At 39.9% G+C, this 60,948-nt stretch overlaps 3 protein-coding genes across 4 annotated transcripts; all 3 read left to right on the top strand.

Moving 5' to 3' along the window:
• Positions 1–1,283: 1,283 nt before the first annotated feature.
• SNX6 (sorting nexin 6) lies at positions 1,284–30,908 on the top strand. 2 transcript variants are annotated; one of them, XM_054634554.2, is made up of 14 exons: positions 1,284–1,389; positions 1,550–1,597; positions 7,096–7,200; positions 8,905–9,015; positions 10,448–10,569; positions 12,535–12,658; positions 13,883–13,978; positions 15,251–15,356; positions 17,788–17,863; positions 19,120–19,159; positions 20,294–20,380; positions 21,283–21,442; positions 22,467–22,552; positions 29,088–30,908. In XM_054634554.2, exons 1-14 carry the CDS (start codon positions 1,384–1,386, stop codon positions 29,139–29,141), a joined length of 1,221 nt encoding a protein of 406 aa, XP_054490529.1. In that variant the 5' UTR covers positions 1,284–1,383; the 3' UTR covers positions 29,142–30,908. The 2 variants fall into 2 exon arrangements, with proteins under 2 accessions (XP_054490529.1, XP_077036556.1); XM_077180441.1 differs by having other exon boundaries at positions 1,313–1,389; positions 1,547–1,597.
• A 200-nt stretch (positions 30,909–31,108) lies between these two features.
• Positions 31,109–36,231, top strand: EAPP (E2F associated phosphoprotein). Its single transcript, XM_054634760.2, has 6 exons — positions 31,109–31,269; positions 31,746–31,927; positions 32,556–32,645; positions 32,992–33,115; positions 34,003–34,122; positions 35,615–36,231. The coding sequence occupies exons 1-6, from the start codon at positions 31,196–31,198 to the stop codon at positions 35,874–35,876; spliced, it is 852 nt and encodes a 283-aa protein (XP_054490735.1). The 5' UTR covers positions 31,109–31,195; the 3' UTR covers positions 35,877–36,231.
• A 4,343-nt stretch (positions 36,232–40,574) lies between these two features.
• SPTSSA (serine palmitoyltransferase small subunit A) lies at positions 40,575–46,390 on the top strand. Its single transcript, XM_077180442.1, has 2 exons — positions 40,575–41,268; positions 44,550–46,390. The coding sequence occupies exons 1-2, from the start codon at positions 40,941–40,943 to the stop codon at positions 44,651–44,653; spliced, it is 432 nt and encodes a 143-aa protein (XP_077036557.1). The 5' UTR covers positions 40,575–40,940; the 3' UTR covers positions 44,654–46,390.
• The last annotated feature ends 14,558 nt before the right edge of the window (positions 46,391–60,948 follow it).

Here is a 60,948-nt window from a genome sequence, read left to right as displayed (position 1 = left end):
TTTTGTCTTTAACCCTTCAGAATGACAAAGTTGATGTTTAACCAGGGGTCTTTCATACTTTCTCCATACTTCATAAAATATTTTTATTTCTCTCAACCTCAGAAGTAAGGCAGTATTTTGGATGATGTTGCACCTCTGTATCAAGAAACAGGCTGCATACTTGAAAATTGTTTAAAGAACAGCTTTTAAAATTACTTACAAAATGCATACTCAAGTACATTTCTCCATACTAAGAACAATTTTCAGGAGACAATTTCTTTTTCTGCGTCCTAAAGCAGCCTTCTAAGCAGTGTGCAGTTCAGAAAGCATTATCTTCACTTATCTTGAGGCTATACAAGCATGGTTTCTCAAGGTGCAGTTTCCTGATGGGCTTAATTTCACCTAAATACATGGTGCTGCTGTGGCAAGCAGTGCTCCTGTCCCACTCGTGCTTGTAACTAACGATGGACTTGGCTAGGGAGCCAGCTAGGATGGAAACCACGAAATTGTTGCAGTCTTAATTTGCAGGTGGGCTGGTGCCCTCCTCTGTGTGAGTGCAGGCCCACGGGAGCGCTGATGTCCACACCGGCCCGCATCCCTCGGCAACACCGAGATGGAGCGTGCTGATTACAAAACCTCACCCTGGGGCCGCTTCTTGGCCGTTCTAGCTCTGATTCACACAAAAACGCAGCCTCAGGCATAGAGTCCCTCCACGCTTACATCCGCTTTACTGTGTGGATGCTGACCTTTTCCACTGTCATTAGACAAAGCAGGATTTAAAGGCTCCACTCCATGGTGTGAAACAGGCAGCTATCAATCTTAAATCACGTAACTGCCCAAAGATCAAAGCCATATTATAAGCCTCTTAATTTCTCGCGCAGTCATCGCACAGATTCACACCCAGGCTTGCACAAACGTGCGCAGCCCGTGTCACGTACGAATGCCGGGGAGCGGCGCAGGGCAGCGCGGAGGCCCCGGCCTGCGGCCGGAGCTGCGGGTTCGGCGCTGCGGGTTCGGCGCTGCCCGCACCTCCGGGGGCCGGCGCGCCTCTGCCGCCGCGCTCCAGCGGACAGAGCCGCTCCCCGCGCGGGGCAAGCCCAGTGCCCTCAGCAGCCGCGTCCCGGCACCCGCCAGCCCCAGCAGCGCACGGTAACACCGCGCGGCCGCCACACAAGCAACCACCGCCCTGGGTGCGGCTGGCCCCGCTCCCCTCCCTCGCCCGCAGCCGCCACCGAAGCGCCGCCCGGCGCCCTCCCTTCCCTTCTCTTCTCTTCCCTCCCTCCCCTCACGGCCGCTCCCTCGCGAGAGGCGCCGCTCGCCGCCGCTGTCCCGCCCCGCCACGCCCCGCACGCCGCAGCCCCGCCCGGCCGCGGCTCCGGCGGGCGCAGAGCGCCGCGAGCAGCCATGATGGTGGGTCCGGGGCGGCCGCGGAGCCGGGCCGGGGCGGGGCAGGGCGGGCGGCGCGGCCGGGCACTCGCTAACCTGTGCGCTTTGTCTCCCCTCACCCTCCCCGCCGCCGGCCGTGCCCCTCCGTGCCCCCTGCCTGCGCCGCCGCCTCGCCCCCAAGCAGGAAGGCTCGGACGACGGCCCAGATTTCCTCTCGGAGGAGGACCGAGGTGTAAGTGCCGCGGGGAGGCGTCGGGACCCGGCGCCTGGGGCTGGGCGTGGGGGAAACGGGGTCGGCCCCTCTTCGGGGGCCTCTGGGCGCTGCTGGCCTGAGCCCGCCGCGTGGGTGTCGGACGGAGGCGGGATGCTGGGCTGCGAGCGTCCGGGCTGTCTGTCTGTCCGTCCGTCCGCCCGCCCGCCGGGATCTGCTCCTGGCACAACCTCCCAGTGATACTGGCGTCTGTGTGCGTGTGCCCTTCATTGTTGTGTCACCCAAGTTTTGGAAGGACAGTTCTTTGATGCTGTCGTTGGAATGGCTGGGAGGGGGTTGTGGCCGGGGATGGATGCTCGCTCTCCGCTGCGGCCCCCGCTCTCCCGCTGCACACGCCCGGCGGGGCCGGTCCTGCCCAGGCTGAGCAGCCCTGGGGAGCGCCAGCTTCCATCGCCAGCCGCGATCCGGGGCCTGGGTGATGCAGTCCTGCCCTCCCTTCTCCCTTCAGGCCCAGGGGGCTCTCCCGTAAGATAACAATGGGACATTTACATTGCAGGCTCATGCTGCATAATAAACTCTTTATTGAAGAGAAGTTCTGTTGGTGGGACAGGATGCCACAATTGTGTTTCTTACTGAGAAAACCTTTTTCTCTGCCCTTCTGTTTCTGGCCTTCGTTTCTGTTCTGACTGCTGTGTCCATCTTTATTTAACTTGCCTGCCTCACTTAAGCAACAAATCAGCTAACCTAGTACAATATAGTCAGACTGATTATCCCTGTCACTTAGTATCTTGAGAAGGACCAACTGTGAGCAAGGTAGGAGAGCAGCTTCAGGGTCTCTTCGGTTCCCTTGGCTGTTGGTGATTATTGAAGTGACTGCATACAATATATTACTAAAAATACAAAAATCTGAGACACACTGTGTTGGTGTGATGTTTTATCATGCACACCATAGTCAGATGTTAAATTCAGTGCATTTTATGTTCCAGTTTATGGCCAGAAATTTAAAAAGGCATTCTAATATTGTATCAGGCCAATTCTGGCCACTGTAAAGCTGTTGCCTTTATGGGTACAGCTACTTTACTAAGAATATGAGATAAAAGAGAGAGGAGGTTGTCGTTGTTGTCCTTTGAATGTCTTCAGAGCAAGGATCGAAGAGCTTAATAACTGTGGAATTTTATTTATGTAGGTATTTTACATAGGTTCTCCCTGGTACTTAGGAACAGCCTTTGATGTGCACAGTTAAGTTGCCTTTATCTGAAGGTGCAGGTAGAACATAACAATGTGGATCTGACCTCCTGTGAAACTTGTTTGTTTGGCTGGTTATTAGTTTTCCCTCTAAAGCTACAGGTCATAAAGAGTTCACAAGGTAATTGAAAACCTTAAGAAATCTCTTAGCAGTCTTGTTTGTACTGTTTAAGACTTACCATCTCAATTGGCCAAATACAGTAATTTTTTTTTTTCTCTCCTGCATCTTCATCCAGTACTGAGGAATTAAACTAGAACAGTGGCCTTCTCATTTCCCTAGTTTTTTAAGGGTTTCTTATTTTCAGTCCCCAATCACTGTGAGGGTTTAATTTTTTCTCGTCTAAATGCCTGGAGTTAAAACACAGGTTGTTATCTGCATGATTTTGTTTGTGATACAGGAAGTTAATCAAAAGCAATATGGCAGTCTGTTCATGAATGGATTTGCTGTGCTTTAATCTTCAAAACTGTAATACTTTTTTCTAAGTAGAAGTAGTAAAAATAAGCATCTTTTCATATGAAAAGTCATTCCCTAGTTCTGATTTGTTGCCTTTCTCTGCAATTAAATAATGAGTAGGTCAAGTCTTTACTTGTAAGCATGGATGGTAACTTCTAGTCGGAGTAATTGAGCTTTTAGTTTTGAAAATCAATACTCTTGCCTCTGTTGAATTCAGATATTGCTGTGACAACTGTACTTCTACTGCTGCAGGAACGTTTGTTGGCTACAGTTGTGTTAAATTTAATCTTGGGGTGGTGGGATGAAAGAGGGCTGGAATTTATGCTGATGCCACACAGAAGAGTAATTCTCAGACAATGGTGTTACACCATATGGAGCCTTTTCTGGAGAACTGTAAAACAGAGCACTGAGAATCTTCTTTGAGGAAGTAGCAGTGGGTGGTCTGTAGAAGGAACTTATTATAAATGGTCTGCATAAAATGAACTTGTGGGAATTGCTTTTCTGAATTTCACTTAGGAAATAGGATAGGATTGAGTTTCCTTGGTGTAACTTGGGTCCTGTTGGGATTTTTGTGCTCTCTCTAACATAAACAATACATCTTTGTAAAGTGGTGTAGTATTGCTCCATTAGTACTGCCTAGTGTGTATTTTATATCTGTATAATCTTTAGGTAACACTCATTCAGTGGAAATGAGCTATCCTTTAGAACAGGTCTGCTGGAAGCTTAATGCTGTGAAAACACTTCAAAAGCTTTTATTGTAAAGGTATTCTTTGTCCCCTTGTTTTGTGTATTTGCCTGTAAAGAACCAGCTGAAGATAGGGTCCTTTTTACTCTTTAACATTTTTGAAAGAGCTTAGAGCAGGAAAGTTACTGTTAATGGATGACATTACCTAGGAATGTAACACTTGGTTGTTTCCCTTGTCTGTACCAGATTCCTTCCATTATCATTTGAAGTATAATTGATCCTTAAGCAAGAGCTTAGATGTAAATGCTCTGCTTGCATTGTGTTCTCAGTTAGCACTGTAACATCCCTTGGCCTGGGTTTTGGCTTCTGCTGTTTTCTAGACCCTTTGAACAGAACAGGGACTTTCTTGGTATAGCTTTGGTATAGCGTAGGAAACTGTAAAGTAATTAAATCAGGTTTTGTTTTGCAAGTTGTTCAGCATGGATGTAGATAACATATGTAAGCATAAAATTATTTTGCATTGTTGTATGTATTAGACTTGAAGGGGGCCAAGATTACCCTATCTCTATTTTTTCCTTACTCTAAGGTACTTTCATTTCAGTTTTCATCTGTATCAGACCTCTTTTATTTTTTCATTTTCTACTTCCTTTGTCACTAGAAAACCATCCATTGGTGGCAGTTTTATTTTGGAAGTAGTGCTGCAGAGTTTGTTTAAGTTTGTGGTGTGATGATGTTGTTTGTGAATTCAATTTCTAGTAATGCAATGTGATTCATTGTGTCACATGAATATATTTAAAGTCCTTCAACTTACTGATTGTCTTTGACACCTTTCATAAATGCTTCATTACCATTGCAGATGAAAACATTCCCTGTTGGCAGTCAGGCTACATGGCATAACTTAACATGTGATTAAACTCTTCAAAACTGTTACAAACTTAACTCAGTATAAAGCAAACAAATAGTCCTTTACAGCTGTATGTCATGGGTGAAGTTGTCATATTTAGTTCTTAATTTTCTCAGCACAGATAGGACTTTTGTATATGAAGTTGGGAATAGTGCATATGATCAGGCTGCACTGCACTGGATATGCTCTAATGGCAAACTTGATCAGCTGTTACACTGAATTCTAGAATTTTGTATTGTACCACTTTGAAAAAAAAAGGAGGTGCAAAAGTATTTTGGTAGAAATATTTGTGACCTGTGAAAGATTACAGAAATACCATTTAGATAATCCAGATTATTTGCTGAGAGTACTCAGTCTGTTAATGTATTCTGGGGGGACCAGAGAAAAACAAACAGTACCCCAGACAATGTAACCACAAAAACCTTTTTACATGCTGAAAAATGTGGTGTCATGACATAAGGGAGACATTGGTATGTCATTATATTTTTCTTTCCTAAATTAGATGGTAAGCACTGTGGAAGCTCAGTAGGAGCTAGGAGATTGTGCCTCTGAGAAGTGATCTGCAAGAAACCATTGCATGATAATATGCCTTTGTGTGAGGCAGTGACCCTCTAAACCTTGGGAAAACAAAACAAAAGGCAGTGCCTGAATCACGTGTGTGAATATGTTACTGTGCAGTCATTTTAATGATTTCCAACTTCACTGTAAGGAAAAGCTATGTGTCAGAGCTTTTGAACAGTTACATTTTGCTAGCCTTAGCAGAATATGGTGGACTGCACGATTCTGGTTTGCTTTAACACACTAATTCTGAGATCCATGTGTCTGGTTGCTGCTACATAGGCAAGAGTTGTCCTTGCATCGAGGTTAACAGCAACACTAGCCTGGGATCTGACCACTGTGATTTAATGTAAAGGTAACTTATGGAAAACAAGGTGTGGCAGTTGATGCTTCTGTCCTAGAGCTTTTCCAGTGCCTCACAGTGTTACCTTCAAAATCTGCTCATGTGTAACTTCCCTCCTGTGTGTTGAGAATGCTTAAAGCATTTTTGTACTTAAGTATTGACTTAAAAATGCAATCTTGAAAAAATTTATGGAGAAAAGTCCAAATCTGTATGGTAAAGCATTTTTATACCGTAGAGTGGGATATTTGTAGAAAAAATGCAGCAGAGAAAACACCATGTCTCAGTAAAAAAAGTATGCCTTGTGAGCATGATGTTGAAATATTTTTTGACAATGTGATTGGAAAAGATTTCAGGGTTAGTATTAGTGCTTGTAAAAACATTCCAAATGTATGTTGGCCATGATGATGAAATTGTCATGGGACAAATTCCTCTAGAGCAACAAGGGTGCAAGGGTGAGGGGACTTGAATTTCCAGTTGGGCTCTAGATGAGGTTACGCTAAGTACCGAAGCCTTTGGTCTGGTTTCTGCCAAATATTGTGGTGCTCAGATAACATTTCAGTTTTGCTATATTTTATCATTGTCTCTCTTTTTTTTTTCTCCAGTGTGACTGGAATTATTTTGTGAAAGAGTTCAGGTTTCATGTCTTGTAGAAAAAAACACATGTATTCCTTGCACTTTTGCCATTTCTCATGCTCATTTTGAAGACATCAAAGTCTTGGGTTTGAGTGTTTTGCTTTGGGGTTTTTCAGAAAAAACAATAGTTCCAAGAAGACTTATCTCTGTGAAGTTCAGGATATTCTTTTAAGCTTTTTCATTACATGATGAAATATGTTGAACAGAATAGTGTAATAAGACAGTGTGAGTAAATCAAGTCTGTAACTGCTCTTGCTTCTTTGAAATATAGAGCCACTTTTCTCCTTAAAAGTACCTTTCCAATTGTTAATATCTTTATAATTACCTTTACAAGTATATTTAGAGCAGCTTGTCAGTTCAGAGGAATGGGGACAATAAAGAGAAAAACCTACCAAACTTGTTGCTATCTGTAAATGTACTTTGTCTTGAGCATTTCAATTACTAGCAAGTTAACAATCTACAGAAATGAAAATAGTGCACTAACAAGGCATACTGTAAAGGTGATTATTATTTGTATGGTTGTTCATAACGAGTACTGCTGGAATTTCTTTTTCTGCTGGAAATAACCTTTTAATGTTGGGGGTTTTGTGATCTGTCTTCAGCATTACAGGATCAGGGTTCATTTCAAAGAAAGAATAATGGAAATATAGTTTACCTTTTTTTAAAAAAATTTTAAGCTAAATATATTTTCCTTCAGCTTAGAGCAATAAATGTAGATCTCCAGACTGATGCTGCTCTGCAAGTGGATATCTCAGATGCACTGAGTGAGAGGGATAAAGTGAAATTCACAGTCCATACAAAGGTAAAACTTGGGTTTGTACATGCAGCAATTCTTAATTATATACAAAAGAGAGTGTGCTTAAACTGTTTGTTGAAACAAAGTGTAACACAATCCAGAGGAAATGAGAAAGTAGAATTATCTCCTGTTTACAAGGCTATGTAGCTGCGGTGCATAAGAAAAAGATGACTAAGAGTTAAGAAACTGTTTAGAAGAAAGTTGTGTTCACTTTTTTTTGCATTGATGTGTTGTTATGCCATTCCCATGCCTATTAATTAGCCTGTTTGCAGGTAGAATCTTTAATATACATGAATATACTTCAGTATAGTTTTTTAATTTGATTAGATCTTACTATACTTTCAGATTCTAAAAGCATATTTTGTAATTGTATTACATTCAGGGATCATTTTTAATTACTGTTGTTTATGGCTTTTTTTAGATTTGAATGTTTATTGATTGCAGAGTGACAGAATAACTGAAGTTGAATAGAATATCTGGACATCATTAATCCTATCTCCTCCTTCACTCTCACCATTAATTTAGAGTGTGCAAGAGCACATTGCTCAGCATTTGTCCATTTGGGTTTCAATTACAGAATCATAGAATCACTTAGGTTGGAAAAGACCTCTAAGATTGACTCCAGCCGTTAATCCAGCACTGCTGAGTCCATCATTAAACCATGTAGGGACAAGTGCCACACCTACATGTTTTTTAAATACCTCCAGGGATGGTTGCTCCACCATTTCCCTGGGCAGCCCTTTCTAAAACTTGACGGCCCTTTTGGTGATGAAATTTTTTTAATATCCAATCTAAACCTCCCTTGGTGCAACTTGAGGCTGTTTCCTCTTGTCATCTCACCTATTACTTGAGAGACCAACCCCCACCTGGCTACGGCCTCATATCCCTGTTTTTCTTCAGCCAGAACACCTCCAGCTCCCTCAGCCACTCCTCATTAGGTTTGTGCCCCAGAGCTGCCACCAGCTCTGTTGCCCTTCTCTGGACACACTCCAGCCCCTCAGTGTCTGTCCTGTCAGGAGGGGCCCAGAACTGACCACAGCACTCGAGGTGTGGCCTCACCAGTGCCCAGTACAGAGGAATAGTCACTTTCTTGGTCCTGCTGGCCATGTTATTCCTGATACAAGTCAGGATGCCATTGGCCTTCTTGGCCACCTGGGCACACACTGGATCATGTCCAGCCACTGCTGACCAAGCTCTTTTCCACTGGGCAGCTTTCCAGCTGCTCTGTCCCCAGCCTGTAGCACTGTCTGGGGTTGTGACCCAAGTGCAGACCTGGCTCCTTACCTTGTTGAAGGCTCCTACAGTTGGCCTCAGCCCATAGATCCAGCTGGGCCAGATCCCTCTGCAGATCCTTCTTGCCGTCCGGCAGGTCAACACCTCCACCCAACTTGGTGTCATCTACAAACTGGCTAAGGGGCACTTGGTCCCCTCATCCAGATCATCAGTAAAGATACTAAATGGAGCTCCAGGATTAAGTTGATAAAGATACTAGATGTGTTGATGAGAGCAGGCACTCCACAACCTCTTATGGCAACCCATGCCAGTTGATTGCTGCATAATTAAGATGAGGGTAATTACTGTGGTATGAACTTTTGTTGTTCCCTCAAGGTTTTTTTCTCATGTAGTAATGAAAAACCTTGTTTTTTGTTGCGCATTTCTTCCTCCATATCTCCTTCCCCCCCATAATTCTACCTCCTTTTACCCTTCTAGAGTTCCTTACCAAATTTCAAACAAAACGAATTTTCTGTTGTCCGGCAACACGAAGAGTTTATTTGGCTTCATGACTCTTTTGTTGAGAATGAGGACTATGCTGGCTATATTGTAAGTACTGGTATTCTTTTGGTTTATGTGTGCCATTTTCTGTGGGCTGGATCAAAACTACTTGAGACTGCTTTTAAATGCAGTGGAAACAGCAGGTGTTCATTCCTTATAAAATCAGATAAGCTTCTTTAATACGTCATTTTATGCAATTACACAAAATTAATGGTTGAAGCGAGCTTGGAAGAAAGCTACAGTAGCTGTCATACTTTCTTGCCCTTTACTCCTAAGAAGTGAGTAGTTTAATTTGTCTCCAAGTATATTTTTATGCCACTGTGTTAAAAGTGTGGGAGAGGGTTGAACTGTGTAACTTGGTGGTATTGTTTCTGCAAGCTAATGTTTAACCGAGTTACACAGGGAACCTCAATATATAATAACTTACAGTTTGAAGTTAATTTCAGGCATTCCAGGAACAGAGGTCTCAAAACAGGCACCATATGATACGGCATATTAAAAATGGTGCTGCTTTTCATATGTTAATTGCAAATAGGAATATTTGTCTTCTTGGTATGAAGTTTGGTATTTGTTTTGTGTTTGGGGGGGTGTTTGCTGATTCAGAGGGTTACAGATATTTCTAATTGATTACTGGGTAAATTATAATGAGTATAATCTGTGATGGTCATACCATTCTTGAGCTAGTCTTTTCTTAGTCAGAAGAGCTATTTGAAATGATTAGACCTTCAGTGTGGTAATAACTAGTTTCAGGCAGTTGACTGTCTAGATGCTGGATTTTTCTTTTTTTTTTTTTTTTTGTAATATGGTAATGTAATGGGCCCATATCAGTAAATTAAAATTTAAACATATTTGGTTCTGTGTTCCTTTCCTGGCACCAATTCAGGTTTAGTTTGACTCTGATGTTTTCTCTTTCAGTGTTAATATACTGTATTACAAAAGTAACCTAGAGCCTTGTTGACTGGAGGCTTTGTTACTTCAACACATATGTCTTTCTTTAATGTCAGCAGTGCTGCAAGAAAGAGCTAGTGCCTGCAAACAATAGGGAATGGTTTTCCTGGTTTAAAGTTTTGGGAGTTAGAAATGGATGGTCTGAAAACAATTCTGGAATCCTTTCTTCTTCTTTCTTTAAATGAGAAATAATCCTTACCAAATAAGTTAAACCAAAACCAATTAAAAATATTTTTTTCAAGTTTTAAGTCATTGTCATGGGAAATGAAGTATTATTTGGCTTCTGTTGTAATTAAACTGAAGCCATTAGTTAATCCTTTAGTAATCTTCAAGGACACTTGACCGAAGTTGGTGTAGTAATGCAGCATGAATAACTCATGAATAAGAGACTTTATCCAGAAATGCTGTAATGAATGATGAAAGAGAGAAACATGTATTAAAAAGCTGCAGGCAGTCTACAGTTCCTGTACTGTGAATGGGTGTTGTTTCACTGAGAAAATGAGAACTTAAAAAAAATTGGATTAAATTCCAGATTCCACCAGCACCACCCAGGCCTGACTTCGATGCCTCTAGGGAGAAACTGCAGAAACTTGGAGAAGGGGAAGGATCAATGACTAAAGAAGAATTCACCAAGATGAAACAAGAACTGGAAGCGTATGTAGACTTGATTACTACTTTATTAATTTATTTATTTTCCAAAACTTTTAATGCTGTTTGCTGTCCCATGTTTCCAATCTCACTGTAAAGGTTCTCTGTGAAACACAGACTTGAGAATCCAGTTGTTATATAACCAAGGTTAATCTTAGTGATCATGATCAGTGCCATTAGGAAAATTGTAGAAATAATTTCATGGAAGATCTTCTGAAACAGGAAATAAATTAGCTTGTTCTTGAACATTCTTTCATAAGAAGGAAAGTACTTAGATCCTGTTCTTCACAGAACATCTGCAAAGGGAGGAAATAACCTCTATCTTTTTTAGTTCTGGTATTCCACATTTGATAAGTATAATTAGTCTTTAGGGTAATACACGCAGTGATTGGGAGTAGGGAGTTGTGCATGTGGTTGGTACTGTAAACATAGATGCCAACCTTCTGTTCCCCAAGAAATACAAAGATTACTAGAAAATTCCTTTTTGGACACTTTTTTTTTTAATTTTTGCACAAGGAGAATATACTTCCTGAAAAAACTATTTTCCCTTACTATGAATTTAATTTATATTGAAATAACTGCTCTGAAGCTTCTTGTTCCATATTGAGTTACACAGTGAAGTTTCTCCTTGCTTCGTCCATTTTCTTTATCATGCATTCACTTCTTTGATCTTTTTCCTGTCATTGGTTTCAGTTTTCAAGTGTATATTTACGCTGCTTCTAGACTGCTTCTATCAAGAGCTGTGAATTGGCAAGAAAAGTACATAGAACTCTTACAACTGCTGCTTTCTCTCCGAACTTCAGCTGCTGTGAGCAAATGTCTTAAAAGCTCTGTATTAGTGATATGTACAGCATAATTTATAGCAGAGTAGATATACACTTCATATGCAGAAAACTGGAAATTAGCAGAACACTCTAGATTTTAAAGAATCTGGTTTTCCAGCGGCCCTGATCATGATTCTCTTGTGGTCTGGTTAGGGGTTGGATAACACAGAAAACTTTGGGTTTCTTCTACTGCCACCTCCATCCTCTGCATCCTCCTTTTTTGTCTTCACTGAATGACTACTACTCTCACTGAGATCAAACATCTCCCAACACTGGCCCTGCTGGTTTGCTGGTATGTAAATCTTAACCTCCTTGCACATAGTGGAAGGAAAAGCACTGATTATAATTTCACTGTTTGACCTCAGAATGGGAAAAAGAACCCTTTCCTCATTTTTAGATGAGTTGCATCTTGCTCATTGAATTTGCAAAGCGCAATGAATTCTAGCAAACTTGTATTGGTAAGAGTGCCTTCCTCTTAATTAAATTGCAAGTGAGTGATTGCTTTGAAGTTGAGTTGGCTGAGCTGGGCAACTATGTGATTGTTATGGTTAAATGTGTTTTTTTGTTGTACCTACCAAATGCAGCTCTTAATTTCACTTTTAGAACCACTATGAAGTGAGACATCAATGTAAGCTTTGGCTCAAAAAGGCTAGGTGCTTTAACATGAAATAAAAGATTGTCTAAACAGCTAACAAAACTACATAAACATATAAATAAGTAAGGAGGGTGCAAATGGGCAAGGGGATGGAGATGGGGAGGAAGGAATTTGCACATCAGTACACAGTGCTGAGGGACTGTAGTCTGTACCTTAGTTTCTTGAATTTTGGGGTGCTGGGGAAAGGACAATGAAATGAGGTTACACTTTCAGCAAACCAGTATCTGTTAGCTAACCATAAAAATTAGAGTGTATTTGTTGACTCTTCATTAAAAGTCTCTCTGTAATGTGTTTGGGCTTCAAATTTCTCCCTAGTATTAACATTGCAGTATTTATTTATGTCTATATCAAACATTGGAGTGATAAGCTCCAATATATCGGCTTGTAATTTTGTACCCTTACTGAGGATCTCTTAAAGCTGCTCACTAGGTTTATTTCAAACTTAATTGCTTCATATGAAATTCTTATGTCTGTCTTGTTTCTTGTTTTTAGTGAATATTTGGCAATATTCAAGAAGACAGTTGCAATGCATGAAGTGTTTTTGTGTCGCGTGGCAGCACATCCTATTTTGAGAAAGGACTTAAATTTCCATGTATTCTTGGAATATAATCAGGATGTGAGTATTGAAAACTGAATCGCTGGCAAGAGAAATCAAGATGTGCTTTTATGGTGGGATGGAAAACTGATTAAGAGGGAATTACCTCCTGGAGCAAATTACATCAATTCCTTCATGCCAGACATACTTGTATCGTAAAAGTTAGAAATTCGTTTAGTCTGTAGGAGTTCATTTTCTGCCACCTGGGGAACCAAATGTACTCTATGCTTTAACCTCAGCATCAAAAAGATTACTGGAAATCCACTATATTTTGGATTAAAAAGGTGAGCTTTTGGTGGTGATTTTACTTGACAGTATACTTTTCCACTTTTTGAATTATTTTTATTTGCTGCGAGGAAGAATGATGGAACAAAATGGAACACTAATTTTTTAGGATTTGGAACTTTGGTGTAAATTCTGTTGCTAACAAAACTAGAGAGAATTTCTGATGAAATATTCTGATAATGTTAATGATGTGAGTGAAAACGTGGTTAATTTTTTTCTGAATATTGGACTAGTGTGGTTATCCACATGTAACATACTGAATTGAGATAATGGAGAGTATTTTTGGATTCATAACTCTTTGGTGTTGGAGACAGTGTTTGCTCCTATTCTGCAAAGAGTTTCAGTTACTTTTTAGAATTGCAGGAATAAACATTAAGTGGAAGAAATTATTACACAGACTGGCTCAACTGTGTACATACTTAATTGAAAATGTGTTACAGAGGTTCCTCTGTAAAAATGATGTAAAAATGCTTACAGGTTCAGGCACTCAGTTTACTTAAACTGGGAGTAGTTAGATGGACAAGGAGGAGTGTGAGGAGGCTTAAACTAGCATGATCCTCTGGAAGTCAAAGATCTGCCATTCACCAGAGAGTGAAACATGGTTGTATTAACTCAACTATTGTTACATCAACTCAGCTATACTGTGCATGATAAATACTGTGTTATTGGTAACTGAAATGTACACTCTGTACAACAGGTGCTAGAATGGTGCTGATCTCTTTTTTTTATCCTTTTTTTTCCCCTAGAATGGTATTTTAGGTGATAAACAATCTAGTAAATGAAGTTTTCTTCATTCTGTATGCAAGGTGCCCTGTCCCCATTAGTGCAGAGTATAAGAATAAACAGAGAACAGTAGAACTGTTTTAAGTATAGCTAGTAGGGGTATGTAGTTCTATTTAATTTTTTAAAGCTTGTATTGCCTCCAGAAAATGAATTAACATAAATTAATTTGTTTTTCAGTTGAGTGTTCGTGGGAAAAATAAGAAAGAGAAACTTGAAGACTTCTTCAAAAATATGGTTAAATCAGCAGATGGTGTCATTGTTTCAGGAGTAAAGGTGATTACTGCTTCACATAGCAAGATTTAAAATGCATTAACATTTGTCACCTTTTTTAATGAAGCAGAATTTACATAGGTACAAAAATAGATTTTTGTAGTGATATCTAACTTAAAAATTAGTGGCAGACCTTGGGTGAGAACTTGTGGCCTGGGTACAAATTAACTGAGAGTTTTCTTGACCTTTCAGTACTCTATGAAATTAAGCACCTTTTTTATACATAGACAACTGATAATCTTGTTGGGGTTCTTTTTTGTTCAGGCCTGCCATTTTATGTAATGGAAAGGAGAAGTAGGTCTGACAACTGCTTCTGTTCAGAAGTTACTAATGGAGTGAATTTTCCCCACTTCTTAGAATCTGTCTGCTGTTTCAAAGAGCAGCAGTAGGTTATATGATTTTTCCCATCTCCTAGATTAAAGAATGTAACTGAGGAAAAAAAAGTAATGAAAATTCAATTTAATTTATACTTTTCCAAAAGGTACAAGAGCACTTTTATAGCAAGCAGAAATTCTGCAGAGAATGATTTTTAATCTCTTTTCTTTCTAGTGGTGACCTTCCATTTGGTAGCAATTTTTACAAGAGTTAAGTGTCTAGGTTTAAAATATTTTTTTTTGAAACTGCTGGAAAGTGGATATGACCATGGATTAATTATGACTTGGAGAAAAATATGAAGTCCACATAACTTCCAGTTTCATAATATTGTTCAAAGCCCATGTTGTAGGCTATTCCATGGTATTGAGCATCTGTGTTATTTTAGAGGGTTTTTAAAAAAGTGTAAACCAGTTATCTCAAATTATAATACAGACAATATTAACATTTACCTTTGTTTACCAAATTGTAAGAAGTCTGTCATTAAGATCAGTGTTCTGAGCTAGGAGTTCAAATCATCTTGTCTGAGACCACAGCCTCTGTGCTGCTGGGTGACTTTCATTCCTTCTCTACATGTAAGTAGATTACATGTACTCTATTTGTCTGTCACCCTTGGTGATCCTTTGCTATTCCTTCATGTTTAGTTATATGGATCTTTAGGATACTTCTTACAAATTCTTAATTCTTACTAAATTCTTAATAAAACTTGAAGTCATGATATAAGAGTGGAGAAGAAATCGGTTCATATAAATCACCATTTATATTTTAGAGAATGAAAACCAGAGAATGAAAACCAGATGCATTTCCTGTCACAGTAGCAGTGAAATGTGCAACTTTACTCTGCAATTGCTCTGTGGAGAGTGGGTGAAATGCTGTTTTATTAATTGTTCCCTTTTTTTGTAGGACGTGGATGACTTCTTTGAACATGAGAGAACATTCCTTGTAGAATATCACAACCGAGTCAAAGATGCCTCTGCCAAATCTGATAAAATGACAAGATCACATAAAAGTGAGTTGTTTTTCAGGGTGAAAATAGTACTAGTTAAAATGTACAGAAGTTGTTAGTGAGGAGAAGTAATTTTTAGTTTACTTTTTGCACGTGAAAAGTGAATTCATTTCTCCAAGTGTAGCCTTCCCAGTCTAAAGAAGTTCAGTCTGAATTTCTAAGTTTAGGCTTTGCTGCAGTAGACTAGATGGAGTAAGAAGAGTCTGGTGCAACAATGAGGATATGTTTATTCTTCATGCTGTCTGCTTGAAAAGAATTACACTTTAAGTTTTAATATTTTTTTTGAAGTCTGACTTAGTCATTTAGGTGTAGAGGTGGGTAATATGGCAGTACAGGTGATTTTACTCCTAGTGCAGTTGTTCTGGATTGGATGTGGTTGATTCCATTGAGGGCAATCTCTTGGCAAACTGGGCATTGCATTACCTTGCTAACAAAGTTACCTTTTCTTGTAGCAAACTCCTGTTTGGCCCATTGGTTCTAGACTAGGTCTCCATTTTTTAGCCATTTAGAGTGGGGACAGCAATGTGTGCATTGAGTAGTCTGGTTTACAGGATCCCTTTTCTTACTGAGACAAGATTTACCACTTGCCTGTTGATTTGTCTTCGTGAGCTGAGTGCTAACCATTGTGATCTCTGAAAGCTCTAGATAGTCTTCTCAAGTGCAGCTCATTTATTTGAGAAAATGAAAAATCTTTGGCTTAGGACTATTGTGTTTGATTTAGGATTACTGTGCTTTGAGAAGCTCAGAAGAAATTGGCCTGTGTTGCCTTTGATTTTAAGTTTTTCTGCCTAGATAAATCAAAATTAATCTTCCAGATTCTGTCTATTCCTTGAAGTTTGGGTGTGATTTACAGATACTGTCTTTGCTGTCTACAGTAATATACATACAAAACCAGGTCACAAACCTTTCATGAATCTCCATTGATGAGATCTCTAAAATAGATATTGGATGAGATGTTAAACCAAGAATTTCCTGAGTTCTTCAGATGCTTCTCTTGCTGTTGCATGAACGTTGAGTCTTTTGTAGGTTTTAGTATCTGTGCTAGAAGTTGGAAAGAGTCAAATATGGCTCAATGAGCTAAAGGCCCTGTATCTGCATTCAGTTCTCACCTGAAGTGGGTTCTGGTCGTTTTGGTTGCTTTCTTAAAATGAGAACTGAACTTCATTCATGGTAATGAAGTGCCAAGATTTATTTACAGAGTGAGAAAGGCTTTAACATTGGCTGTAGAAGTGAGAAAATCCTTTGAAATTAGGTTGTAGAGGATCTGATGGAAAAGGATTGATCAAACTCACGACAAAGCTTCGTTGGTTTCCAGGCTCAAATCACATAAATGTTTACTGACAACTTCTGCCAAACTGTGAACTGGGACAAATGGCACCTTTTGAAGTTCTGGCTAGAGGAGTAGAGCAATGACCTGGGGAACCTGTTTTGGAAATGGACAATCTGTAGTTTATGGATAACATGATCAACAGAGAGCTGCAGGTCTTGCAAAGACACCAACTTGCTCTTTCCAGCAGAAAATCAATTTTTATGTTGAAATTGGAGGAATAGAAGGAGAGATTAATTGCTTCCTGATACCATTCTTCACTGTAACCAGCTGCATTGATAATGTATGGAGTAATGAATTAGGTGAAAGCTGACTCACTCAATCTGTTAAGGTTGTGTTATTAGGAAAAAATAATTCTGCTTAAAGGCATATAAACTTCAGAAATAACAAACAAACTTGTTCATTGCTGGGGACTGTTGGTTTTCATCATCAATTGAGTTAATGCTTAGAGCTTTTTTAAAAAAGCTCTGTGTGCAAAGATTTGTTTTTTATTTTTTTTATATTATACAGCAATACCTCACTAGTGAAATTACACAGCCTTCTTACAAATGTTGCTTCTAATTTATTGTTTAAAGTGATTTAACACTAATGCTACTTTAACCACTGACTGCTTGTTGAAGAGGTAAGGGTTTTCTAAAAACAGGGATGTGCTAGAAAATGTGTTGTGTATATAGTGCTGTATTTTTTGTAGTTTGGGTTTTGTAGTCAATTAAGTGCTCTCAAGCACACAGGCTTTGTAACTGTTAAACTGTGATTTTGTTTTTCCAAATAGTTTTAAAATAAAATTTAAATTCAGACTTTAACCATTAAGTTTGTGCATCTTCCACTAAAATAAAACCTAAAAAAATTGCACGATTAATTCACCTAGCAGGTTTTAATTGCATAAAATACTCCTAGATACATTACAGATTGCACAATTTGGTGAAACCGCTGTTTTATTGTGTGAAGTTATCCTTCCTATTAAGTGATAAGATTGCAATTTTATTTCTACTTCTGTGTTAAAGCATGTCCTTTTAGAAAAATACCTATTTTTGAAGAAAGGAATTTCAAAATTTTCAGAAAGAAGAGGAATGAGGTAGTAAAACAAGTGCTTGTTTGTTTTTCTAGATGTGGCGGATGACTATAATAGAATTGGTTCTTCATTATATGCATTAGGAACGCAGGATTCCACAGATATATGCAAGTAAGATATTGTTAATAACCTATGGGGCAATTTGCTGTGTAGCAGTCTTAATGGTGGCCTGTGAGATTGGTAGCTCTTGTTAGGAGAAAACCAGAAGTTATTACAGCTGTATGACATTAAATCATTTTCTCCTCTAGTATTTCATTGATTTAGCAGGTTGCATTTAACAGTTTTGTTTTAATATTCGTCTGTTAAAAAAAGCCAATTTCTAAAATCTGTAGAAAATTGGAACAGTTGAGATGGAAAAGTCCTCATCAAATAAGGAAAAAAACCCACAATTTTTTCACCATTTAAAAAAAATGTTTCAAATTCTATGATATATGCAGATCAAGCACAGATCTCAGTATATCAATTTTTTTTGAGTATATCAACATCCTGACCAATAGTTCTGCTGTTCTGGCAAGTTTGCTGCCCTTAGGAAAATAAAAGAATCTTCAGGGGTCCCCAGAACTTTAGAAGGGTGTCTCCATGTACAGATGTTTGTTCTTTAATCTTTCAGTGATTTGCCTGAAGTCTGGTGTATCTGACAATAAAACTTAGTTACTAGCTTAAAGATGTCAGTGCTTGTCAACATACACACAGTTAGTGTGATGTTGGTGTCAGTGTGACAACAGGTAGGACATGAAAGTTAACTTTCTAATATACCTGAATTACAGTGATACACTTCCAGGTGTGGTGATAGCTTATATACCAGATACTTTGATGATAGTATTGATATTTGTTGTAGTCCATTAGGGTGTGTCAGAAATCACATCTGTCCTCTGTCAAAATATCATTTGACTGTAATTCAGTCTGCGCTAGGACTGAAGCCCTGTATTGTCTCCTGCAGTGGAGATATTGCCATGCTGTTGCTCAGCATCCCTGAATTCCAAGTAGGACATATGTCGTGTTTACTGAGTGAAGAAAAGTACATTCAAATTTGTGTAAAGGACACTTGATAATAGTGTAAGACCATTGACCATCGTGCTGGTGTTAGGGGTTTAATTCACAGAAGCATAAAGAATCCTTGAGGAGCTGAGCAATTATTCTTTACTTAAAAATATCCATTTGTTATGCTTTGTTTTCCCTTGCCTTTCTTACATTGCCCAGTTCCCACACATTTGAAGTTTGAAACTAGTATGTTCTCTGAGTTCTGTGAATTATAACTGTAAACAATGCCTTTGCAATCTTTATTGCCAGACACTGACTATAGTGTGAGTTCTAGAAATTAGACTGTTCAAAACAATGTTGTAATATGAGCTGTTTCCTTTGCACAGGTTTTTTCTGAAGGTGTCAGAGTTATTTGACAAAACAAGGGTATGTACTATGAAACAGACATCATGTGTCAACAAGGAATTAATATGTGAATTAATATGGGTGCTTCTAGATGGAGCATTTAAGCAAAGTGTGGTATGGAATGAGAAAGTGTAAGATTTCAGTTGTGTTTTGTAAAATGAACCTTTGGACTCTCCGGTCTACTAAACATTTCTAGCCAGTCTGCTGTAATACCCTTCTGTTCCTCTAAAATGCATTGAGGTCTTCCATACTTGTTACTGGGAATCACAGAACTTGTTATGGATAAAAGAAATGAAGAAATTGAATCCTTAATCAAAAAAAAAATGGTGGTCATGTTGCTTTTTTTCTGGAGCCAAGATCTGTTTCTGCAATTATTTGACTCAAAAGTAATATTGCTTATGCTTGTAACCAGTTTTTCATGTATCTTCTCTTGTGCCTTACTTATTTGGCTTGGTAGAGAGAATATGTATGCCATGTACCAGGAAGACTTCTAAATGAAAAATGTGTGCATTTCTTAAACTGACAATTGTATCTGTATAAACACATACTTTAAAGAAAATTGACAGAATTACTTGCTTTGACTCAAAATGTTGCGTTTCAGAAATTATCTTTTTTAAATTAGGGTTTAAAAATGCCCTTGCAGACTCTATTTCTAATCTGTTTCAAATGCAAGCAAATTAGTTTATTGGTTTTTAGACCATTTAGCGCATGCAGTTACACAATTAGTCTGCAAAGGTGCCTTAAAAATTTCTTTTCCTTTAATTTCAACAACATAAAACTGCTTGTGCAACTCTTAATATAAGTTTGTTTCTCTACATTTTTTCTAGCATATGGTAAATATAATTGCTGTTGGGAAAAAAACCCAGTTTTTAATATAAAAAGCCAGTTGTCAATTACTTCTTGTAGAGTAGCTTATTCCTTACATTTTAATACAAAATCCTAATACTGCTTCTCATTTTGCATCTTTAAGTATCCTGTCATTAAAACCTGATCTTAGTTTTTGAAAAAGACCATCTGTTGTGTACTGCATATTGTACATATAATTTGTATCATACAAATGAATACACCCAAAGTCTACTTGTTTTTAAGCTGATCCTTTTTTTACTGTTTTTTTTTTTTTTTGTTTTATGGTGGTGTTTTGTTTTGTTTTTCCAGAAAATAGAGGCTCGAGTATCTGCTGATGAAGATCTTAAGCTTTCTGATCTTCTGAAATATTACCTTAGGGAATCTCAAGCTGCTAAGGTGAATCCATGGGTTTTTGTTCAGTGAAATTGTGGGTTTTTAGCAAAAAAAAAAAAAATTAGAGAAAGTGATATGGGCTTATCAACTCAGAATATTGATAGATTAAAATGCTGCCTCCTGGAGCCTGCAGTTTTTCCCTTAGCTTTAAAACCTGTTTCTGTTGGATATAAGGAGTAACAAAGTAGTTGCTGATGTGGGACTGGCTGTGTGGAGCTGAGTAAGCCACTTGTCAAGGCCAAATCAGGCAGTAACAAGAAACACTGAAAGGGCTGTTCTCGTGTTTGCAGTGTGTTTGGTGTTTGTAATTGCAAGCAATTCTGCTTTTTTTTAAATATTAAAATTGGATATTCCATATAATCTGCTAGTGCTGATACAAAAACACATGGGCTGAATTTGATATTCTGTGCTTACAGAAAATTTCATTCTTACTATTGTTTGATGTGAGATGATTAAATAATATCACAGAATGAGCAAGCATTTGACAGTAAACAAACGTCTGTAGTTACAAGATCACAAACTGTTGCGCAAAAAATATTACTACTGCTTCTTGGGCTCTGTGTGTATTTGAGATACATAATCTAAATGTAGTTTGTTTCTAATCTAAGAAGCTGTGAAACTTCCCATGGTTTGCCTTCTTTGGCTTTTTGGAGTTTGATCTATGCCATGTGTTGCTAGCCTCTGTCAGACAAGAGGAGACCAAACAGTATTATGTTGTGGATCTGATCTAGTATGGACATTCCTGTGACTTGGAGGATGAAGTAAAGTGAATGCAAATAATTTACTAAGACCTGAAATACAGCAACAAGGACTAAAATTAATTTGGTTTTTTAAATTACTTGGAATATAATAAAATCCTTGGGTAGAGTCTTATAAACTCCATACAACCTTTGTTTTTTTAACAGGATCTCCTATATAGAAGATCTAGGTCACTAGTGGATTATGAAAATGCTAATAAGGCATTGGATAAAGCAAGAGCAAAAAATAAAGATGTGCTGCAAGCTGAAACTACTCAGCAAATATGCTGTCAGAAATTTGAGAAAATTTCTGAATCAGCAAAACAAGGTATTTGGGTGGTCCTTGATCCTATGTTATTACTTGAAAATTAACATTTTAGTATGTTATTAGAGAGAACTAATGCAATTAATAAGAATAGATTTTTGTACTGTTTCCTAAGCAGGGATATTATCTTTTAATTATTATTTATTTATTTTAGAAAGTTCAAATTATATTTTTCTTTGGCTTCTTACAGCTCTGATAGGTAGAGCAGTCTAGGTGCAAATTACTTGTTAAGCTGTTTTCCCACATACATAAGCTAGGATACAAAATGATAACTGTTAGCAGTAATAGCAAACAAATGTTTTAGTGTTGTTAAAATTCCCCTTTTGGGGGGAATTATGCTTTCTTCTGTGAAGGCACCAGTCTGTCACAGATACGATGCTACATTAGAGAAGGGAGAAATAATGAAATGAGATTTCACTGAATTACAGAGTTGATAGAGAAAAAGAACCTTATTTACATGCTACTTTTCTTCTGGAAACTTACTGTCTTTTTTAGGTTAAACTTCAGTGAGTTAGTAGGTATCTGAGTCATCATTTGTGGCAGATCTGTTCAAGGTTTAAACACCATGCTCTCCTCTTTTTATGATTGAAGAGTTGTTTGAGCCTGTAAATCTGGTTAATGATTCCTGTAAATGAGACAGTGGAGAATGAGTGATCCTGTTAGCCACAATGGTATATGCAGAAGTTTTAGCTTAGTATATTCCCTGAAGACTTTCAAGTATCAGTGTTGAAAGAACAGTGCAATGGAATAAGAGAAATAAGTGTTAAAAGCATCCACTTGGCAATCTTTTTTCCAAAGAGCTTAGTGTCCATAAAAGTTTACCTAGAGGTGAGGAGCTGCAGTGATGGTTTGCTTTCTTCCAACTCAGTGGCAGCATTTTTGAGCCCAGAATGTGCTGAGATTAAACGTGAGGTTTTTCTTTTTCCCTCCTCTCCCCCTTTACCTCTTCCATCCTGAAGGAATGTCTGTTAATAGCTGAGGTCACTAGCAGGGATACTGTTAATGAGTCCATTTTTATTTTCTATAGAACTGATAGACTTTAAGACAAGAAGAGTTGCAGCGTTCAGAAAAAATCTGGTGGAACTAGCAGAACTGGAATTAAAGCATGCTAAGGTAACTGTGATCCTTTTTGGCCTATATTTCAAGTGATTTTGAATATTATATGCTTGATTAACCAAAATGGCTTCAGTTGTTGTATGATACACATTTCACATTCAAGAAGGAGAATTTTAAGTTTTGTCCAGAAAGATTAAATTTCTTTAATAAAGAGAAAATTAAGTCTAGGTGAAGTGTCTCTGAGAGATTGGTATGCTTGAGGTGCCTTCAGAGAAAACTCATATCCTGGAAGAGAATTTTGCCTTCAGTTTTGTGTTTATTTGACTGTTTGATATTTACATCTGCAGAATTTGAAACCTTACCTATTTTTAAAACTTAATCTCTCCATTTCACTATGAGAAAGGAAGTGGTTTCTCCTGTTAGCCAGATTTTGGGACTTGATGTATAGGATATTAAGCATGAGATCACACTGACCTGTCTGGTATGATGAAGTATGGGTTTTGAACCTTTTTGCCTTTAAACTCTAAACCATTAACAAAAGAGGCATGTTGCAGATAGCCCTTTCAGGAACATAAATTTTTGTGGGAAAAGAACTTTAGGAGGCCTGTACTGTCCTTAAATTTCACAATGTATTTGGTTTCATGGATGACTACAACAGTCTCTTACTTGAACAGTCTTAAAGCTGGAGGCAGCTTTCTTTTAAAAATCAGTTCTTTATCATTTCTCTTCAAATCTGAAACTGCATTGGTTAGGAAGCTGTGAATTAACTCAGAATATATCTGTTGAAAGGACTTGTTAAGAGGTGTATTGCTGCTTTGCTTTCTTTTCAGTAGTGTTGATGTTGTCATTCTTCCTTCTGCTAAACCCATTGCTTGTATAACCCATGTGCAGTAATAAGGGTTGTTTGGGAAACTTTTTTTTTACAGATCTTTGTAGGTGTAAGTTCAGCTTAATGAGATATTTATGTATTGCTGGTAAAGCAATCAGTAATGTATGGAACACATGACTCTTTTTTTCAGATGAACAGTCCTTACTTTAAATAGTCCTAGCAATCTTACTTGAACAATTTTTATTGATTTGCCATATTGTGCTTTAGTAAGGGAATGCTTCTGTCCTGCTTCAGTCATTGACTCTTCATCATCTCTTGTAACTGACTCTTGCTGAAGTCTCCACATGCCTTGAAGGGGAATGCTTGGACGATGTCTCTGTCTTCTATTAAAGAATCACTTCTTTTAACTATGTTGGAATAATATTCTCTTTAATTTTGACAGCTAATAACTGTGGAATACAGGGGGAAGATGCTTAAATTGTGTAGCTTTCAACTTGATACATGTTTCCTGTGTCCTCAGTACCTGGAAGTTCTTGAAGATTTTTAGCTTTAGTTTGTTGCCACAGCTTGTGTTTAACACTAATTTCTTTGAATAGTCTCTCTGTGACTTACCTTGTCTTAGTAAATTTAATAACAAGGAGTCCATGAAGCTGGATATAGAACCTCTGAATTGTAGTTCTACTTTTAAAGATGAATTTTTTTTGCTGACCCTTTTCACCTACTTCGTCACAGAGCACACCATTCACCAGACAGTTTTTAATCTTTAAAGTTTTACAATAATAAAAGGTCATTTTGACTAAGAATGATAAGTCTTGAAACATTAACAAATACTGTAACTTGTTGAATGAAAGAGATTTCATTTCTCACTAGGTTTGAAAAATCTCTTTTTCAACGCCACTGTTTCATATTTAAAAACGAGCTAAGTTACAGATGGATCAGTTTGGTTGCAGTGTTTTTCTTTCTATGAATTCTGGGTTTGATTATTACAAAATTTACAAGTTCAGTGGGTTGTATTTTTCAACATTATATAATGGGGAATCTTCTTATTAATGCAGTAACCAAGGTAATTGAAGAGAGCCTTATGGATAGATTTTTATTAGTCTATACAGAGTATTGAAGGATGAAATGGTTTGATGCACACTTTCTAGGTTAGTTCCCTAAAAGAAGAAAATAAGATATTAAAAGACTTGTTTGTTGAGTTGTGGGTTTTTTGTTTTTGGGGTTTTTTTTGATGTAGTATTGTGCCCTGATGTGGGAAGAGCAGTGCTAGAAGAATATGACTGAAATGCAAATCATGAGCAATACTTCCATTTCAAGGACTAGGTAGCCCTGGTTTTGACTGGGCTAAGCTGGGCTGTTTCTAGACACCTAATTCCTCTTGGACACTAGTGGAAGCATAAAAGAAAGCCGTGTTTTTCATGTAGGCAGTCAATTAATTACGTCAGATCAAAAGCCCCCTGCTTCTAGGTTTTTGGCAAAATACTTTGCCTGATGCTGGCAGTCTGTCTCTGTGCTTTTGCACTTCCTGGAGGCAGACATGTGAAGTTTTAGTAGCAACAAAATGGCAATTGCTTGGTCAGTCGAGTGTGGAGCACAGTGCTGACAAACTTTGCAACATGAACTATTACCCAAGTGTACGTACGTGCTTGCTTCCAGCAAAAATGCTAAGTAGGGAAGAGGTCTGGGGACAATGGATATACTGCTGCAGCCTTTTGCTAGAAGTCTTCTATTATGGGTTGTCTTTTTCAGTAGTGAGTGTCTCCAGATTAGATGCCATGCAGATGCATCTGTTTCTGAATCAGTCTAGCTGTGTATCTTCTGGACTTGGAGCTGCCTCACACAAAAAACATAGAGCTGAAATATGATGTAGCAGTTGTGTGTTGAACTCACCTGAGAGGCTCTTTTGGAGGAGTTTGGACACAATGAAGGCTGCTGCTTGACTTGCCATTTAAAGTTACTTGCTCTGTGTGGAAAGAAAAACACAAATCCTAAAATACAGAGGTTGCTGCACAGAAGAAGTCAAGAGTGACCAAAGAATTGAGAGAAGGTTCTGAGGCACAGCTTGCATTTTGTGAGCTATACCTGCCTGTAGCTCTAGAAGACTTGAGGGCCATAGGGAAATAAACTCAGTAAATCAGGAACACTGTACATACAAATTCTAAGTAAACCCTATCTGCCCAGTTATGTTCATACTACTTCCCTCTAACATACTTCTTGGAAGTATTGTTAATATCCTCTTCTCCTTTTGAATTACAACTCAAGACTTTTGAAAAAGCTAAAAATCTGTGGGTTGGGTTTGCTTTAAGATGATGAAAGGGCAGACTGCTGCCAGGAAGGATGATGATGCATGATTCTTCCTTTCCCTTATGTTGGCACAGTTATTTGTGCAGCTGCATAGTAAGAAGGCACTGAAGGTTGCTCTGGGTTTTCCTAAGCTTTACTTTGTCTTGTTTCACAACATCCCTTGTAACAAAACACACAGTTTTTTCTGGGAGGGTCTGGTAATAAAAGAGAGCTGCTTTCTTAGCAGCAGCATGTACCCTAGATCTATTTAGAATAGCTGCCAAACTGAAGCTTTAGATTATCATTGGTCAGTGACCTACTCTAAACATACTGATATTTCTTTTTCTGTGTCCATTCTGGCTGATTACCCCCCCCTAGGTAGTGCTTAGCTTCTGTTTTGCTAGTTCTGTGTTTCTTCCTGACTTAATGCAGCTGTAGCTAATGTAAGACCTGAGTCAGTGTTTGGCCATTTTGGTGCAAAAGCTGCATTTGGTGTACTGTTCAGCATTTTAAATGGTTGGATTTTGAGGTATTCCTGTGCTGGACTTTGTGTTCAGGAAGGGAGGTTTGATAGCTGGCGAAACTGCTACAGTTACAATCATATAGCATTCATAGCCTTGGCTGTACATTTGGAGTCTTTCTACATTGAATTGTAACTGAGTAAGACAGCCACTTCCTTCATGTAAATAAACTGAAACATTTATTTTCCACAAATACTTACATATACACTCTTGCCTCTCTGTGTTTTTTGGAAAAAGAATTTCTTGTGTACTAGCAACAGATGTCTGTTTGGAACCGATAGAAGAAGGAAGTAAGCAAAATGCAGTGCTAAGGGATTTGCTGAAATGTTTTGTCAGTAATTCTTTCTTTCCTGAAAAGGATGTTTGTGTCACTGTGGTTCTGCCAATAATTTTAATATCTACAGCTTAGGAGTGTGAGCTGGCAAGAAACACTTTTCTGAATCTGAATGTATTGGACTTTCTCAAGCTGTGGTGATGTAAGTCAAGTATGTCATATACTGCAGCCACAAGGAGTAATGGTTCACAGTTTCTATTGTCCTTGATTTATTATAATTTAAATAAGGTGTTCTTGTGAACTTTGTAAATTTGATCTAATGACAATGAATTATGTGCCTATTTGGAAAATTTGAGTAAACTGGCTGGCTTAGTCTGGAAATGACTGAGGTGTAAAGGATGTTGTGATGGTTTAACCTCAGCTGGCAACTGAAACTTAGAAAAGTGAGAAAACTGGTGGGTTGAGTTAAAGACAGTTTAACAGGGAAAGCAAAAGCCATGCACACAAGCAAAGCTAAGCAAGGACTTTATTCACTGCTTCCCATGGGCAGGCAGATGTTCATCCATCTCCAGGAGAGCAGGGCCCCATTATGTGTGACAGTGACTTGAGAAGACAACAGTCTGAATGCCCCCCTCTTCCTTCTTATTTCCCCCACATGATATACTAAGCATGATGTCATATGGTCTGGAATATCCCTTTGGTCACTTGGGGTCAGCTGTCCTAGCTGTGTCCCTTCCCATCTCCTGTGCACCCCCAGCCACTTCTCCAACGTGCCAGTACAAGAAGCAGGAGAGTCAGAGCTGCTTGGCAATGATTATGTCATCTCTATGTTATCAACATAATTTTCAGCACAAATCCAAAATATATCCCCATATTAGCCACTGAGAAGAAAAATAATTCTACCCCAGCCCAGCACAGATGTTCTGGTAACTTTTTTTTTTAGAGTGCGACATAATGGTCTGTAAATTATAAATATACTTCATGCTTCTGTAATAAGAAGGCCAAAAGGTTATTGTCACACTTTAGTTACAGGTAATGTGTGCAGTCCATAAATGTACTTCAAATTGAATTCCATTTGAAGAGTGAAGACTTCAGATTGAAGTATTCCTTTAAATTCATTAGATCGTTATGGTCAAGAATCAGCTTTTCAGTAGCAGAGACCTTAAATTTATGAATCCTGTACACCACAAAGATGGGCCGCCAAGTCCTCATGTACCTTGCATATATAGAACTTATTCATGTCACCAAATTACAAGCCTTCTGAAAAATACCTTGTCACTGTCCTCTGCCAGTCTAGACATAAAGAGACAAAAAAGCTGTTGAAGCTGTAACTGGTATTGCTGCCTTCTAGATAAGACTGAGAAGGATTTAGTAGGCATAACTGGGAATCTGTTTTTAAGCCTTTAAATCAGTTAATTGCTTAATCTGGATTTTAAGAACCTGAAGGGGGCATAGAATTATGATTTTAGCTTTTGGGGCTGAGGGATGAATGTCCTGCTTATCTATCACAAGTCATTGGAGCACTTTTAACTGAAGGAGTATTTACAAATTCTTAAGGACTTCTGTGGACTGTTTATGAAAGGCATGGTAATCACAGATACATGCTTCTGTGTGTCTGAACTTCTTATACTTTTCTTTTTTGATCCAAAAATTGTTTTAGAAGTCAGCAGTTTCTTCCATGTTCATAACTGGGCAGAGTGCTTTGTTCCTGCATTTTATCTGAACCTGATAGGAATTACTCTTAACACTGTCAACAGCCTGACATTTTTTTCTTACATGAAGATTTCAGATTTGGGAACAAATGTAGTACAGATATTTATAGTGAATAGCTAGTAGTTTAAAGTGATGTAAGCATACATGAATGAACATATGAATTCTGAGTTGTTTTGGTGGTGTTTTTTTCCTGCAAAGTAAGTTCTGGCTTATCAATCACATTTGCTTAATTCACAACAGTGTCAGTTCTCTAAATTCATTCAGATACCTGAAAACCAGTCTGTATATTTTTATGGTAGAGCCAGAATGCTTTAAATAAGATTAAAAACTGTGTTTGGAAAGGCGGCCAGAGCTTGGCTTAGAGTTGAGTTAATGTTCTGATAATCACTTCTGTAGCTCCGGCTGTAATGGCTAAACTCGATGGCTAAATCACCTGGCTGAGCATGTCAATCAGTCTGTTGTCTTTCTAGCAGGGCCTCCTCCTTGAACAAAGCTGTCAACTCAAATGGCTGCTATAAGTGAGGAGATCCCGAGTGCTGTGAATTGTTTAATATTTGCTGATGAATACAGTATTCAGTAACACATGAATACTTAGATTTAGGGGATCTCATTCTAGAGACAGAGCAATGGCCCTGCTATATAAAATATTTTAAACTTTGCAACTGTGAATTTCATTGCTGAGAGAATGCTCTGCAATGAATAGTTTTTGTGGCCAGACTAGACCTCTAGGAAGAAATATGAAAGGGTATTAAGTGCTTATTTTTGAATCTCAGATTGGCTCTCTTTATTTCCATGGCACTATATTCCTACATTCAAAAAAACTTTCAATACAAAAGTTACACATATTTTTCCATAAGTTCAAAACCTGTCTATTCTTCTTTAGTTGTGTCATTGCTATTTAAAAAACATTGTTCTGTCACAAGCTTAAAAGAAAGAAGACAAATGTGGTGATATTTTTCTTTATTTTTACAGGGTAACTTACAGCTTCTGCAGAGCTGCCTGGCAGTGTTAAATGGTGACACATAAGCTACGGTCTGTCCTCCCACTAACAAGGGCTGCCCTCCTCTGGATTTTCTTTTCATGACTTTAAATAGGCATTTACAATTCCCTGGAGAAAACATTTGACAAAGTGCACATAAGCAAGCTTCTTCTTTCAAAAGAATTAAACATGTGAAAGTAGCTCCAGACTATATGAACAGCATACTTGTTATACATACATATTCATGTTTATTTAATCATTATACGCTTTCATTGTTCAGAAACCAAATGCTCGGGTTTTGTGAAAATAGCCAATATAATAATGTTCATGTTATGAATACTATGATACGGCTGCAATCTTATTTACCTTTGTAAGTAATTTCTGAAGATCACCATTTGAAGCACATTGTTCAAATGGCCTAAATATTACCATTAGATATTTGAATATTGTTACTATAATGGCATTGTATACACTGTCTTAGTTTTTTTTCCATGTACTTATATCAAAAAACTTATCTTTTTTTCAATTGTGAACATTTCTTAGAAATTTTGGAGAACTTTGTGTAACCTTTATAACTATGATTTAAAAAGAAAAGCAGATGCATTAGTATGTTTGCCTTAACTTGTAGACTAATCCAATTATTGTAAAATAAACCATGAAATCAGTGATTTTTCTAAAATGATGCAGACACTGTATCATATATAAGCTTAGTATTTTCTAGTAAATTAGATTAATTTGGTTTTTTTCTCTATTCATCGTGTAAAAACCATTAAGTATTGGATTGGTCTGACACTACTCGCCCAGTACTTTTCACTTGCATTCTCAGGTTTTATCTGTTTGTCTGTGACTTTCCTACCCAGTGTTGTACTTAAATTGTTTTGAGCTTGGTGGCTGACTCTGCAATTTCTTTGGCAGAAATACATTTGAGAGAACTTCCTGGGTTTCTTCTGAGAAAGGGGAAATAAAGTAGCAGAAGGGAGTTCAGAAGGTGCATAAAAAATCAGTGAAAAGTAATACTGCCCCACTGTCATACAGATAAAATGTTTTGCTTCAGGAAAAAAGTGAAGGTATCCCCTATAAAGGAGTGTGTTAAGAGGATCTCATTCTGCTAACTGGACTTAAGACTTAGAGCTATGAATCCAGTATTGTTAGTTGTCTTGATTGGTCTCCCTTCGTTGAACTATGACCCTTTTCCAAGAGGTGCTGCTATGTTGTGTGATTTCACGATGTCATAAAATGTCACTTGAGGAATCACTCTTCACAGTGGGATTTCTGCTTTATAAGCAATATATGCTGTTTGCAGGCCTTCAGTGGAGCAGCAAAGTTTGGGTGAATGGTATGGTTGAAAATGCAGATCAGTGTAAGTCAGTGTCTGATTACAGATGCCCTGTACTGCCACACAGAGGCGTGTGGTTTGTTTTTCTCAGATAGGGTAAATTGCACAGTGTTGTACACTTACCCTGCTGCCTTGCACATCAAAACATTGCAAAGGCAGAGAAGTTTGCATTGTGCTTTGATTCATGTACCCCTCACCTCAGGCTTCGATGCCCAGTGCCCAGTGGGTCTTGGCAACTTAGCTAGTACAGAGAGTATTCCCAGCAATGCCTACTACACCAATACTGTGCTGTTCATCTTCTAGATATAACAGGTATAATTCCTAAGGAACTCATCTATAAATAGACTACAAGGGACAACGATGACAATGTATATACAGTTAACAATATTGTAAATATTTTAAGTAGGATGTGGGAACAGTTTTTAGATTAGTCCTCGCTGTTGAGTGTTACTAGCTCATTAAATTTTTTCCAAGCCTCTTGGTATTGGGTGTGTCTCTTAAAGCTCTAACTCTGGCTCGGTAGCTCTGGAAAAGAGTGCTTAAAACGTGACCCGAGGACCCGCAACTCCGCGGAGAAAGGGAAAGCGCCCGCCTGCCCGCTCCTCGCTGCGGGGCTCCCCCGCTCTGGGCCGGGCCTTGGCGCCGGGGGCGCCTTTCCCCGGCGGGGCGGGGCGGGGCGGGGCTCGGCCGCCGGAAGCTGCCGGCCGCCCGGAAGGGGCCGGGCCGGGCCTGGCTGCGGCAGCGGGCGAGCTCAGCGGTGGCGCCATGAGCCGCCTGCGGGAGGAGGATGATCCGTACGTGGTGGAGGAGCCCAGCGACGAGGAGCGAGCGCTCAGCAGGTGCCTGGAGCTGCCGGCCGGGGGGTGGGCTCGGGCCGGCGGCGGCGGGCCCCGCTCCCCGCCTGGCTTGTGCTGGCCCGGGCGCGCAGTGACGCTGGCGGTGCCAGGCCGTGGGCAGCGAGCCCGGGCTGCCCGCAGAGTGCAAGAGGATCGGCCTCGGCCTCGCTCCATCAGCCGCGGCGATTTCCATGAAACCGGCGTATTTATATTTCTGACTGCACAGCTCCCTGCGCGGAGCGAGAGCTGCCGGGGCGTTGTGGCAGGCCGCACGCAGTCGGCTGAAGCTCCTTTGCGTTTAAACCAGAGTTTTAATACTCCTAAGCTAATAAAGTGTTTTAATATGTACATTGCCCATAAGCATAGGAGTAAGGGCTCTCCCGTGCACCCACACAATTAAATGTTCATTCCCCAAGTGACTATGTCCACGTTTTAGCCTATTTGTAATAATTAGGTGTGTACCACTTGGATGTTTGTAGCTCAGAGGATGAAGTGGACGTGCTCCTGCACGGCACTCCTGACCAGAAGCGGAAGCTGATACGGGAGTGCCTGACTGGCGAGAGTGAGTCTTCCAGCGACGATGAGTTCCAAAAGGAGATGGAAGCAGAACTAAACACCACCATGAAGACTATGGAAGGCAAATGGAAATCACCTGAAATGGGTAAATCAAGCTTAACATCTGCTTGCATATGAAATATTGAATTATGTGTTAGTGGCCAGATAATCTTTAGGTTTTGGTTGTATAGTTAAGAATATGTAGCGGTATTTACATCACCACATCCTTACAGCACAGAATAGGAATTGTGATGCAGAGTGGCTGTGACTGCTTGGCAGTTTTTGAACTTCTGTGGCCCTGAAATTTTGGAGGACTTTTTTAGTGAATTTTATTGTAATCAAAGTTCGTGAAACAATGTGCCACACCTGTATTTCTTTCACATGACTAAAAATGTCTTGTGTATTCTGTAGGGCACAGACAGGCCCTACAGAATGATGGTGGTGTCCTCTGTGTCTAAAGGGAGTGTTGGGAGAAACTGTCCTTCAAATGGTACCTGAGGTTCATCTTCGAGGGAGAAGGGAGTAGCTTTGCTCTGAGAATACCTGTGAATGAAGTAACACAAGTGATGTGAATGATATGGGTGTGGGAATAACCTGGGAGAGCTGTTACTTAACACACCCAGGTAGAACCAAGCACTCTGAACAGAGTAACTTGAAAGTAAAGGTTTGTTGTGGGCTATATACTTGCTGTCCTTTTAGCAGGGTGTCCTTACCACTTCTAATTTCACCTGTAGGTACTTCCTCAAGTACTGGATCTGCCAGCACTTCAAAATACTATGATGACATTTACTTTGATTCTGATTCAGAGGATGAAGATAAAATAGGTAAATGACAGAGGCAAGGGGAGGGCATCTTTATACTGCCACTTACTCTCTCAGATCCTGTAAAATCCTCTGGGGAGGCGGGGGGGGGTCAAGAGGCTGTTTTTGAAGGCAGCATTTTTGAAGGAAATTATCAGCCTACATCATCTCAGCATAGCTCCTGCAATTTTATGATGTATCCCAATGTAATGCTTTGGGGTCACGCACTTAGAGGAGAGATGAGCCGGGCATGTAAGTTTCAGTTTAGATTTATTGCAAGGATGGAAATTGAAAATTGGATATTGTATATTGTATATTTTGATAATTTGTGTCTGATGGATGGAATATGTTCTTGCACATTTTTTTCCAGATACACAGGATGTCCGGAAAAACAGAAAACATCAGCAACGCCGGATTCTCTCCAATGATGAGCTGCTGTATGACCCAGAAGAAGACAGTAGAGACCAAGAGTGGGTAGACTCACAGAGGAGAGGGTAAGCAACCATAAATACTTGAATTGTAAGATACTTAACATCAACTGAAAATTTTAAATGAAAATGGTAAATGTAGAGAAAATGCCAATGCTGTCAAATCCATTATATGAAACTATTTTTTATATATCAACTTAAAGCATAAGAAACTTAAAAGCCTGTAAAATGCTTTGGGTGTATGTAATAGAACTTGAGTCTTCAAAATGACACAAAACTTTAAAATTTTTAAAATCAAGATTTCAAAATTCTCTAAGCCAGTTTTGCCTGTAGATCTCATCTAAACAACCATGCTATGAATTAAACTGTTGCAAGATAATTTGATTGCTGATTAATATTTGTTCCTGATAAACAGTGAATTTCTGGTTTTGGAAAACTTTGAACTTAGCAAGCCACAAAATGCGCAGAGAAAACAGGAACAATACAAAGGTACTTTAATGAGGGTTTTTTGAAGGTTGAAGTAGAAAAGTGGTTGTTGCAGAAGAAGTAAAATTTTCCACCTAAATTTATTGATTAAGATAATGAATGTTGCCTGCAGAGATGGTACTTGAGATACCTGCTTTGTCAGAGGAGAGGGCTGTTAGGCACAAATTCTCATGCTAGATGTATTTGTCTCACCAAATGAAAATACTCTGTAAATCAAAAGATACTGGTATGTGTTTTCCCTTCACCTTCTCATTTATGATGACTTAATGCAAAAGGTGTCCAGAATGAGCCAAGTATTAATTGGTGAATTTTAATGCAAAGAGAGGTTTGACATTGAACCTCTTCAATGTCAAACCTCTTCTTTTAATGCAAAGAAAGGTTTGACATTGAACCTTGTTATTATGACCAACAGCAAGGGCATGTAATTTCACTTGTTGTCTCTGCTTCCTCCTCTCTCGAATTGGTAGGTACCGGAACCAGAGAAGAGCACCGCAGCAGAGGCAGGCAAAACCTGCAGCTGTTCCAAACAGTGATGCTGTTCTGAACTGCCCTGCCTGCATGACAACACTATGCCTGGACTGCCAGAGGTAATAACAGTGAACAATAAGGGGTCTTTTTGTAATTTCTTTTTTTCAGTCAGTAGTATTGTTAGCATATTCAGTTTGATCTATGAATTTTTATCAACTCTGTCTCACAAGATAGCCCTAATAATGAGAAGGCAGGTAGATGTGAGTCAGATTTACATGCTGGTTTGTAAGAGTGATGATCAGTTTAACCTGCAGTGTGGAGATGGGGAATAATAGGGTAGAACGTTAGCATAGTGGAGTAGGTAAATTTTTTAAAAAAATAATAATTGTGGAGACTCAACAGGCATTTCAGGAAGATTGGGGATTTTAGAGATACCTATCTAATATATATTTTGGCTTGATGTTTGGAGGCATAAAACTATTCTAGGTCATTTTTGTCTAAAAATGTCTTTTTAAAGGAGGATTAAGCAAAATAAAGATAGTGTATTCTTGCTTGGTTTGAGTCTCAGCAGTTAGGTTTTGAGTGCAGTTACATTTAAAAATGCCAGGAAGGTATTTAGGTGAGAGTCCACAGTATGGTTTGCTACTATCCAGTATCTGACTGCATTGTAGGCCTAGTTAGTGCTGCTGACCTGTGCTAAGGAAAAGGACTCTAGAAGTGGGAGTAAAGTAGAAAGAAATCTTCTGAAATGAGGAATAAAATACCTGTCATTTACTGAGTATTTTTGGTGATAGAGGATGAAATTCCACAGCAGCCTGAAATCATCTAAGTACTGGCTGCTGTTTTTCTCTGTTTTGGCTTTGCTGGCTCTGGTACTCCTTGACCTTTTTCTGTAGTTAAGTATTTCAATTTGCTAAGCTAACTGTATTTTTATTGTCAGACTGGTCTTTCCTGGGTTTAATCCACTGCAATAGCTCAGCACAGTGTCATACAAGCAATAAGCCAGCAGAATTCCAGATTGGACTTTTGCAGCCACTGTTGTATTCATTCAGGCTGCTGTAAAATTGTAGCCTGAGGGACATTGTGTTAAATTGAACTACAGTACTGAATTTTGCTACATCCTCCAGATACACAGTTGTTAAGACTGATGACAGCTGAAATTTTATGTTTTATTATAGACATGCTGCTTCTAGTGTGATATGTCAATGATATTACTTATAAATAAGGAATTTCAGACTTGCATGACATTGTAGGATGTCACTGCCAGCAGATGAGTCATTTACACTCACAGCTTCCTGATCCTTTACTATTATGAGGTATATGTAGCAATGCATAATTCTGCAATACCAGTACCATTGTACTCCAGGGCGCTTCTTTCAGCAACAGACAGTATTTTAAAAAATGCCTTAAAAAACAACAGATGGCTGCAATTCTATGTTTTTATTATTTTTGTAGCTGTGACTTCTGTTTATGAAATTCCTGCTTACTTGGCTTTCAGCCCTTTGGCATGTTATTTCCTATCTTTAATCCCATACCCAGTGATGGTAACAGATTTTTTGGAAGCAGTGTTGTATGAATGGTATGACTTGCATTTTCTCCCCTTCTCCATAGACATGAATCTTACAAAACACAGTACAGAGCAATGTTTGTGATGAACTGCGTTGTTAACAAAGAGGAAATACTGAAATACAGAAAGAAGGTAAAGAGAAGTAAGAAAAGGAAGCACAGCAAAGAAATTGACTCTATACAATCAAATCAAGAAGAAGAGGAAATATATCATCCAGTATTATGTACTGAATGCTCAACTGAAGTAGCAGTAATGGATAAAGATGAAGTTTTTCACTTCTTCAATGTTCTGGCCAGCCACTCCTAATGTGGAAATGCAGGGGGAAAAATCCTGTGCTGTTGTTAAGAGCATGGGAAGTGTTAGAAATGCAGGCATACTCGCCTTTTTGAAAATGTGGTCTTAAAAATGTGCATTTTCATCTGAGAACTTTATAATGGTTGGACTTTTTGCAATGTTTATACAAGGCATACAGTTAACTGTGTGTATGTGAGACCAATATTCATTCCCACCATCGGGAGGTGGTATCATTGGGGATTAAATATTTTGTAAATACCATGTAGATCTGTATATTATGATCATTCCCTGTATATATACTACTATCATTCATCATCTGAGTGTGTATTAGAATGGCTTCTTGGAATAAACACTTTATAGTAACTGATTTTCCATAGCTGCATTGGTTATTTTCTAGCAAGGGATAAACAACATTCAGTCAGAATGTTTGATGTCATTAGGCTGTTGTTCTTGGTAGATTTGCACACATGGTCTGTGTTAGGGTTTTACCTGGCTGGCAACTAGGCCACACAACTGCTTGCTCACTCCCCTCCACCTCCTCCCCCAGTGGGGAGGAAAATTTGGTCCTGCAGGACCCACAGCAAGAGGAGCCCACACTAAAGCAGGTGTTCGGATAAAACTTGTGACCCCGTGGCAGGCCCATGTTGGAGCAGGCTGCTCCTGAAGGACTGCACTCTGGAAAAATGACCCACAAAGGAACAGTTTTGGAAGAAGTGTTGCCTGTGGGATGGATTCATGTTAGAGAAGTTAGTGGAGTACTGTCTCCTGTGGGAGGTACCTCACACTGGATCAGGGAAAGGACTTCTGGACCAGTGGCAGGCACAATGGTTGATGAACTGACCATAACCCCATTCCCTGTCTCCCTGCACTTCTGGTAGGGGAGGAAGTAGAGCCCAAGAAGCAGGGTGAGTTAGGGGAAAGTAAGATTTATTGTACTCCTCATTATCCTGCTCTGATTTTGTTAGTAATAAATTCAGTTAATACTCCCAAGTTCAGTGTGATTTACCCATGATGGTATTTGGTGAGTGAGCTCTCCCAGTCCTTAAGTCATGGACCTTTGTGTGTGTTTCCTCTGTCCATTTGCAGAGGGGACAGATAGAGCAGCTTTGCTGGGTACCCGGTATCCAGCCAGGTCAATCCACCACAACAACACAACTGCTCACCACCTGCTGACCCAGAGCCAGCTTGGCCTTGAACAGTGATCATCTGCCTTCCAGGTAACTCCCCCAGTTTATATACTGGGCATGATATTCTAGGGTATGGAATATCCCTTCAGCCACTTTGGTCACTTGTCCTGGCGAGGCTCCCTCCCAGTTTTTTATGGCGCTCCTCACTGGCAGAGCGTGAGACACTGAAAAGTCCTTGACTTATCCTAAGTGCCACTTAGTGTTTTGCCAGTTAGCAGGGTCAGAGACACAGACACAAACACCAATTTAAGGAACAGTGTAATTTACTATAATGCAAAACTGCAAAGAATCACAAAAGGACAGGCTATGCAATGCACATAATCCTTAGCAAAGAATTACAAAAGGATAAGATAAGCAATGCACCTAATTGTTACTATGGAAGAATGCCTACAGTGATTAAGATACATCACTAGTTACCCTATTACTTGACCATTGTCCAAGTCCTGAAAATATCAGCTGTGGGGAGAAGCTGTCACAGCCAAGGACTGGAGAACCATGCCCAGTAACAGAACTCCAGTGGTGTGTCCACCTTGCAGGCCTCCAGGCTCCCTGACTTTGCTGTGAAAGTAGCCCAGATTGTATACTGTTAAACAAACAAGCTGACATAATTTCTAATTTCATTCTTCTATTGGCTTTTCCCTAAAGCCTTAGCAGGACTCCAGGAGGAACCAAGGGAGTTGTCTCTTATCCTATACACCCCTAGTAAGGCATTCCCAGGTTTCTAGATATGTATGATTTATTTATTGCAAATAAGTGAATACATATAACTGAATACATATAATAATACGTTATTAATGAGTGAATATATACATAACTTTTGGCTGGAATGTTCATCTAGAGGTTAACTCAGGGGCTGTTGTTTGGGCCCTAGAAGTTAACATAGCAACAACCAAAACATCCTGGTGCTCATGAGAACATTATCCTCAGACTAAATCCAAGTTACTGACAAGAATATGAACTCCGTCCCAGCCAAAACTAGGATACTGATAAAGAAGGAATTGTCATGATATTTGGATTTTTGGTTCATTAAGATCTCAAAAAAAAGAAATTTTTCTTTATACAGATTGGAAGATGAGCTTACATTGATTTTGCTGGCATGGACTGTTCTTCCACTGATCATGTAAATCAACATGCCTAGTAATACAGCTAAATGTTGTACATATAAATATGTATATTTACATATACATAGTAGAAGAAAGTACTGGATTTATTGTTGTTTTCCCTTTTGATGATACATTTTAAGAAGAAATTTATAGGCAGATCTATTACCATATAACTAGTCTGCTTTTTCTGTTTATTTAGCACATTTACAGCTTCTTTATGGAAACACAAAGAGCTTCTGTACTTGGTATTTATGTCTATGAAGCCACTGTATTGTTAATTCTGGATCCTTCTCTATCTTCATTCAGGTGTGTGCCCTAGAGGCAAACTCTTACTTTTTATTTGTAACATCTCTTATAGCTCACATGCTCATGTTCCAGAGGCAAACTCTTTATTTGTAACATCTCTTATAGCCTGATATTTTTTAACTGAACAAGGGTCTGTCTGAAAATAAAATCTTTTTTTTTTTTTTTCTCGTAATAGTACTAGGAATAACTAGTTACATGTGCTTTAAGGAATTGTCAGAAATATTTGAATTTAGGAGGTAGAAACCTGAATAACATCTTTTGTGCCTTAGATTATAATAAAATCTTGTAACTCTTTGGTTACCTTTTGTAGTCCCTGGTGTGGTATTTTACTGATCTACACACACTCATTCTATGCTGTTACATCAGATTAGGAAGAAATAAACCTGCTGGTTCTTCTGTCAGGATTACATAAGAAAAACACAGTATTTTCAAATCAGCAGAAACTTAACCTCTGCTTGATGATGTAGAGAACTGTTGATGCAGCTGCTGAACATGTGGTTGGTCACTATGATGTGCCTTCCTCTGCTATGCAACCTTAGGAACAAAATGGAACTCTACTGGTTCTGAGGCTTGGGGTATGCGTGAGACAAGATTTCAGTCTCATCTTTGCTACTACCTACATTCAGACTCAAGAGTGAAGTATCTGACTTGCAGTATCAGATAGCTGTGGGATCATGTGAAGTGGGATAAATTCTTACTGTGTGCCATGAGCCAAGAGGTGTACACAGGAAATTCTGAATATATGAAGTACTGTTCCTTGGTAGAAGTGTGGAGGAATACATGTAACAGGGAATATGGTCTGTGCTCTGGAGCATGCTGGCCTTGATTTACTTCTCTTTACATTCCAGATGAAACAGAAAGGCTCTCTGCAGTGTCGGGTTAAGGATGTTTGCATTGACCTGCAGGAAACATGAGCATGTGAGAATGTAGTTCAAGAGCTCAAGTGTTGATGCAGGTGGAATCAGGAAAAACAATTACATGATGACAGTCCCTAAGCAGGGGTAGAATGGAGCTGGTGAAGGAGGGGAAACTGTACAGAGGAGTAATGTCTATTTCCATAAGGGGCTAACTAGCAAAAAAACTCTCATAAGTATGCACCATACCAAAAAAGTGCAAGGGCCCACCTACCTGGTTGGTTAGGGCAGGTGTACGAGATTGTAAAGCTGGCATGCCTCTAGGCATACCTTTCCTCTCATCCCAGGTCCTTAATTGCTGCTGCATTTTGCTTGCCTTACCACTTGAATTGCAGAGCATCTTGTTAGGAATCACAGGAACAGAGAGGACTGGACCCCTGTGCTCCATGTTGATAGCCTTCCTGCAGCTTTGAATGGGAATAATGCTTTAGTTATTGAACTTGTCCTTGAACTTTGGGCATGTTTATACAGAAAGGCTCCTTTCATGATTACCACTGTTTACTCAAGCAGCAACACCAACACAGGACTCCTCCAGCAGAGACTGCAACAAGCAACAGCCGACTTGGATAATGGCAACAGCTCCCATAGGCTGCTATGTCAGGGTATTAATCTCCTCTTGTTCAAATAAATCTGCATAGATAAGGTGTGTCTAAATGTCTTCAGGGTGAAAGAAATCCTATTTCAAATTCTGCCACACAAAATAGTACACTCTTCAGTTTTCTTTGCCAGCTGCTTTTCTTTTTCAGTTATCTCCTGGTCCTGTAGTTGTATTTTGCAGCTGTCCGAGTAACTCAAATGTGCATTCTTCTATGGTTGTACTTCCTTATTTTTCATTGTATAAATAGCACAGGTGAAGGTAGGGGTGGGACGGCTACAAGGACAGAATCACATCGCTCAGTAACATAATTGTAAATTGATTTACTAAGCAGAGTAAGTATAGTGAGTCAATTCCAGTTTCTACTCTATGCTGTGCACACTTGGAATGTGTGGTCTGGACTACTGGCCTGGACGCAGGGCCTGGAAGTTGCAACACACGCTCTGCTCATTCAAGGTGCCTGATGATTGTGCACATCCCCTTCCAGCGGGTTCGCAAACCGTGCCTTCCACAGTGCCGGCATCAACTGCCAAGGGCCTTCCTAATCACATAGTCCCAAACCAGTCTCTGGGAATCTCTGGTTTCTGGCTTCGAGTGCCTTAGGGTAGCGCAACGTTAGGAACAGTCACAGTAAACAGCTGATTCATCGCCTCTTTGTTTTTCTTATTCATATGGATTAACCTCGCCAAAGCTGGCCTATCTTAAGGTCGCATTTATCTGAGCCACGTTTTTGGGTGAGCTTTACCCTCCGACAACTGAACGAAGTTGAAGAATCGTGCAGATAATTTTTAACATGTCTTCCTTAGGCCCTGCCAAGCACAGGCTTTGGCTTTTCCGTGATTCCCAGAACGTCAATTCAGGATTAAACAGGATGAGAGAAAATAGGTTGCAGCACCACCTCCTCGGTGTGATTCGGGCCGGGAAGTTACCAGCTTCAGGGTCAGCCGTATAATTTAATCAGATCGGGCCCGATGTCGGCGCTCAGTGGGGAGAACGGGGAAGGATGTGCATCCCCGCCGTTCTCCCCCGCTCCGGGAGCGCCCCGGGCCAGCCGCACAGGCCGCAGCGCCTCCTTGCCGCCGGCCGCGGCCACCCGGGCCCGGGGCGGGGCCGGGGGAGGGCGGTCCCGGCTGCACCGCCCCCGCCTCCGCTCGGCCTGGGCCCGGCGCGGGGCCGCTGGCGGGCGGGGGAGCGCCATGGCGCTGGGCTCGGCGTGGAAGCAGATGTCGTGGCTGTACTACCAGTACCTGCTGGTCACCGCGCTCTACATGCTGGAGCCCTGGGAGCGCACCGTCTTCAGTATCCTTCTGTCGGCCGGGCCTGGCGGGGCGGGTGTGAGTGTGGGGCCGGGGCTGCCCCGCTCCCTGTCGCGCTGTGTCCGGCGGCGGCTCCGGGGCTGCCCCGAGGCCGCCGGGCGGGTGTGGCGGCTCCGCCGGCCCTGCGCGGAGCTCGGGGAGCGCCAGGGCCGGGGTCGTGCTGAGAACGCTGCCGCCGGCGGGGCTTGCTGGGGGCGGCGGAGAGTTGGGCCGGGAGGGGAGCGGGGCCGGGCCGGGCCGGGGGCAGCCGGCCTGAGGCGCCGAGCGCGGCCAGAGCCCGCGGCGGCCGGAGGAGCGGCAGCCTCCGCCTGGGACCGAGGCTTGACCTCTCCTTGCTAGCGGGGACTCAGCTCCTCATCCTAACAAACTAACATCCTGCCCGGACTGGGAATAAACCTTGCTGGGAATAAACCAGCATGTTTCGCATGCTGTGTCCGGGCGTCGGGCAGCGTAGTCAGTTTCTTCTCCGGCATAAGTTTATATCTTTGGACTTACGGTAGTTGTGGCTTTTGCACTGAAATCCCGACCTTTCTGTTAAGGATAAGTGTCTTTAATGATTTCTTTTGTATTTTGCCTAGAGGAAAGTAAATGTGCACGCTGCAAAACCTTGCTAACCTAGGCTTTCATGCTGCTTTGTCACATGGCTTTTACTACATGGCTATTTAATCCTCCAGCTGGTAAGTTAGCTTGGCTGTTTTAGAGTGGAAGAACTTGACAGATGCTCATATAAAGGCGTCTCTGTAAAGACTGTTTATAGGTTTGCTCCTTTACTTGGTCCTTTTGTACATTTTCTTAAGTATTGCTGTGGCATCACAAGTATTTTTCTCTGATTTTTTTGACTTAAAATGATGTCTCAATATGAGTGACCGTGAGCCATCTCCAGTTAATGCTGAGCGGTAGAGAGAGAAATTAATTAAAACATTAGCATAGAGAAGGGTATAAGCAGTAGCAAGAAGCTGCTTTTACTGAGATTCTGCTTAGTTTTGTAAAGAAACTCACATTTCTTATGTAAAAGTGGTTGCCCAAGTTACAGCAGTGTGATCAGTCTTTTTTTTTTTCCTGTCTCTAGTCAGTAGAAAGGGCGATTACTGGAAAAGAGAAGTAGTAAGTTTTATAGACTCACTGTGCACAATTGTGCAGGTAGGGGTTCTTATGTTGTATTCCATGTTAATGTGTACCTTCTTCCTTTTATGCCATGCCTGTATCACTGAGAAAATCTAATTTTTGTTTTCCTTGCAATTATATTAGTCTTGAGTACTTTTTTTTTCCTTTTTACCTTGTGCAAAATATTTGAGTAAATGAAAGCGTGTGCACGTTTACTTTCATAAAATGTTCATATTGTAATTTCCACATAACGTACAAATGTAAAGAGTGGCACAAGCATCACTTCTGATGTCAGATCAGCAAAACTGTTTTTTGTCCCCAAGCTGGATGCTTTGGCTGTAGGTGGGTCATGTCTGCTGGTGCTGTATGGATGCAGTGCGGGCACAGTGGCCTTGGGAACTAATGGTGCGTGGCTGTGCTCCAGTATCAGAAGCGAGCACTGATACGGAAATGTGGATTTATGACCTGACCTTCATTTTCGTATCTCACTGTATAATCCTCTGGGACTATAAATACACCAAGCAGCTCTAATAGGTGCACCTCATAGCTCTGCTGTGCTGTGCGCGAGTGGGGCGTGGAGCGCTTGTTACACCTGTGCTGTGCAGACTTGGTCTCGCAGAGCATGCACAGCTCCTCGGGTTTCACCTGTGGAAACTGAGTGCTGCTCTCTGGCCTTATCATGCTTGTTAATCTCCAGCGTGTTTTACAGTGTTTGCGGCTAAGTTTACTGAATCTCTGCAGGTAGTTGGATGAAATCAACGGCTTTTTTTATTCATTTTGTGTACTTTTGAATTTCTGAGACCTTAAGCTTTCTGAAACCATAATCTTGTAGTAATATTGATGCCTTGTCAAGGCTGACCTAGAACAGAGGCTAGACAGAGTCAAAGAATAAAGTAGATATTTATTAAAAGGCCTCAGTGGGTACACCTTGGGCAGTACAAGAGCCCAGCCAGGGCTACACCCAAGATGAACCCAAAATATCCACAAAAGGGACAACCGTTCAAAAGAGAGGTCTCTCGCTTTTATAAGTTTTGCTCCATTAGCATATTGGAATTAATTGTCCAGTTATAGCTTTAGTTTATGAAGTCACATCCTTCTTGTTTTTCTCTCTTCAGTCCACATTGTTTATGCTCTTGGGCCTGAAATTTGGATCAGTTGTCCTTGGTCCCAAGCTAGAAAAGGAATTGTTTTGTCTAGCTACTCTGTGAAGAGAGCTTACCATCCCTTCATATGAAGCTCAGAACTACAGATAAAAGCAGTGCAGAATCTAAAAAATATAAAACCTAAAACCTAAGGCATTGTTTCCCCCCCACTTCTTTTTGGGGGGGGGGGGGGGCTTTCCTCTCCTGTGATGCCCGAATTTGTTTAGGTAAAGCTTCAGAAGCCCTAGAGGTTCTCTCAAGTCCAACTGTACATGTACTTTATAAGCTATTGTCTCAGTTCTCTATATAAGTTTTACAAAAGCTCCCTGTTATGAGTTCAGCTAATAAAGTGGTTATCTGCAGATTTTTAGCAGATAGCTTCACATGAAGTTTATTTTGTAGGGCAACCTCCTATAGTAAAGTACCAATGAGTGTGTTTATTTAAGTACACACCTTGACTCAAAACTATGCTGATGCTCTGAGGCATTGTGAGTGAAGTAGTTAGAAAGCATCTTATGCTGTCTGCTTAAAAAGGCAGTCATCCACAAATAAGAATGGTGTTGCTCTTATTTAGTAAAGTTGCTCATATTATTGTAGTTTTGTTTTCTTTTTTATTTTTATGGTGGTTGATTTTTTTCTGCTTGGCTGAATGGGGCTGGCTTCTGCAAGACTTGCTCAACATCTGAGAAGATGAATGTGAAAACGTGTGTTTTCTCAGTGCCCATTTTCTGTTCTCCATCACACTTCCCATGCTCTCGTCTGTCCTCCTGTGTCACTGACAAGGCAGTGGGTAACTTGCAAGGCATCCTTTGCAGTTCAGCTGATTGCTTCTACTGGCATTCGGATTTTCAGTGTTCAGTAGGTTCTTCTGTGGCTTATAATTGCTGAATACAGTTGATTGTGTCTGTTTCAGAAACATAATGTTATAAGATAGTAACCACTAAAGTTTTAATGCTGTAGTTTGTGATGTCTTCGGTGGTTTCTGTTTCAAAAGCTTTTTTCCTCAACTGTAGTTCAGATTCCATGCTAGTTTCCATTGTTGGAATGGCACTGTACACAGGCTATGTGTTCATGCCTCAGCACATCATGGCAATATTGCACTACTTTGAAATTGTGCAGTGATGAAGAACATGTTTTCAAGAAGTAACCGGGCTTTGAAATCTGGTCTACAAAGAAGAATGAACCTCTCAGTTTTACCAAGATTTCTACTGATGTCCGAAAGACACAATTATGACTCTGAAGACTAGGAAATGAGATGTGTAGAGCAGGGACGTGAGATGTCCCCTGTGTTGTGTTCATTCCCTTTAATTTTACAAGATATGCCCTTGTATAGTAGTTTTGTCTACTTTAACATTGTGATTGTACTTTGATATCAGTATTTTCTTAACTTTGTGACAGTTTGAATATTGCACTGTGAAAGCTTTTCTTAATTGTACTTTTGAGTAAATCTTAATTGCCTTCTATTTTTAATCAGAAAGTCATCTTATTAAATGGGGCTTAAAGCTTTTGCTATTGTATGGTATGTATTTGCCTGGATATTTCTATTAATGCGTTTTGTAAGAAAATACATCTAGATTCATATTAGAGACATGGATATATTCGTCTAATCCTATTTACAAAAGTTAGTTTGTATGACTGAACTCAGGTGTACTGTTCGCTGTCCAAACTTTGTTCAACAGTATATTTGTGCATATCACCTAAATTTGGAATTAGCAATTATTTCAAGTTTCTGTATTCTGCCTGTGGGAGGAGGGAGGGGGAGATGAGGCATTGAAGCAAAATGCATTCATTATGTTTTTTAGTAGTGCTGTGGTTCTGGACTCTGTCTGGGTGGGGGGGAAATGGACTTTCTTTACCGGCATTGGCCCACATATGGCTTTGGGATAGCACTTTAAACCAACCATTTTTCTAGCTACCAATTCACTTTTACAGGATGCTTTATTATGTTCCAGTGGCTATGGTTTCTGCTGGTTTTCATTCAACAGTGTAACCACGTCTAGGTTTTCAAGGGGTTTTCTATTGCTGCTAGTGTTCCAAACATGTTTTCGCTACAAACGACCAAAACATAGGGATTTTCAAGGGACTTGAGTTACAACTACAGCAATAAGTAGCTGAATACTTGGCTGAAGTCCTGTCTTTTTTTTAATAGGGATTTTTTTCAGTTTTGTATTCTGAAATGTAAGAGGGTAACAACTTAACTTTCCTAAGTGGACAATTTTTTTGTTGTTGTTGTTTAAAAAATAAAAGTTAAAAAGCAGAGCTTTGATGCAAAACTTTCTTGGAGAAGTTAATGTGTTTCTGAGTGCTGCTTGCTTTTCTCAGAACTTCCCAAAAGTGATACTTGACCAAAGAACTGTGATTTTAATGGCCCAATAATCAGTACTGTTATGTCTTTTATGCAACATCTGTTGACATCAGAAATTGTAGATTTACAGTATCTATAGGGATATTGTCTTTCAGATTATTTCATTTTCTCAAATGTGTACTCGTGAGAAGAGAGTGCTTTTCCCTGTGTTTAAAAACTTCATATGTATTTGATTAAAAACCCTGTTGTTGTTTTGGGAACTAAAAACAGTGAGCCTTAAACTTCTTAGATGAACCTGAGCTTTCCTGAAGTTGGTAGGAGTCTCCCTCTAATTCAGTGCTTTCACTTCTTAATAACTGGCCAACAAAACATGGGTAGGTTTCTGGGATCGTGGTTTTTTGTTATTTTTTGTGGTGTTTTATTGTGGTTTTATTTAAATGTATCCAGAGTTGTATGTGTGCATTTTAAGTGTATACATGGAGATATTGATAATGTTAATGTACTCTTTTTGAAGTAACATAGCATAAATCCAATCTCTCTGTGAATCAAATCAATACCTGATTGTGATGTTTCTTTGCAAACTACTACCATGATTGATAACCTCTTTTTCAGCAGTAGATAATGTTATTTGTATGAGGGTGAGAAAATCCCTTCTTTACAAGGGATTTTTTTAGGTTTGGGTTTTCCTCAGTCACAAAAGGTCCAAGAGAATGACAAAGCCTCAGGAGCTGGTAGCAGAACTGATCCGGTGGTGGCATTAGGAATGTTAGGCATGATTTTTAATTGTAAAATGTTTTATAGAAGGCCTTTGGTATAATGACTTTTATTAGCTGTCTGCTTTTTGTTGAGAAAAAGAAGAGTAACCATTAATTTCCAGTTACTTGCCTTATGTTGGTTTGATTGATACCATACTTGAATTCAATTTGCTAATTTGAGTACAGTGTTTTTCAGTATTTCTTTTAGCATAAATCAAGAATCTATTAGTCTTGGACAGTTCTTTTTAGATTCTGAATACTTTGTTAAAGATAGAGTTATTTCATTAATAAAATATAATGTGTTTACTGAAGTTTAAATTTCTAGAAGAAAGTTTTTGCAGTGTGTCCTTTTGTTTAGGTTGAGCTAGTGAAGAAACGGTTCAACTGGTGATAATTACAAAGCAGAGATTTCTTTTTTAAAGTAGGAGTACTGGTAGGGATTTAATTAATCATTGCATTTGAATAATAATAAATAAATCAGAAGACTACCAAGTTGTTTTCCCACTGCAGTCTGCCTTATTGTTGTGTCAGCTATCATATCCTCTATGATAGAACCATAAGCTTTTTTTTTTCTTTTGTGCAAGCTGGAGGTCAAAGGCAGTTTGAATATCATTTGGAGGCAGCTGGTCAATCATGCTTTTGTTCAAACATGTTGATAAAAATTGAGGCATTAGTAATTTAGGTAAAATTTGAAAAAAAATAATTGTGAGAAATGAGAAAAAAAATTACCTGAGAGACATGCAATTGGCTGTCTGTTAATTTTTTAATAGTAATAGCTCTTGGGGTTTAGATTGCGTCATTAGAAATAAGCATTTAAAAACGCATTAGGTGTGTCATATAGCAAAACTGATAATTCCAGTTCGTGAGGCAGCAGACTGAGCCGGGGTGACTCGCTGTGCTGGAGGCCCTGGGGCTCCCAGAGCCAGCTCTGCAAAGGCTTCTTGGCTTCCTCCAGGGCTGGGTACTGTACAATTATTTATTAAAAACCTTTGCAGAAGGAGCTGCTCTAACCAAAACAGGCATTGTATTGCAGAATGTCAGGCTGGAGTCAGAAACAGATCCAGGACCTATGTAGCGTATGTATGACTTGAATCAGTTATATCTTTTTATGTATGCACATATATGCACAAACTTTTTCAGTATGTGTGTGTATATGTGTATATATATATATATGTAAATACTGTTTATTTCTTGTCAAAAATTATTACGTAGCAATTAGTTTGGAGACAGTGAGAGGCAGTGGAGTTTCTTTTCTGGTTTCTTCCCTATGAAGGAAAACACCAGAGCATCCTTTACTTTACAAGAGAGTGAGACTTTCTTTACAAAATTTTGTAAGAAATAGATTTTGTATATCCATCAATATTAAAAAGAAGTAGGTGTGAAAGGAGCATAGCACTGCAAAGGGCAATCTTGGGTGATAGATGGGCTTTGTGTAACTGCAGACTGGTGTGATGTGAAGCATTGTTCCATTCAGGTGAAGAAATGAAGTGTGCCTTATAAATGCTGAAGAAGGGGTACTTGCTGTTGACTAACAACAAATAAAGGTTATATTGAGGTGAAGAGTCACAACTTGAAGAGAATTGGGTACCTTAGGCTGTGCACAAAGGTGTGGACAGAGCAGCCATCCTGCTTCGGTAAAATACCAGAGCTGTGGACTCTGGAATTGGCACCCCAATAAAGCTTTTCTGTGCCAGAAATTCCTTGCACCTTCTTGTTTGCTTGTGTCTTCTACAACTGCTATTGTAGGAAGACAGTTTTTCCCCACTTGCTGACATGTTATCCTGTTACCAGTGTGGTGCTTTTGTCTTTCTTTCTTTTTTTTTTTTTCTGACAAAAGGAAGCCGAAACCATTATGCATTGTTTTTCTGTTTGATCTACTAGGTCAGCCTTCAACAGTAGTCATCACCGAACACAATAGCTGCTGTCTTTTCTGCCTTTTGTTTGTGTAGTGATGACTTAAGAAGAAAATCTGGCATCATAGCCCAGAGCTGGATCTGCCCTCTCCTTGTAATAGAGAGAGATGAATGTCTAGGTCTGATCTAGATTCCAGTGTAGGATTTGGGCAGAAATCCCTCTGCTTTTCATAACCTTCAGTGCATCACCGCATCAGTCGGTCTTAACTAGCACTGCATGATGGAACACAAAGAAGTTATGAAGGTATGAAGAACCCTTTCTGAGAGTTTAGCTGGATAAGAGTTGAACAGGCCTTGATGTAAATCTTAGTGATCCAATTTCTAAAGTAAAAGATCTATCACATCATTGGAACTAATCAAAGTGTTGATCACTTATTGTATAATGTATCTGGTTTTTATTTATGTCCGTATCTGCAGGTGGAATTGTCTCAGCATGTCTTGCATTTTGTGTTCTCTGCAATTTGAGATGGAGAGCATATCTCAGGCCCAGATTTTACAATGACAAGAAGATGCACTATATAACCCCTATATAAAGATGCACTATATAACCCCTATATAAAAGAATTTCTTTGGGGAAAAAATCGCCATGGCAATGATATTATTTGTCTTTTCTGTGAAATTTGTTTTGTCTACTGAGGCAGAAAAATCATGTAGCTATGATCACATTGGAATTTAAACCAAACGTCTTCTGGCCAAGGTTTATGTTCCTTTCTTGCCTCTGTGGTGATTAGCTGTTGTCCTCTCTTCCAAGAAAATATTCAAGATGTTCTTACTGCACATACTTCAAAAAAGAAGAAACAAATGCCTCAGAACACATATCTATCTCTCTGTTGCTGTTTAAGACACACTGGTAAGGTTGTGAAATTCTGGAAGATGTCATTGAATAATAGTCTTGCTGGAATAATAGGACTATCTTGTTAGCTCATCTGAGGAGTGATCCACAGGCATGCATGTACTCTGAAGTTGAATACCTAGCTGAGACTACTGACTAGTGCTAGACTGCTCACAGCTTATTATTTTGCTCATGCTATGTTACCAGCTCAAAGTAAGCATTTCTGAGAGAAAGCCTCCTGTGCCACATCCCAGGATCCAAGAAGTTTATATACTTAGGTAATACTTCCTGAATTTTAATCAGAATTAGCAAATAGTTCCCCAACTCAGGATAGAATTAGTCAATGATTTTTTGTTAGACTTGTTTTCAAAAAAATCTTCAAAACCCTTTCTGTGTTGTAGAGTATTTCAATAGGTTGGACAAAAAAGTAGTGCGCAGCTCAGTGTGACTGAGGATGTACAGTCTGTTTGTCTTAGACCACAAAGAGGGACTGTTGAACTCTTGATTTTCTAATCAAATGGAAAGGTTGACTTCACTGGAAGGGGATCAAAGGACTATGTGTACCCAGAGAATAAGTGACAGCTTCTGTGGACTGAGGACGTGAGGCTTTCTGGGTCAGGACACAGCTGTAGGGTCTGCCTGCACGATGTGATGGTGCCTGATGCTGAGATCAGAAGTGCCCTGCAGAAGGACTTATGCCACTTCTCTACATTTCCTTGAAAAGAGAGTTATATTAAGCTATGCTTACATTGAAAAAATTTCAAGTGTTTGTGAGGAATCATGAAGAAGTTGAAGTAAAGCATGGCAGCTGTGGTCTCTGCTTTGTGCTGTGTGGTGAGGCAGACAGCCTGTAGGTATCTGCATGACATCTTGGCTTTCCATGTTGCCTCTGACGATGCTACGTGCAAGTGGGAGCACAAATGTTCTGTCTTGTGCCTTTTGAATAATCTTAAGGCTTGTTCAAAAGGGTGGCAAGTGTAGTTCAAGTCTTTTGGTCCTCCTTTGCCTGGTGACTGCAATCTGGGGAGCAGGTGCAATTACACTGATTGGTAATCTCTAATTTGACAGATGATGACTCATTCCTTTTGAAATCAATGTTGATATATCCCATGATATATCAATGATATGGGTATATCTACTTGCTGCAAGAAGCAGTCTTGCTGGAAAATCTGCTTTTGTCTGACGTTTCAGCAACATTGGAACTCCATAAACTACTGATAAACCCTTTGCATGGTGCATTAAACTCCTTTAACCACTGTATGCTTTCTTAAACAGTTTCAGGCCTAGACAGGACAGCAGACATGCCAAGGAAGCAGGGCTGAGAGAAACAGAAATCCATCTGTGTCCATTTTATTTCACCTGCTGAGTTACCAGGTGTGTTTTGACTGTTGGAGACTAGAGTTACCAAGGGTAAAGCATTGAATTATTCTTTTTTTTTTTTTTTAAGGCTTACTCATATAAGTATGGTGCTTGTCAGTGAACTAGAAGACCACAAAAGAAGTGGAATAAGTAGGGACGGGCTATAAATGTGTAAAAACATTGCTTAGGCAACCAGATGGCCTTATAAGATTAAATGACTTGTTATGTCAGCAAGAGCAGTGGTGGATATTCTCATACACTGCCTTTAGAATGGCTTCTGACACACTCCCACAGCGTTTGCATGGGGACCAGAGGAACCATGAGTAACATGAAGGGACTGTTTGGTGATTTGAACTGGCTGGATCACTGTACTCAGAGCAGTTACTCAATGTTAATTTGTAAAGTGGCTATAAGTGGAGTACCCTGTAAGGTGATCTTGAGGCTGATGTTCAGTATCTTCATAGCTGACCCTCATAATCAGTCAATGTTCCTCTATGGGGAAAAGAATTAATATGCTGCAAGATAGAGCCTGGGTTCAGAATTTGGCTGACAGAAACCTCAAGCTCTTTGACACGGAGAAGTGCAAAGTTCTCAGCTTTGCTGAGAGAGATCCTTGGAATCAGTGGTGTGTGAACATGAGCCAGCAGTGAATTCACAATACAATTATGGCAGCTTGCATGCTAGACTACGGTAGGAGAATTTGGCCACCAAACTGAGGAAAATTTTTTGTCCTCATCATGTGCTGAGGCAGCTGCTGCAATACTGTGTCTGATTTTGGGCTCTTTGATTTCAGAAGTATGGTAAGAAACTATCCTGAAGAGACTATAAAGAAAATGAGGAGTCAGGAACATGTTTCTTAGAGCAGTTGTGAAACCTTTCTCCTTGAAAGTATTCAAGGCTTCCTCTGGACAAAGCCATGACTAACCTGATTAGTGTTGCCATTAGTCCTGCTTTCAGAGGGAGGCTGGACTAGATGATCTCAGGAAGCCCTTTTAAAACAGCTTTTCTATTGTTCTTTAAACACAATGAAGAAGTCCGGTGAAGGAGTGTGAGAAAAGTATTTACATGGCTCATAACAGCAACTGAAGGAGTAGGGTTAGGAGAATGATACAGAATCCAGTGTTAGAAACTCATAGGATGACAGACTGAAGGTATAGGGAACCTGCTGAGGTGACAGTGGTGACATGATTCCAACGTGATCTTTACAGCAACACTGCATTTCTCTCAATGCTATTTTTAGTCAATGAAACATTATAAGACTGAAACCAACAGAACAAGCCCAACTATTTTCTGAGCTTGAAATGAGGAAAAAAAAAAAAAAATCAAGACAGGCATCTGCTGCAGTATTTTGCAAGTATATTTCCTACGAAACTGAACAGCTTGCAAGCTGAGCAGTTATTTACCTTCTCATGAGCTCTGTTTCCAGAACAGGTGTCTCATGGACTTGACCTGTAGTTTGCTGTTATTTTTGCCTTGGAATATGTGTCCTGAGTTGTCTTCTGGGCTTCAACATTGATTCATTCTTGCTCATGTTTGAGGACTTTTATATTTGAGACTTAACATGTCATAGTCTTGAATGACTCTGCTGCTGAGAAATCAAAATATTTCCTCTCATTTTCTATGAAGTATTGTTTCTGGAAGAGAACAAAAAGAAGAATGTAATTCCCACTCATTCAGTTTGAGGCTGTTCCATGTGGACTTGAAAATAGCTTATTTTTGGGAGTTTGTTCTTCTCATGAAAGGTGGAAAACTGTAAACAAGCTTGTTTTTGCAGTAAATATTTATGGACTAATTTTTTCTTTCCTTTTGGTTATTATAGAATTGCTGTTAATGTTCTTTTGTGAATTCCCAAATGATATGTGGTTAAGAATTGTGTAAAAAGAATGCTCTGTTATCTTGCAGCCCTGGATCTTCCTTAGCAAGAAAAAAAGCATCTTGTAAAGAACTCTTTTGTTGTAGGGGTCAGAACACTTTAAAAATGCCACCTAGATGCCTTCTGTCAAAGAGTAGCCCTTTATTTTTTGGCTTTTTGCACTAGCTGAAAAGAGAGAGAGCTTTTCTTCTTGCTAGAGCTGATTTTTATCTTCTTTGGACTATAAGGTCTCTGAGATCTTGGCAAACAAGGGGATCCCTGTAACCAGAATTCCTCTTGTCTTTATGTCCAGTCTAATGGGCATGGGATGTGGTTACCCTTTCTAGCTGTATCAGGGAGTATCAGGGAGACTGTAGCATCCTTCTTAACATGTGTCCAGGCTAGGTACCCCTCGACCACACTGTGTCTTTGGCCTCAAGTACATTAGCTTCCAGTTTTTCTTTACACCTTGATTGAAAATTTTACTCTGGGAATGAGGCAGATTTTCTATTGACAACTCAATTGATATACCTCAGGGCACCTTCACCTGATCCCTGCAATGCCCCTGGCAACAACGCTAAATTCAGTGATTTGTTTTGAATGAAAGCACTCAAGGAATTAGAGCTCACCTCTACAGTGTGGGGTGAAGCTTGTGAAAATAGTCCCTGCTCTTCATTTAATTGGCCTGTTTGTCATACCATCTTGATGTACTGGTATAACAAGCCAGGATGTCAAGTAGATTAAAACCATCAAACAACTGCTATGTTTCTAAATGAGCTGTAAGTCTAATGTTTCTAGTCAAAACAGCCTTCTCCCAAAGCCATCAGCAAATGACATCCCTGCAAGAATTACTCTTTAACAAGGATGCTGTCAAGTGAGCAGTGGAGTTTACACTAGTGAAAAGGAAGTGGCACCTGTCTGTCTGCAAGTGGCTGATTCCCCAGCTGCTCCCAGCTATGGGCTTTTGCAGAGCTCTGTTCCAATTAGAGATTCATTTTGGGGACTGCCAGCACAGCAACATGCAGTGCATGGTTTTGAAAAGAAAGGAGACTATTTTCATGATCAGCTGAATCTTCTGTAGTTTTGGAAGCTAAAAAGCTGGAGATCTCTATCCTTAGGGGACATCAACTGGGGACTTCTGATGCAAGGTCCTTGGCTTAACATTTCAGCTCTGCACAGGGCTGAGAACTTCAGATAGGCTGAGCTGACTACAGTACAGCAAATGGTTCAGTCTATGGCAGTACAGAGCAGTTCCATGAGATTTTTTACCTTATTTCTTATAGTTAGGTACACTGAACTTCAGTGGAGAATAAAATTAAAATATGCTTTCCGATGAGAGTCCATTTTCTGTACTTCATAAAGAGTATATCTCTGGCAAACTGCCTAAAAAGCTGCTCTCCATTTAGATTGCACTTCAGGCTGTGCTTAGGGAGTTGTGTGGAAAAGGCTTCTTGCCTTCCCTGGGATGGTGTTCATGTAGGGCTTACTCCCATAAGCTTTATGATACTGTTTGAGATATCTCAAAGTCAGATGAAACTCCATCTTATCTTTACTTAATGCCTCCCCCTTACTTGGGCACTTATTGCACTGCCACCTCCATGCTGCACCACAGGTGATGGTGCTGCCCCATGCACACCCTGCAGCACAACCCAGATGTGGGGGGTGGGACTGGGGCGTGCCCTGCAAAGCTGGGGACAAAGATTCCTACTGCTCATCTTCTGCACATTGATTTCCACTAGTTTTAACACTGAGATTGGCAGCAGCTGAAGAAGTAGAAGGTAATCAAGGATAACTGTGAAGAAAAAATATCAGATTTTTAATTCCTGCAGACCTGTAGTGGTGCTAAACACAATCTGTTTTGACATAATGAAGGGCCAAAAATTGGGTAATCCAAATTAAGTCCATACCTTTTTCCCTGCTTCTGGTTGGGTAATAGGATGATTCAACCCTGATTTGAAGCATGGGCCATTTTATTTATACAGAATTGAAAAACTGGTGATAATCTGAAAGATGGGATTACCTGGTATTGAATGTTTCTGTCTTCCTGAATGGAAGCTCATAATTATGACAGTACCTCTGGAAATTGTTTTGAAATTTTGGTCATTAAATACTGTTTTCATTATGAGCCACTATATTTGTATACCACTGATAATTGCAATGATTATCTATGTCTGAGGTCAACATTTCCTGTTCACAAACTGCTTCTGAGGGGAGATGGAGCCTTCTAGAAGGCATTACTGACTCCTATTTCCTAGAAGCCCCTTCTGGAAGCCGTGACCAATGGGCAGCTGAGGAAATTGTTTAACTGGGTATGCTGAGTTAAAGTCAACCCTGTGCTGGCCAGTTTCTGTTGAAGGATTTGTGGATTGTTCACAGTGGTCTGATTTGCTTTGGGAACAGAAGGGACTGACATTCTGTTTTATATTCACTTATCCCAGACTCTGTGTCTATTTTGTTTTTCACTGTGATAATTCATTTTTGCATTCTGTGAGCATACCATTTCTATGGTGAATCCTACTGTACACACATTTGCTGCCACATGCTGGCTGTCTTGGGTCTCTTCTTAAGCACAAGAAGCTGAAATAACCCTTTTTCTACAGGATCTTCTTAGTTAGCCACCGCCACCTTGCTGTCCCTGGCCAGCCTCAACTCCTGTTTTGTTTTCTAGAATTTGTTATGGATATACATATTTGTTGTCAAGCCTGAGCAAGTAGGCAGTAATGAGAACCTAGGTGATGGAACAAAGCATGGAAGTGTGTAGCATTGCTTGGTAAGGAGGGGTATTGATGTGAGGAATAAAAACCTTGGCTTCTGGACTGTAAGTTCAGACATATAGTATTTGTATAGTGCCTTTAATTGTGCTTTTACCACAGCCAGTGAAACCTCAGCAGGAGAATATGCAGCCAAGGTCTGTGCTCTGAGGATGGTGCACCTGAGTGAGGATCACCTGTGCCCACAAATGTACTCAGCTTTTGAGCAGAGGCAGAAGCACTCTCCGTGTGTGTTTTCTTCTTTGTGATGCACGGAGACCAGAAAGGTTATGATTATTTTATGGCTTGTGGGTTTAATGAAAGCTTTGATAAACCTGGTCTTTTTTATCCTCACTTAAAGCTGACTTCCAGTAATTTTTTGTTTGAAAAGCAGATTGGCATTGAAAACCTGTTCCAGGGGAACAAACCCATACTTTTAGATGGTTTGTTTCAAGTCAAATCTGGACATAGCTGCAGTGCTTAAAAGGTAGGTTTGAAGCTAAGTTAAACATGGTATTCTTTCACATCTTTCTCCTTTTCTTGACCTGGCATGCAGTAAAAGGGAGACACAAGAATGATGATGCCTAGGCACAGCACAGAAGAAAATACTCTGATCTCATCACCATCTCTGTTTTGCAAAATATATCCAGGGCACAGTAGTGACAAACTCCTATTTATCTGGTTCCTAATTCCCCTCTGAAATATGTTACATGCCAAAGTTTATCTGGAGTCTCCAATGCCTCATTTTAGGTCCAAACAGACATTAATTAGAGACATTAAGCTCTCTGCTGCTCCTAAGCTTTTCATACATCACAGCTGGAGTTTGTTTGTATTGCAGCTCGGTGCCAAACAAGGCACACCCAAGTGCAGGCTCTGCACAGTCAAAATCTTTAATAAACAAAGTGAGGTTAAGCCGTTCTTAATTAAAAAAAAAAAAAAAAAGAAAAGGAAGAAAAAGAAGGAGGAGGGGGAAAATATTTTCAGTCTTGAAATCTTGCAGGTTTTGTTTATTTGTTTGTTTGTTTGTTGGAGTTTTGTTGTTGTGTTTAATGTAATGATGTTTTGGAGACGGAATTGGTATTTTTATAAAGATGAAAGTTGACAAGACTGCTCTTTCTGTTGTCCTCCTGCTTTTTTTCTGCTGTTGGCCCTCTTTCCCCTCTTTGCTTACTGTTTTCACTTTCAGTTTCCATGCTGTTTTAAATTTGTGCTCTTTCTTATTGTATTGAAAGTCTGTTTCCTAATTCATCCCATTTTCTAAGTCTTTGGTTGGTTATACTCTTCCTTATTTTAAGGCTATTAATAACCAAGGATAGTAATGCGTAATGGATATCCTCTCCATATTTATTATGCTACTGTTCTGGTTTTATTTGGTCTGATTTTTAGCATACCCTGTAACAAATAAAGCCTAGAATTTTTAGCTTTCTCAACATTTCAGTTTACACTTGTGTTGTGTTTGTTTGCTGAAGTCATTTTCGTACAGTAGCTGTGGATATTTTGGTTAGGAAAGAACTGGGGAGTGCTAGTTACAGATTATTTAGGAGCTCCCCTGATGAGTCAGGGTCCATATGTTGTTTTGGCTTGGTCTGCCATAAAATTACTCCTGATTATTACCTAGTGCTGTCTCCCAGCCACAGCTTCTGGATATTAACAGAGGTCTATTAATAATTGTTATTATTAATTATTAATTGTGAGGGGAATTTGAATTAATAATTGGGAATTGTTGGCAAATTCTTGTACAACCAGGTTGCTGTCTAATTTTATCAGAAGTGTTTGGTGTGGGGAAGGAACAAACACCTGCTTTTGTAGTTTTCAAAGGTCCATATAAATCTTGCCTCCATAGTGAAATGTGGCAGAAGTAGGTTGTTTTACTGTGTCAGATGTATTTGCTGGGCACCCACAGTGTTGCCTGGGTATGCAGCTAACCACACCTCTAATTGCACTGTGGTTATGTCTAATCTGGAAGGTATTTTATCTGCTTGAAGTGTTTCAGCTACTCTTGGGCAATACTCAATACTGCAATAAATACGTTATTTATTGCAGACAGGACCAGTGTGTGATGCTGTTCCAGCCTGTGCTTCCAGTGCTGAGGTAACCTTGAGCAGACTGGTCAGTGCAGTCCCCTTTAATTTCCTTTCTTCAGACAGTGTAATGATGGGCTTGCTCAGGGTCTAAGTTAGTCTGGTGTAAGGGGGAGGCAACTCTCACTGCTCTGCATGTTTATGGGTTTTAAAGTCAATAAGTGCTTTGTTTTGATGAACAGACAGAAGAAAAATGGCAATGTTAGGACAGCAAAATCTGAGTTCCACAGAAAAAGTTACCCTGGACATGGCTTTGCTCTTGTCTCATCCAAGTGCAGAACCAGTTGTGCAGATCAGCAGCATCTGCTTTGTTGAACTAGACTATAACCTATCTAACCTATGCCTGTCTAACCTGAGATACCACCAGTGCTGGTGATTTCATAACATCCATGCTCCATCTATTCCCCTGCATAGGAGAATGTGCATTTATTAAATTAATGAGGGGTTATTGATTAATAACAGAGGCGACTCCACTGTCACCTCCTTGGATTTTGTGATGGACTTGGAGAAGTTAAGCAGATGTGGGTGGTGCTGTACCAGGGCAGTGCTTATCTCCTGTTGGTGCACTCTGCACCAATTCCCAGGGATGGGTGCTGATGCTGCATGCAGGTGGGCTGACTGTGGTGCTCACAGCTGTCAGCACTGAAAAGAGGAGGTTGAATCTGCACTGGCCCATGCTTTCAGGTGCTTACTGCTTTCTGAATGTAATATTGAGGCATGGTCAGCTCAGTAATGATGAACATTGCAGCCTGTCATGGAGCTTATGTTATGGAGGCAGATAGACGACATGTGTAAACACTTGTTCCTTGCCAGCATAATAGCAATAATGGGGTTACAATGTCAGCAATGCTAATTGAAATTAAAACAAAGCCAGTTGTACAAAATACAATACAATAATCTAAAGCAAATTAAGCTTCATTGTAAACTGTCAATGAATTTAGCTGCAAATTATTCAAAAGTTCAAATGATGTGACAGTGGGATTAGTTTGTTTCCATTAGTATGTCACTGTGTGTATCAGGCTGGCACGAACAGACTAGTTTTGTCTGAAAAAACAAACAGCACTTTGCTAAATTTGTCTTTGGTTGTTAATTTGTATCTCTTGAATGAGACCCACCCTTTTTACAAGATGATTGAAAAATATGTACCACCTCCTTGTCAATTTCTCACACTGCCTAATTTTTGCTTTGATTAGATTGTTTATATTCAGACTAATCCCCGTTCCTAGGTTATACTAGATGTATAGGAAAATAAAAAGGGAGACAGTAATCCACAATCTCTAAATGAGATTTATCTCATATAAGACTTGAAATATACTGCTGCTGTGGGATACTGAGTTTCTGACAGTTCTCACTCTTTCCTATTTATATAAATTTTCACCTTTTTGGTCCAGTTGCTAACTCAGTTGCCTGAAATAGTGCTACAGGACAGAAATGCTCGTGGAAATGCTTAATTTCAGTGTTTCAAGTTTAGCAGCATCATGCTTCTGTCTCAATCTCAATGACAGTTCATAAGGATTCAAACCTTTCAGAACAGAGGGAGGATGACAGCTGTGACTCATGCCGGCTTATCTTGACATTTACCCTTGTGAGGAGATTTTTGTGATTCATTTGGGAACGGCCTGAGTTGCCTGATGTGCAATCACTGTACCTCTGAGAGTGAACCTTACCCTTCTCAAAATAGGTTTCTATACAAATTGTTCCTGTGAGAAGTGCCTCAGTGCTTGGGTGACTCAACAATGAAAATAGCAGTGGGGTACAGAGCCCGCTCAACAGTAAGTGCCATAAAGCCTGAACATCTCTCTGCTGATCTTCTGCCTCATGTTATTGCTAGGAAAGAGCTCCCTTGATAAAACTCTAGGAGACACCAGAACTATTACTTTTCAAAAATAGATGAGAGGCAGCTGCTCACCAATAGATTTATTTAGACTGCAATACTTGTCATTTCTTCAGAGTATTGACATGTCACAGTGAGCAAAATAAGAACTCATCTTTCCAAAGATGTACCAGGAACAGAAGAGCTCGCCCTTAAATGAGCACCTCTTACACTGAAAGTCAACCTCATGTACCTAAGTCATACAAGAGGTGAAACAGCTCGTCCTCATGTTGACATGAGACACTTTTTGATATTACAGCAAAATGGATCTGTTATGATGAAGCAGTGTTGGTGCTAGGCAGTTCTTTGGGCTGAGTGGTCATTGCAACCACCTAATGCTGGTTTTGCCTTGTTCAATTCCTGCAGTTCTATTTCCCTCTCCTCCCCTCAACATATTTGATCTGACCTCAGGCTTCTGCTCATTACAGCCTTCTAGGCTTCTGTCTCTTTGCTTATGAATCAAGCTCCATCACAAATATCTGGAGTTTTAATGCTGTGATGGTAGCACTCCTGACATGTTGTTATAGCAACAGTGCATACTGTATATCTCAGAATATCCCACCTTATATCCCTGAAATGAAATATTTCATGTTCTATCAGGTACATAGAATCTGTGGTGCTTTAAAGGATATGTTGTAGCACTCATCTCCTTTCTAAGATAACAGCTCCATTTCCTTGCACTTGCTCTACACTTCCTGGGTTTCTAATCATCCATAGCATTTGTCCCAGAAACACTGTCAGTGCTGATGTATCCCTTTTGTACTGGAGCGAGCAGAAATGTGTGCGTGCCTATGGCAAAGGGCGGACAATTGATTTATACAGCGGCAGCACAGGAGCCACTCTCTCCTGGAATAAATGTGTGTAACAAAACAAATTAATGTTTGGAATTGAAAATGGGAGAGACCATAGGAAAAGTAGGCTTATTTCAGGGGAGGATGGGTTGCATGGCCCAGAGTTCACAATGTACTGTGAATTACTGGGATGGAGCAGAAGTGATGGCAGGACCTCCAGTGCTCTGAGGGGGGAAGATGAGGGGAGGTCATACTGGTCCTTCTTGATTCTTCCCTGTCCTACCGTGAGTGACCTGAGGATTTGTTTCTGCTCGAAACCTCTTTTTTCCCCTGCAGCTGTCTCGGTCTCCTGGCTGTCAGTCCTGGCTCTGCTCAGCCCAACACAGCCCTCTGCTGTGAGCGGGTGGGAAGCCTCACAGCCTGGCTTCAGCTCAACTGCATGAGCCTGATTTTCAAACAGATTTTACGGATGTTGCCCACGTACTTTGCTTTCTTTACTGCAGGGGTGGTATATTGTGTTTACATATTAGTTCAATGCTATAAATGTTTATCTTTGAAAATAAAAAAAAAAATCCATCAATTCTCTCAAAAATTTCACAGATAAACATTGTCCCTGCTTCAGCTCACCAAGAAGCTGCACAAGGAGAGCCTGAGCCCACGCTTGTGTGAGCACAGGTAAGGACAGCTCTGCCGTGGGGCTGTTTTTCCAGCTCCTAGCAAAGTGCTCTCAGGGAAAGGAGCGGGAGCTGCAAATGGTGTATTCCCATTTACAGATAAAGTGACTTGAATTGCTGCAGTTTCTGGCAGATGACACCTAATGGTAGTACGACTTTCTCAACAGTTTTACCATTGACAATAGACGGTGCTGATATGTGAATTTACAAAGCCTTTATTTGTGCCTGCCTC

The sequence above is a fragment of the Agelaius phoeniceus genome, chromosome 6 (genome assembly GCF_051311805.1).
Source record: "Agelaius phoeniceus isolate bAgePho1 chromosome 6, bAgePho1.hap1, whole genome shotgun sequence".
Lineage (NCBI taxonomy): Eukaryota > Metazoa > Chordata > Aves > Passeriformes > Icteridae > Agelaius > Agelaius phoeniceus.
Note: the sequence above shows the minus strand (reverse complement) of the source record. Positions and strands in the feature narration are given on the sequence as shown.

Excerpts from the sequence above, each read along its gene's own strand:
- SNX6 (XM_077180441.1), top strand. Across the intron at positions 10,570-12,534 it reads ATGAAACAAGAACTGGAAGC|TGAATATTTGGCAATATTCA; the intron begins GTATGTAGACTT and ends TCTTGTTTTTAG. Across the intron at positions 20,381-21,282 it reads GGGAATCTCAAGCTGCTAAG|GATCTCCTATATAGAAGATC; the intron begins GTGAATCCATGG and ends TTTTTTTAACAG.
- EAPP (XM_054634760.2), top strand. The coding sequence starts at position 31,196 with ATGAGCCGCCTGCGGGAGGAGGATGATCCGTACGTGGTGGAGGAGCCC. Across the intron at positions 31,270-31,745 it reads GAGGAGCGAGCGCTCAGCAG|CTCAGAGGATGAAGTGGACG; the intron begins GTGCCTGGAGCT and ends GGATGTTTGTAG. Across the intron at positions 31,928-32,555 it reads ATGGAAATCACCTGAAATGG|GTACTTCCTCAAGTACTGGA; the intron begins GTAAATCAAGCT and ends TTTCACCTGTAG.
- SPTSSA (XM_077180442.1), top strand. The coding sequence starts at position 40,941 with ATGTCGGCGCTCAGTGGGGAGAACGGGGAAGGATGTGCATCCCCGCCG. Across the intron at positions 41,269-44,549 it reads CTGGGAGCGCACCGTCTTCA|ATTCCATGCTAGTTTCCATT; the intron begins GTATCCTTCTGT and ends ACTGTAGTTCAG.